General features: G+C 44.8%; 1 protein-coding gene and 1 long non-coding RNA gene across 2 annotated transcripts; one reads left to right on the top strand and one right to left on the bottom strand.

Annotated features, from left to right (window-relative positions):
• The first annotated feature begins 21,936 nt into the window (after positions 1-21,936).
• Positions 21,937-71,742, top strand: ADRA1B (adrenoceptor alpha 1B). Its single transcript, XM_045998851.1, has 2 exons — positions 21,937-23,147; positions 71,073-71,742. The coding sequence occupies exons 1-2, from the start codon at positions 22,199-22,201 to the stop codon at positions 71,678-71,680; spliced, it is 1,557 nt and encodes a 518-aa protein (XP_045854807.1). The 5' UTR covers positions 21,937-22,198; the 3' UTR covers positions 71,681-71,742.
• LOC123937968 lies at positions 53,022-62,985 on the bottom strand. Its single transcript, XR_006817644.1, has 3 exons — positions 62,717-62,985; positions 61,320-61,455; positions 53,022-53,039 (listed from the first exon to the last, which is right to left on the bottom strand). It is a non-coding gene; the product is annotated as an uncharacterized LOC123937968 (long non-coding RNA).
• Positions 71,743-72,089: the final 347 nt, after the last annotated feature.

Genomic DNA, 72,089 nt, shown 5'->3' with positions numbered 1-72,089 from the left:
GAAATAAAGATTTTAAATGGCACACTGGACCAGATGGACATCACAGATATATTCAGAACATTCCATCCCAAAGCAACAGAATACACATTCTTCTTTAATGCACATGAAACATTCTCCAGAATAGATCACATCTTAGGTCAGAAATCAGGTCTCAACCAGTACCAAAAGATTGGGATCATTCCCTGCATATTTTCAGACTATAATGCTTTGAAACTAGAATTCAACCACAGGAGGAAAGTTGGAAAGAGCTCAAATACATGGAGGCTAAAAAGCGTCCTACTAAAGAATGAATGGGCCATTCAAGAAATTAAAGAAGAATTTTAAAAATTCATGGAGACAAGTGAAAATGAAAACACAACTGCTCAAAATCTTTCAGATGCAACAAATGCAGTCCTGAGAGGAAAGTATATAGCAATACAAGCCTTTCTCAAGAAAGAAGAAAGGGCCCAAGTACACAACCTAACCCTACACCTAAAGGAGCTGGAGAAAGAACAAGAAAGAAACCCTAAACCCAGCAGGAGAAGAGAAATAATAAAAATCAGAGCAGAAATCAATGAAAGAGAAACCGAAAGAACAGTAGAACAAATCAACAAAACTAGGAGCTGGTTCTTTGAAAGAATTAATAAGATTGATAAACCCTAGGTCAGACTTATCAAAAAGAAAAGAGAAATGACCCAAATTAATAAAATCATGAGTGAAAGAGGAGAGATCACAACCAACACCAAAGAAATACGAACAATTATAAGAACATATTATAAGCAACTATACACCAGCAAATTTGACAATCTGGAAGAAATGAATGCATTCCTAGAGACATATAAACTACCAAAACTGATCCAGGAAGAAACAGAAAACCTGAACAACCCATAACCAGTAAGGAGATTGAAGCAGTCATCCAAAATCTCCCAAAACACAAGAGCCTAGGGCCAGAGGGCTTCCCAGGGGAACTCTACCAAACATTTAAAGAAGAATTAATAACTATTCTCCTGTAACTGTTCCAAAAAAATAGACATGGAAGGAAGACTTACGAACTCATTTAATGAAGCCAGCATTATCTTGATCCCCAAACCAGAAAAAGACCCCATTGAAAAGGAGAATTACAGACCAATACCCCTGATCAACATGGATACAAAAATTCTCACCAAAATACTAACCAATAGGATCCAACAGTACATTAAAAGGATTGTTCAGGGTGCCTGGATGGTTCAGTGGGTTAAGCCTCTGCCTTTGGCTCAAGTCATGATCTCAGGGTCCTGGGATCATGACCAGCATCGGGCTCTCTGCTCATCAGGGAGCCTGCTTCTCCCCTCTCTCTCTGCCTACTTGTGATATCTATCTATCTATCTCTCTCCTGTGTCAAATAAATAAATAAAATCTTTAAAAAAAAAAACTAATAAAAGGATTATTCACCATGACCAAGTGGGATTTATTCCTGGGCTACAAGGTTGGTTCAACATCCACAAAGCAATCACAGATTGTATCACAATGATATAATACATTAATAAAAGAAAGAACAAGAACCATATGGTACTCTCAATAAATGCTAAAAAAGCATTTGACAAAGTACAGCATCCTTTCTTGACCAAAACTCTTCATAATGTAGGGACAGAGGGTACATACCTCAATATCATAAAAGCCATCTATGAAAGGGGAGCCTGGGTGGCTCAGTGGTTAAGCCTCTGCCTTCAGCTCAGGTCATGGTCTCAGGTTCCTGGGATCGAGCCCCACATTGGGCTCTCTGCTTGGCAGGGAGCCTGCTTCTCCCTCTCTCTCTGCCTGCCTCTCTGCCTACTTGTGATCTCTCTCTCTCTGTCAAATAAATAAAAATAAATTCTAAAAAAAAAAAAAGCCATCTATGAAAAACCCACAAGGAACATCATTTTCAATGGGGAAAAACTGAGAGCTTTTCCCCTAACGTCAGGAACACAGCAGGGCTGTCCGCTATCACCACCTTTATTCAACATAGTACTAGAAGTCCTAGCCTCAGCAATCAGATAACGAAAAGAAATAAAATGTATCCGAATCAGCAAAGAAGAAGTCAAACTATCACTCTTTGCAGATGACATGATACTTTATGTGGAAAACCCAGAAGACTCCACTCCAAAACTGTTAGAACTCATACAAAAATTCAGTAAAGGGTCAGGATATAAAATCAATGCACAGGAATCAGTTGCATTTCTATACATCAACAACAAGACAGAAGAAAAATAAATTAAGGAGTCAATCCCATTTAAAATTATACCCAAAGCCATAAGATTCCTAGGAATAAATCTAACCAAAGAGGCAAAGAATCTGTATTCAGAAAACTATAGAGTACTCATGAAAGAAATTGAGGAAGACACAAAGAAATGGAAAAATGTTCCATGCTCATGGAATGGAAGAACAAATATTGTGAAAATGCTTATGCTACCTAAAGCAATCTACACATTTAATGCACTCCCTATCAAAATACCATCAATTTTTTTTTCAAGGAAATGGAACAAATAATCCTAAAATTTATATGGAACCAGAAAAGACCCCAAATAGCAGAGGAATGTTGAAAAAGAAAACCAAAGTTTGTGGCATCAGAATTCCAGATTTCTAGCTCTATTACAAAGCTGTTATCATCAAGACAGTATGGTACTGGCACAAAAACAGACACAGAGATCAAAGGAACAGAAGAGAGAGCCCAGAAATGGACCCTCAACTCTATGGTCAACTAATCTTTCATGAAGCAAGAAATAATGTCCAATGGAAAAAAGACAGTCTCTTCAACAAATGGTGTTGGGAAAATTGGACAGCCATATGCAAAAGAATGAAACTGGACCATTTCCTTACACCACACACAAAAATAGACTCAGAATGGATGAAAGACCTCAGTGTGAGATGAATCCATCAAAATCCTTGAGGAGAACACAGGCAGCAACCTCTTTGACCTCAGATGCGGCAACTTCTTCCAAGAAACGTTACCAAAGGCAAAAATTAACAATTGGGACTTCATCAAGATAAAAAGCTTTTGCACAACAAAGGAAACAGTCAACAAAACCCAAAGACAACCAACAGAATGGGAGAAGATATTTGCAAATATTGTACCAGATAAAAGGCTAGTATCCAAAATCTATAAAGAACTTATCAAACTCAACACCCAAAGAACAAATAATCCAATTAAGAAATGGGCAGAAGACATGAACAGACATTTCTGCAAAGAAGACATCCAAATGGCCAACAGACACATGAATAAGTGCTCAGCATCACTCGGCATCAGAGAAATACAAATCAAAATCACAGTGAGATTCCACCTCACACCAGTCAGAATGGCTAAAATTAACAAGTCAGGAAATGACAGGTGTTGGTAAGGATGTGGAGAAAGGGGAACCTTCCTACACTATTGGTGGGAATGCAAGCTGGTGCGGCCACTCTGGAACAGTATGGAGGTTCCTCAAAAAGTTGAAAATAGAGCTCCCCTATGACCCATTACTGCACTACTGGGTATTTACCCCAAAGATACAAAAGTAGTGATCCGAAGGGGCACGTGCCCCTGAATGTTTATAGCAGCAACGTCTACAATAGCCAAACGATGGAAAGAACCTAGATGTCCACCAACAAATGAATGAATAAAGAAGATATGGGATATATATATATATAATGGAATACTATGCAGGCATCAAAAATGAAATCTTACCATTTGCAATGATGTGGCTGGAACTAGAGGGTATTATGCTAAGTGAAATAAGTCAAACAGAGAAAGACAATTATCATATGATCTCTCTGATATGAGGAATTTGAGAAGTAAGACAGAGGATCATAGGGGAAGGGAGGGAAAAATGAAACAAGATGAAACCAGAGAGGAAGACAAACCACAGGATACTCTTAATTTCAGGTAACAAACTGAGGACTGCTGAAGGGGAGGGGTGTGGAAGGGATGGGGTGATGGTGTGATGGACATTGCAGAGGGTATGTGCTATAGTGAGTGCTGTGAATTGAGTAAGACTGATGAATCACAGACCTGTACCCTTGAAACAAATAATACATTATAGGTTAATTAAAAAAAAAAAAAAAAGACCCTTGAAGCACCTGGGTGGCTCTGTTGGTTGAATGTCTGCCTCTTGACTTCAGTTCAGGTTATGATCTCAGGGTCATGGGATCAAACCCCGAGTTGGGCTCCATGATCAGCAGGGAATCTGCTTGAGATTCTCTCCCTCTCCTTCTGATACTCACCCCCGTTCTTTCTCTCTAAAATAAATACATAAAACTTTTAAAAATAATATACCCCTAGGGCACCTGGGTGGCTCAGTGGGTTAAAGCCTCTGCCTTCGGCTTGGGTCGTGATCCCGGGGTCCTGGGATCAAGCCCCACGTTGGGCTCTCTGCTAGGTGGGGAGCCTTCTTCTCCCTCTCTCTCTGCCTGCCTCTCTGCCTGCTTGTGATCTCTGCCTGTCAAATAAATAAATAAATAAATAAATCTTAAAAAAAAAAAATAGACCCCTAGAAAGAGCAAATTAAGAGAGAGAGAGAGAAATTGTGTTCTGGTACTGTTTGAGCCCTGCATTAAGGTTCACCTGAAGCCAGCCATTCTCTGACATGAATCAATAAATTCTTTGTGCATAAGTAGCCGGGTATGGACCTCCCACTATAAGAATCCTGGCTGAAAATATCTGAATTCATGACTCTAAAAAGTGAATTTTTCTAACTCTGCCAAAACTGGTCTTGGTATCACTGACAAGAGTCCAACAGAAATGGGACATCTGCATGACACTATGAGATGCTCAATATGCATTCTGAATTCCATCTACATGCCTCTCCCATGCACATCACACATGCACAATGGGGCTGGGGAAATAAAACAAGTTATTACCATGCTTACCAAGCTCTCCCCTTCCAAGTGAGTGCTCTCATCAAAGCAGTTAACCGGAGAGAAAGGCTGTGGAGTTATTTCTTAATGTCAAAAACACTTCCAGTACTCTTTTTTTGAAGTCATACTGATACAGTTTGCAAAACCCCCAATGAGAATACTGTAGATCAAAATTACAACAAACCTTCATTGACCACCCATTAGGCGTAAGGGGTTATGACAAGCGCTGGGAGATGAGAAACAACCACAAAAATATCCAGGGCCTCAGAGCACGTATAATTTAGAAGAAAAAAATAAGGCAGATGCCCAATCCATCCAAACATTGCATTCCTACTGGCTCTTAAGAAAGTTTTCAAGCGTTAAGTGGTTTTTTAGGCAAACCCTCCTGGCTTTTCTCTCCTCCATCCCATTTTGGATCCTTATGTGCTCTGGTGAATACCTGTGAAGCACCTCTTTCCTAAGAACTGTCCCTTCCTTCGTCCATATGGTCACCATGGAAGTCATCCCAGAAGAATGTGACACCTCCTCTCCCCCTGGCAAAGATTAATAGCCAATCATAGAACTTATCGTCCAGCAACCACCAATTGGCCCAGAGGTGAGCCCCTGACCCAAGCAGACTTGTTTGAGCCCTTCTGTGGGAGTTTGGGGACAAGGTGGAAAGGAGCCAGGCTTTTTGTGGCTCCCTACATTCTAAGATGTAAAAATGAGAATTTTTTTGTGGTTGTGTTTCTCATCCTGTGGATCAGAGGAAAAGAAGTTTTATCCTGTGAAAAGAAATGAAGATGAGATATGATATATGAGGATTTATCCAAAGGATCTCAAACCCTTCATTCCATTGGCTACTGAAGCCCAGATAACATGCCAGGTTTTGACCTGTTTATTATACTCAACTAACTAAGCTAGTTGCAGCTGGTTTTCTATCAGCTAGAACAAAATGTCCTTACAAACACAGGGGCCTGATAGGTCTGATATCTGATTCCAGTTTAAGTCTGTTCAGCCAGCCAGATTTTGTCCCCTCCCTAATTCTTGCATTTGGAGTTTCATGGTTGTAAGCATTCGCATTCCCTTCCACGTTGATGCTTTCCAGACTGTCAGGAAGGGTTTTCCCACCTTCATCCCAGCCCATAAAACTCTACTTTGATTCTCCTAGAAAGTGTTGGGGGTGGGGAGGGACCCAGCTGCAGGTGTGTACCATGCTGGAGCTGTGTTGGAGGTGTGGTGGGGAGCATTCAGGAAGGAAAAAGCAAAGCTGGCTGCCAGGTGGGGGGTGGGGGAGTTCCTACAGAGACTTAGCCAACCCCCAAAGGCTGAGTGGGACTTTAATAGGTGGAGAAGATTGGGATTATTAGGGGAAAGATAGCTTGGAAAGAGTATTTCTAGCTAGAGGAAAAAGAATGGGCCAAAAAGTTTGTGGAAAATGGATTAAGTACAGCTTTAATGGAGCTCTAAATAAAAAAGCCTCCCATCCTGATTCCAGTTTTGGATCTGACTCTGTTCTTCCAAAAAAAAATTTTTTTTTTTTTTTAGGAAAGGAGGACAGTTGATTTCATGTCTATTGTTTTAAAAAGGAGGGGGAAAAAGCCTTTAGGAAATAGAGGAGATTATGAAACCACCTGTATTCCCTCCACCTACTCAGAAATAATCCCAGCTAATATATTTGTATCTGTGTTTACCACCTCTTTCTAAATCATCTAACACTTTTATATGGATTGTAAAAGCAGACTCTAACTATCCATACAGGTTGGCATCCTGGTTTTTTTCACTTTCAATATTTTCTGGAAAGACTTCATTAAATATATACTACATCATGACTTTCCATCACTGTCCTTTAAATGGCTACATTGCCTTCTCGGAAAGCTTTAAGCAATTCCCTATTAATTGACATTGAGGGTGCTTCTAACGAGGAGTGAGTGTGTGTGTGTCAATTTGATTTCATATCAAAACTGAGATAAACAGATCTTTGTGCATTTGTTTGCTTGTTACCTTAAGGTAAATTCCAAGAAGTGGAATTACTATGTTAAAAAATGCACATGTTCAAGTCTTTTGAGAACTGTTGTTGAACACCCTTGAGAAATGTGTCGATTTACACGCCTACCAACGCTGTATGAAATGTTCAATTTCCCCTCAGCCTTTCCAGACTTTTCAGACTTAGTTTTATTCCTTACTACCTGCCCAATAGGTAAAAACTACACATCGTTGTTGTGTAATTTACATTTATAGCTACACAAATTTGTATATGGTTATTGATCATCCATGTATTTTATTTAAGATTTATTCATTCATGATCTTTTCACATTTTTTCTTTGGATGTTATTCATCTTTTCCTAGTTGATCCATAAGGGTTTTGTTAAATACCTAGAATATTCATTATCTGTGACTCATACAAGTTGAACATGTTTTTAATACATCTTCTGTGTTTTAACTTGATAATGTAGGAAGTTTTGTTATAAGTTTCACAATTTTGTTTGTATTCATACTTGTTTCTTTTGTGATTTCTGGTTTTGATTGTTGAAAAGAATTTTCCTAACCCTAAAGAGATAAAAACATGTACCTATACTTTCTTCTAATATTTTTATGATTTAGATATTTACATTTAAATCTTTAATTTGTCTGGGGTGTATAATTTATTTAAGGTGAGAAGTAAGGCTCTAACTTTAATTTTTTTTCCAAATATTCAAATTTGACACCATTTGTGAAAAATGGAAATGTCACCTCTATTATATATTAATTTTCACACAGAGTTGGACCTGGTTTTAGCTGATCTGTTCTATTCTGATGGCCTGTCAGCCTAACCCTCTGCCAGTCACATTGTCAAGCATTTTAATCTAGTAGGGCAATTCCCCACATTTAACCTTCCTTTTTCCAAATTTTCTTGGCTATTCTTGAGCATTTATTCTCCTAAAAGCACTTTGGAATCATTTATTAAGTTCCTTCCAAATCTCATTGATATATTTTTTATGTAATTGCCTTAAATTGATAGATTAAACTATGGGACATTGACATTATTATAATACTTCTAGAAGCATAATATATCTTTCCATTTATTCAACCCCTCTTTCATGGTGCTCACTGCAGTTTTGTCATTTTCTCCATAGCTGTCCTATACGTTTCTTGTTACACTTTTTCCTGGGTATTACATATTCAGTTGCTATTGTGATTGAGATCTTTTTTCTGTTATATCTTAAAGCAAGTTCATGCTGGCATATAGAAAACCATTGATATATGTGTGTGTATAATATATATACATATGTATTTATATATTTATACTGTGGATCTGTCTGGTGGGGCAGGAGCCATAGAAATAACTAAACTTTACTAGGAATAGCCCCTGAGAAAGACAGAGAGAGAGAGATGTCCTAACTTCTCCTATTTCTCTCCCTGCTGCCATGCCCCCTACTGACCAAACCCAGCTGGAAGCAAGGGAGATGGCAAGGGAGCCTGGGAACTGTAGCCTGGAGGATGCAGGGTCAGCCCCCAGCCTTATAAAATAGCACAGGGCTAGGTAACATCTTAGTACTATCAATTCCAAATATTGCGTCTGCTCTCAGGTAATGAGTGCTTGACTCGGCCATGATGGACAAAGGAATGCGCATTGGTTTGAGAACAATATTGAGAGAGGAGGAAAAAATGGTTTTTGTTTTTGTTTTTTTTTTTTCTTAAGATTTTATTTATTTATTTGACAGACAGAGATCACAAGTAGGCAGAGAGGCAGGCAGAGAGAGAGGGGGAAGCAGGCTCCCTGCTGAGCAGAAAGCCAGATGCGGGGATTGATCCCAGGATCCTGAGATCATGACCTGAGCTGAAGGCAGAGGCTTTAACCCCCTGAGCCATCCAGGCGCTCCCCAAAAATAATTTTAATTGGATAATTGAAACAAGTGTATTGCCTGCCGAGGTTACTAGTCAGAAGGAGAAAACCTACATTTGAATGTACTGACATTATTTTTAAGGAAGCACATCAATGTAGATTTATTTACTATATAAACTGTGCGTGCTGTTCCAACAAGCTCCCAAAGAGTGGAGATCAGAGATGGTTCAACTCTCTACAATAACCCAATCAAATCTTGTTTTTCTCCCTTCTGCCTTAGAACAGAGTACTTGCCTTCCTCAGAGGGAAAAGTGAGGCGACTTCTCAGCAAGTCTCCTGCCTCCAGCACACCCTCTTGCCTCCAGCACCAGCCAGATAGGCCGAATAGAATTCCGATAGGTACAATACTTTAAAAGTGAATAAAGACATGCTAAATACCAGTGTGAACTGATGAACCTGCCGTAAAATATAATTTCAGCTCTGTAACATTCAACTGCTTTAAAATCAGCCAGATGGAAAAATCCCAAAACTTTTCTAGAAGCTTCTTGAGGGCTTTCATGTTCCTCCCAGCTTTCCTAGCATCTAGTAAATGCTAAAAGAATGGAGGTGAAATTGAACCTGCTCTTTTTTTGGACAGGCAACATGATTTTTTTGACACTGACACTTCGTTCTTAGAATAGCATCCAAAGGAGGTTCTGTTCTTAGAGCACTGTGGCTGGGACCACATCGGGTCAGGGTATATGTAGCCAGAGTCTCTCTTGAGAAGTGTGGGGGAGCCGATGGTGAGACAGACACACTGGTTTCTCTTTGGGACCTCTATGCAGCCAGGTGGAGATCTGCCACGGGTGCCTTGGCTCTGATAGATGGTAGGGAGGCAGTCCCAGCACACCTGCAAACACTTGGGCAAAGTCCCTTGCCCCCAGCCCAAAGAACACATGAACCTATTTAAATGCCAGTGACTGGCAGCCTAACTCTTGAGGCCCTTCCACACTTGAACATCCCACCCTGATGACAATTCCCTGTTCCACATCGCATTCCCCTTGCTTAGTCAATAGCATCGTGAATGACAGAGCCTGTGCTTTTTCCATGTTTGTGTTCCCCACACAATCTACCAGAGTCTGGCACCAAGCTCAATCAACATTCATGAAATAAATAAAAGAACAGAGGGAATAGGACCTCAATGTCCCCATCTATAAAATGGGAGCCTTGAACATTTGTCTTTTCAACAGTCTGTGTGATGGAGCAATTCCTCTCGGGCGCTCGCCTGTGGGAGGTGAGAGTGTGGGGGTTTTCCTTCCTTCTGCACCACCCACACATGTCTGTTCCCCTCCCGATGAGTCATCTGGGAGCCAGACACCATTGCTTTCGGACAGAACATGTCAGGTACTTGCTCAGGAACGGCAGGGCCATAAATCTGGGCTGCGTCCCCTGTGGTTACCTAGGGAACACTGGGGCATCGCCAGGAAGAGGGATGCTGCAGACAGAGAGGGCTCTGGCCAGTGTCCCAACCCTCTCAGCGACAGCCCAGCGGGCACCTCCCAGTCTCTAGTCTGGAACCAATGTCCTGTCCCTTGCAGAGGGCAGAGGTGGCCCCCAGCCAAGAGGCCTGGAAAAGCTCCAAGATCCCCCTACCAATGTTCAAAGAAACAGAAGGGATCACTCAACAAAATGACTGTGACGGGAATCAGGACAGCTGTAATCTGATCCCGCATCTCAGTCCTTCTCGGTTACACAAGCAATCTCTCACAGCAGATCCCCTTCCATTCTCTGTGGGTGTGAAGATTAAATGAAACAATATATTAAACTGCCTGGCATAAGTCCTGACCACGGCAAACAATTAATAGAGGCAGCTGTAAACTTAATCATTATTATTGCTACTGGTACTACTAGTGGTGTATATTATCCTCCCTGCAGTCTCCCAAGTATTATCCCATTTTACAGAGGCAGAAACTGAGTCCAGAGAGATCAAATGACTCCTTCAAAAGTCCTACTAAGAATTGGATCCACTGGTAACAGCCAACTAGCTACCCTAATGCATGGGAATTATTCTTGTGCCTCCTGTGGGAGTCTGTGAGGGCAGATGACATCAGTGAGTTCCATTTATGTCCACACCTAGAAAGGCTCCTGAACAGTGGTCACATGACATCGGGAACATCTCACACCTAATTCCAAACTTTCATCCCCTTATCTTCAAATCCCTTGCCAAAAGTGTCCTTGAGCTCCACTGGCTCTGATGGGGTCAGGGTCTCCATCCCTAGAGCCACAGGGGATGCTTAGCCAGGGTCTCGGAAGTGGGGAATTCAGAGGACATCAGCGGGTGCCAAAAGGAAGTTGAACAGAGGCTCGGAGGCCAAATGAGACGCACCCGTATGTGTGTGCGTGCGTGCATGCATGTTTGTGTGGGTGTGTGTATGTGTGCATATTTTTGCCCGTGTGTGTGATTGTGTGAGTGTAAAGTCTAGAAACCATTTGCCAAAACATTTACAGTGATGTTCTCTCTGGATAGCGGATTAAAGGGAGATTCCCCTTTTGTTCTCTGTATCTTTCAATAGCTTTACCAGAGGAACAATTTACTCTGATAACTTTTTTAAAAATCTATTGCCTTCTGTTTAGTGATTAAATAATGCAAATAATATCTAGTTATATTAAGTATATTTCTTTTTAAGAGCCTTGGGCTAGACATCAGAGAACTCAGTACTAGTTCCAGCTCTGAGTGACATGGTCGCATCATTTGTTTGGCTTTGGTTTCCCCATCTGTGAAATGAGGGAAGGGTCACACAACCTCTCCAAGCCCTTCCAGCTTTGATTCTGAATGCCTCCCTTTCTTCTGTATACAGCCAGTGAGCAAATCAGCTGGGTTCAAGGGGACCAGCTTGAACACAAAGAGAATAATTGTTTCTAAGTAGATATCCATTCTGAATGCAAATGGGTACATTTATGGAGTTGGAAAAAATGTCTTCACAAGTTGAATATACTCCCCAGAGCCCTAAAGAGAGCAGCCCTCCTCAGCAGAGATCAGCTAACCTACTCAGCCATGGAAAAGCCTTCCTTCCCTTAGAAGGAAGAATTGACATTACTGAGTGGATCTACTCTTCGTCAGACCCAATACAAAGTGCATTACACACACAGTCTAATTTAAACTCAGAATACTTGTGGTTATCGTCATTTGCATGACAAATGACTAGATACTTTAGAGTCTTGAAGTGTTATTTATTGCCACACTGTTATTAAAGGCTAGTGTATGACCCACCTCCCCATAAAGATCCTTGAGGGGAAGAAATGCTCTTTATTCATCCTGGACCTCACTTCAGACCTGCCGGAGCTCACTCTAGGTGACTCGGGCCCAGTAGAGCATCACTGGCTCTAAGCAAACCTTTGCCTGCTCAGTGGCTCCATACTTCTTCCTTTCTAAATTCCTAGGCTTCCAACAGAGCAGCACCAGGAAGGGGTAAAGTGGGCAGTCCCCTAGACTGAGCAAAAGAACATTCTAGAGTTTTCAGGTGACAATAAACAACTGAAGTTTTATACATGGAGCCAGTCCAGCTCTTTTAGGGATAAGTTCTCCAGCTTAACTTGAGAGAAAACAGCTCTAGACTAAATACCTTTTTTTTCCTGTCAGAGCTTCATTAAAACTCTGGAATTTAATTGAAGATATGTATTCATTGGAGTTTGTTCCCTGCCCTTTTCCCACCTTCTCTCCTGCCCCTTCTCGTGGATCTGGTCCTTTCCACAGTATCAGAGGCAGGTGGAGATTCGTACGGGTCCCCCTTCCTTCCCTGCCTTTGCTGTGATGGTTTATAGTCTATAAGCCTCTCTAGTCTGATATACAAGGAAAATTCCTGTCGACACTAACTGTACCAGTGGCCAAGAATTACAAGCCAAGAGCCTGTGGCCCTGCCTGCTGGAACAAGCTGGTTCCCTTCCCTCTGCACAGCAAGCTCATGGGACCAACAGCCTATCACACCCCACTCCTGAAGCCTATCAATACCCACTCTGGCTTGGTCTCCATTATCCCTAGGAGTTCTCTGCATAAAGAAATACTTCCAGTAAGCCCTGGGCTCTGGGTGTGATAGAGTCACTTTCAGAAGTTGCCTCTTAAAGGCCAGATAGATATTTCCCCTTGCCTGATAGGAGTCTTGTGTTAAAATAAGATGGGGCATGTAAAGCCCATAAGGCAAGCCCAGCACACAGTAATTTCTCAGCAAATGATAGCTACTGTTGTTCATACTATTGTTATTTTTCCAGCCACTATTTGTTCAGGACTATTTGTATCAGGAAAAAAAAAAAGGAAACACTTGCATCCATTGGCAAGTGAAGGGTTGAAAGCATCACTGAAAGATCAGCTAGGAAAATCTATACCTAAATATTCCATATACTGAGAAACCTGGTGTGTGTTTTCAAGATGATACAAAATATCAACAATAACTAATATTTACTGAGAGCTTTCTAGGTGCCAAAGCCTCATTTAATCCTTATAAAACTTGATGGGGTAAATACTATTAAAATCCCTATTTTACAGATAAACAGTTGGGAGCTTAAATAAATAAAATAACTTTTCCCAAGTTCACAAAACTAGGAAGTGGCAGGAACCAGAATTTGATCCAATGTTTAATAAGCCACTTCCTGAGGTCCTGCTGGGATCTCTCGTGCTCTTTGGAGTCTAGATACAGACTTGTGCGTGCTCTCTCTCTCTCTCTCTCTCTCTCTCTCTAACAGTTGGTTGCCATCATGGAACCAATAACACAACCTTTGAAGTCCTTACAGAAAATTATTGGATCAGGTCTCCCACCCTTCTGCTTGGAAGAATTGAAACTCTAGCCTGAGCTTACTTGAGCTCCCAAGGAGAGGTTAGCAGGAGAGATGTAGTCCTTGGATCCAATTCCACAGAAGGACTCATAGGAACTTTATATCATGTGGTAGCACACAGTCCAAACTGACTTCTGCCTCTGTAGATCTCTGTCACCAGCCCACTGAGGTTTGCCCAGAAATTCCTGTAATTTTGTTTAGCAGTGAGGTCAGCCTGCAGCCAAATTTGGGTTATCTGGGAGATGAAAAGCATCAACTTTGAGTCAAACTGCTTCTGCTCTAAGCCATCTCCGGGCAAACTTAAGCAGGTTTATTGACATCTCTTGTCCTCAGTTTTCTCATAGGTAAATTGGAGCCAACAACATTTCCCCAAAAGTTCTGTTTGGAGAATTAAATAAGATGATGCCTGTGAATTAGCTTGGCACATGCTTGGTGCAGAACTGTACTCATAGTTAATTAAAATAGGGCCATGGGAAGAAGGCAATTCTTACCTTTAAATGGAGAGCACTCCAAAGGGCTGGAGATATTTGGAAGCCCTGCCAGAAACTTGCAATTCATACCATGTGGCTAATAACTATTACAACAGGTGCTTCTGTCTAGAACATTCCACAAAATATTCCCCGTATTCCCTACCCACAACCACTTACCAGGAAAGTCCCACAAAAGGCAAAGAAAAGAGAAAAACAAAAAAAACAAAAAACAAGGCTCCTCCTCCTTCTCCCTTCATCTTTTCAGGACTCCTGAGGCAACCTTCCAAATTTGTCGGGTTGGCGTCCAATAAATAGCTGAGAAACGCTGGGCATTTCCTGTCCCAGCATTCTTCAGTGCACGGCAGAGATAGGCAAAGAAAACTGCCTCTTTCTCATACTCCTCCCTCCTCTGCCATGCCCGCAGGACCCATGGGGATGCCACACTCCTTTCCCAAGCATGGCCACCCTCACCCCAGGGCCCTATGCTGTCATCTCTGTCAAGGAATGGAAATGAGAAGGCAGAAATCGTCCTCTGACATCACTTCCTTGCCTTGTTCCCCAGGGGCCCAGTCTGTCCTCTCCAAAGCTGGGCTCTAGTACCAGATACAATTTTTAGATGCCCCCAAGGAAAAAGGTTCCCACCACTTCCTTTAGACCTTTCTGAACTTGGTGGCCATCGCAAGTGAAAAGCCCCCAAAAAAGGTTGGTTGGTTTGGTTCAGAGAGCACAAAAGAGAAAGAAGAGGAGGGATGGAGAAATTTGAGACCTATGTCATGGACTTATTTGTTTCCTTATTTAACTCACATTCATGTTCAATGTCAGACACAATTCTCTCTGCATCCTCGGATGCATGTTCCCATTACTCATCTTAGATTGTGAGCTCCGGAAAGATAGGATAAGGCCAGGATCCACTCACTTTACTCAGTTCAAGCATTGCTCCGTGATGAAAGAGAAAACACTGGATTCCTTCTTTTGCCCTAGAGTGAAAGAGTTTACACCGAGATAGAGTTAGCAGGAGAGAGGCTCAACAAACAAAAATAAGAAGGAACAGGCTGGAGATCAATTGCTCCAGTAATTGTTCCCTCCCAGGAACTTGGTACTGAGGAAGCTCAATAAGGAATTCGGGAAAAGTGTGGAGTAAAGCAATGTGTCTACAGCTCTCAGTAGAAACTCAACAAGGTCTAGGACCCAAAAAGTTAGCGAACCCGTGATCAGGGATAGTCCTTTTCTTTATGAAACGTGGAGGTAGGAGGGTGAGGTTAATACACGTAAGATCACAGAGGACATCAGTAATCATAGCACATTTTTATTGTGTTTTTTATGAGCCAGGTCCCTTCCTAAGTGTTACAGACTACAGCTCCTTTAATTCTCACAAATTCTCACAACCACCTCGTATGGGCTTTATCTCAAGAAATAGGATGGATTATCCGCAGGTTTCAGGTGGAAAAAAAATGGAGACTGAAAGAGGTTATGTAGCTTGCCCAGGTCACACATCTCATCAACTGTCTCTGGGATTCAAACTCAGAGCCTGTGCCAGGCTGCACAAACAAAGGCAAAAAAACAACACAAAACAACAAACAAAAAAACAGTCATGGGGCTGGGCTCAAATCTCTGGGCTACTAACCTGGGTCTGCCTTAAGCAAATCCCTTCTCTTTTCTGGGCCTTTGTGTTCCCACATGTAAAATAACAGTATTGAACTACATCAGGGGTCAATAAACATTTTCTATAAAGAGTCAGAGAGTAAATATTTTAGGTTTTGTAGGACAGACTGTCCTATGGCAGCTACCCAGCTCTGTCACTGTAGCATGAAAGTACCCACAATAAAAACATAAGTGAATGAGCACGGCTGTGTTCCAATAAAACTTTATTTACAAAACCAGACACAAACTGGGTTTGTCTCACCAGCTATAGTCTGCTGACCCCTGAACTAGATGATCTCTAGGGTCCTTCTGGCTCTGACATCTCAGAAGTGAGTGATCCTGACCATAGCAGAAGAGCCCAGAGGAGCCAGTGACTTGAAAGTCAGCTGTAAGGAGTCTATTCCCATAATTTTTTTGTGTGTGTAATCTTGTGTGTTAACCTTTGATGGTTTTAACAAATGTCGTTGGAAAGTAAAACCTGGCAGTGGCAATACATGGGCATCTTAGGAGAGCTTTAGCCCCAGTAAAACCTCCAACAGCTCCCTGCCCTCGGTGTTTGTTATGGGCAATGGCTTCGGTCTCATGGAGAGCACAGTGCCAGCCCAGCTGCCACCCACCTTCAAACCAGATCACCACCTATAGGCTCATTCTAGAGAAATCTTGGGACCACCCTGGATTCCTGGGCAAAATGATGGGCAAAGCCCACAGCCATAAAGGGAGAGCCAGAATCATTTGAGAAAATAGCACACACTCCCCCGGACCCTCATGTCTGCAACACTGTGGGCTGGTGCTGGCAACTGTTTCCCTTCTCCCACCAGAGTTGCTGCTGGGGCATAAAGAAGAAGGGACCAGTTCTTCTGTTCCAGAGTAGCAGGTTTTCACACTCCATGTTCTGGCACCTTGGGCCCTGGCCCCCCAGCCCCCAATTCAGGGTTCCCGGGCTCTCCATGAGCACATGATATGAATTCAGCCCCTGGATGACTTGGCAATTAATCTTCACCAGTTGGCTGCAAAAAGGACAGCTAAGGATCTCTCTCTACCTTCCCAGGAAATGCTGTGCTACCGGAAGTTCTGGGCTGGGGAACCCGCACAAAAGATTGATAAATTATAATTATCAGAGAGGACAGCTTGGCCCAGAGGGAGCTGAAATCTCTCAGTCCTGAGATCCTCTGACCTGCTGCCTTTGGAGGCAGAGGAAATGCCTCTGCTGTAGCCGGTGTCCCCTGTCCAGGAGACTCCACCAAGGGCAAAAAGTCTCCTTCACGTCCCAGAGGCCTCAGTCTACCTCATGAAGTAGAAGCCTCACTCCGATTCTTTTTCATGTTTAGCCTCATTCTCTGGGTGCATTGCTCTGCCACCTGCTAGCCCCGCAGCCTTGGGCAACCAACCTGAGACTCAGTTTCCTCATCTATAAAATGTCAGTCATAATAGCATCCACCTCACAATAGTATAATGAGGATTAAATCAGATAATGCGTTTAAGGCATTTGGGACACAATGCCTAGCACCTAGTACGCCCTTAATAACTCTTGACTGATACTATTACCCTGTCCTAGGCACTTTACACATTATCACATTTAATCCTTACCTCAGCCCAATCTGAGTTATAGACTATCATAATCTTCATTTCACAGACAAAGAAACTGGGGCTGAGAGTGATTAACTGACTTGCCCAGCTAATAAATTAGTGGAACTGGGACTAAACCCAGGTCTGTTTGATGCTGGAGTTCACTTTATCATCTTGCCCAAGGTCACATTAAGAGCTATTAAATGAGGGAAGCAGGGGCACCTGGGTGACTCTGTCAGTTAAGCATCTGCCTTTGGCTCAGGTCATGATCCTGGGGTCCTGGGATCAAGCCCCATGTCTTTGGGCTCCTTGCTCAGCGGGGACCCTGTTTCTCCTCCGCCCTCTGTTGCTCCCCTTGTTTGGGCTCTCTTGTACTCTCTCTGTGTCAAATAAATAAATAAAATCTTAAAAAAAAAAATGAAGGAAGCAGGATTAGAACCCAAGTCAGCTCTCAAATCCTTGGCAGACCAAGTGCTGGCCTGGAAGGCAAGGGAGCCTGACCCAAGGAGTCCCTCTGCAGAGCCCTCTCTCCTGGACAGCTCTGCCTTGCTGTCCCCTCCCTGACCTCTGCTTTGCTCAGGACCCTGATCACATTCTGTTTTCTGCTGTAATTTCCTTCAGGGCTAACACTGAACCTTCTGCCACCTTTTTTTTTTTTTTTTAAATCTCAGTCTGGTGCAGAGAGAAGGATGCGAACTTTGGAGCCAGACAACAATGCTTCGAATACCAATGCTGCTTACTCAGTGAATGAAACTCTCTGGACTTCAGTTTCCTCGTTTGTAACATGGGGACAATTCTTACCTCGCGGTGTTGTAAACATTTGAGTAAATGCACGTGGGGTACATAGCACAGTGCCTGGCACATGGCAGGTAATCTCTGAAGGGCGCTTTACCATCGTTATCCTCTCCCACAGCACCTGACTCAGTGCTAGGTCATCGCTTGCTTGATTTAATTCATTTCCGATTTACCCATCGCACCTAGCATGATGCCTTACATCTAGATCTTACATCTTACATCTAGATGTCTGTGGCTGGTCGAGAGAGCTAGAGAGGGAATACCATGCAAAACTGCATGGTCACAGGTGAAAGACCTCCTCCCATCGAGCCTCTAAGCTGATCTCAGAACCTCCTATTGCCTTGGTCTCCCCACAGGTCAAATTCAGTGACAGCTTCTCCTAGAGGGCTCAAAGAAATGGGAGCTTGCAACATCAGAGGTTTCTAATGTAATCAGATGGATAATGAAAAGGTTCTTCTTCCCCAAGCCTCGAGTGAGTCAGAGCTCTATGCTTGGCTTTGCCCCAGGGAGTACCGAGAAAATGAAATATCGTCTGTATCCTCATGACACCTAAACAAATGGTCAATTCCATGGGTCAAATATTAGCCAGAGGGGTTAAGAGACATCTCCAGTGAAGGGAGGAGAGGAGCAGCAAGGAAAGGACCATTAGCAAATGTTGCTTAGTGGGGTCCTGGTACATGGCTGCTATTAAGGCTAATACCTATTTCCCTTATAGTGGGATGTTTGTTCTGCCTTTGTGAAAGACACCAGTAAATGACAATATGTCTGAAATCTACATGGATTTTGGACCTTTTGATCTGGCTTAATAATCTCGTCCACATTCAGATACCTGAACCAAGTCATGAGGGGCTATCATGTGTGGTTTCCTTCTGGGTAGAGGAAGGAGCACTGCTCTGTGGTCTGGGGCAAAAGAGTTTGATAACCAATTCTACACGTGACTATAGGAGTTTACCACTTCCCTCTGCCTTCTAGACCACCTCCAAAATGCAAAAATGGGCAAGTGAAAGTTCTCATAGCTCTTGAAGAGCTAAATCACTGTAAACCTGTGAATCTGTTATTTTAGATTCTTCAGATACAATTTGAGCAAATTTAATTGAAATGGGAAAAAATCCGTTTTCAGGGGAGCTGCCTCAACCACACATTTCTTAATATCAAGGAACTCTTGAAATTGAGTATTTTGTGCATTTGGGGATCTCTGCAATTTGGTGGGAGAAGTTTAAAGTCTTAGATTAAAACATAGAGAGGTGTGTGATAACCACATATTTATATTTTGTATTATATATTAAATGTATTCATATTTTGTATTATAAGTTTATATAATAAAAAAGAGGTTAAGAACCTACCTCTAGGTTGAGGAGTTCAAATGTAAATCACCCTGAGTGACTTCCTGTTTCCCCACCTCTGAATATCAAGTTAAAATGATTATCAAGGGCAGACAGTGGGAAGCCCTAGATGTGGGCTTCTGGACAAGAGGAGAAGAAGGCATCAATTTTACCTTTCAATCTATAGCTGTCACTACGTTGTTCTATCAGAAGTCCACTAGCCACATGACCTCAGGAATGTACTAACCCTCTTGGAACCGCAGGGTTTCTATTCTGTCAATGGACTATGGTTATGACCCTCTCAAAGCACTGTGGTGAAGAATAAACGAAAATGAGTAAATGCTTCTCAGTAGAAGCTCAATCAATGTGAGTTCTCTCTTAACAGTAGCCACTCAGGTCCCAAAATTTTACTACTTGGAAGACAGCTCCCTCTATAATAATCAATCCACTCCCTTCCTCAAATATAAATTGCTAGAGTCACTTTGGAACACAGTATGGAGTTTCCCCCAAAATTAAAAATAGAACTACCGTATGATCCAATATTTCCACTTCTGGTTATACAGCCAGAACCAATGAAAATATAATCTCAAAAAGATATCTTTTTGAGATATTCCGCGTTCATTACAACCTTATTCACAAGAGCCAAGATATGGATAGAACCTAAGTGTCCATCAAATGGTGGATAGATAAAAAAAAGTTACAGTATACATACACAATGAAATATTATTTAGCCAAGAGAAAGAAGGAAATCCTGACACAGCTACAACATGGATGAAACTTGAGGGCATTATGCTAAGTAAAGTAAGATAGAGAGAAAGAAATACTATATGGTATCACTTATATGTGTAATCAAAAATCCAAACTCAAAGAAATAGGGTTGAGAGGTGGTTGCCAGGGGTTGGGGACAGTGGAATTCCCGGGAAGATGTTGATCAAAGGGTACAAACTTCCAGTTGTAAGATGAGTAAGTTCTGGGGATCTAATGTACAGCATGGTGACTATAATTAATATCGTATTATATACTTGAAAGTTGCTAAGAGAGTAGATCTTAAATGTTCTCACCACAGGAAAGAAATTATATTTATGTGACATGATGAAGGTGTTTGCTAACACTATAATGGTAATCATTTTGCAATATACATCAAATCAGCACATGGTATACCTTAAATTCACACAAGGTTGTATGTCTGTTATATCTCAATAAATCTGGTGGAAAAAAACTCCACCCCTCCAGTGCTTCCAGGCGAAAAGTGTGACCCAGCTGCTGGGTACTCAATTCTAGATAGACCTTTATTTGGATCAAGTCCTAGCTTCTCTCCATGATGGCTGTGTGAACTTGGGCAAAGAGTTAACCTTTGCTGTACCTTGTCCCATCACAAAATTGAAATGATGATGAGAATAGCCCTTCCTTCTTAGGATTATGAGAAAATGCAAAACGTACTTAGCACGCTTTTTGTGACATGACAAGTGTTGAATAAATGTCAACCAGCATAAGGCTCTCCCTCAGCCAGTATCTTCTCTCCTAAGTACCATATGCTCACCTTTGGGAGTGTGTGCCTATAGCTGAATGCCCAACGGGACTATAAGACAGAAACGGGAAAAACAAAAAAACAATAAATAATCCAGATGTCACGAGTCCCTTCTCCAGATGCCTGGCAGTCTCTCCCTCTGCCACCCCCCTCCACACACACACACCTCCAGATAGCCCAGTTGCTCATTCCTCATTTCTTTCAGGTCTTGACTCAAACATCACTCCAGTGACATCGTGAGAATCCATTTAAAATGTCCAATACCCCTCCCCACAACACACACCATCCCACGCTCCCTCCTTGCTTTATTTTCTGTTACACCTGTCCGCATCGGACACACCTCGTAATTTGTTTATTTGTTTCTTGTCTGTCTCCTCCCAGTAGAGTGTAAGTTCCTGGAGGACAGGGGTCTTTGTCTCCTTGGTTCAATTGCTCTGTCCCCAGCGCAGGCAGTGGGGACTCCTTAACAATTTGTTGAAGGAGTGAGTGAAGGAGGGAGTGAATAAACGAATGAATGAAGAGAAGCCCCTGGACTTTATCACAAGGCCCGAGAGGTTTCACAAGGAGGTGGGTGGGGGGCGGGGGACGGGGGTCTCATATCTTACTCAAACCCCTCTCACCTGCCTAACCTTGCAATCCTTCTAGGAACCACACAAGTTGCACATCCCCCTAAATCTGGGCGCTGACTGCAGACGCCCCCCATTAGCGGCAAGCACCCCACGCCACTTTTGAGACTGAAGGGAGACTAGAAGGGGCAACAATCCCAGCGGGCCACCTCAGGGTGGGGGACGGGGGTCCTCACGCTCACGTCGCTCCTCCCCCTCCCCAGCCCGAGGCCCGCGTTGGGGGGGGGGGGGAGCAACCAGTGAGGTGGGGGTGGGGGCCCGCGTCCGGCCCCGGGGCTGCCCAGGGTGGCGACGTCGGGGCTGCGGGCGCCTTCGCTGGACCCGCATTGCCCCCTAGTGCCGCGCGGAGTCAGGGCGCCGGGCTCCCCCGCCTGATGTCACCGCCGTGCAGTGAGCCCAGAGGCGGCTCGTCGCGAGCAGACCCTCCTCGGCGCTGACCGGGCTGGCCGCTGCTGCCCGCACACCCGCCGCGGGCAGGGCAGAGCCGGGCGCCCCCTGCCCGCCGCCCCTCCCCCGCCGCTCCCAGCCCGCCCGGCCCCGCGCGCCTGACGTGGACCATTAAACTTGGAACCGCCGCCTCGGCCCCTCTCTCGCCGCCTCCCTCTGAAGCCGGCGAGCGGGCGGCTCGGTGCAGGCAGGCAGGCAGGAGACGCGCCGCGGGGCTGGGCTGCCCGGGGGAGATGACTCCTCGCCGGGAGGGCGCCTCTGGGAAGAAGATCGCGGGCGAAGCAAAGTTGCAGGGCAGCTGAGGAGCTTGGCCGCAGCCCTTCCAGCCCGCTCACCCCAGGCTATGGAGGGCCGACTCTAAAATGAATCCCGACCTGGACACCGGCCACAACACATCAGCACCTGCCCACTGGGGAGAGTTAAAAAATGCCAACTTCACTGGCCCCAACCAGACCTCGAGCAACTCCACACTGCCCCAGCTGGACATCACCAGGGCCATCTCCGTGGGCCTGGTGCTGGGCGCCTTCATCCTCTTTGCCATCGTGGGCAACATCGTCGTCATCTTGTCGGTGGCCTGCAACCGTCACCTGCGGACGCCCACCAACTACTTCATCGTCAACCTGGCCATTGCCGACCTGCTGCTGAGCTTCACCGTGCTGCCCTTCTCCGCGGCCCTGGAGGTGCTTGGCTACTGGGTGCTGGGACGGATCTTCTGTGACATCTGGGCCGCCGTGGATGTCCTGTGCTGCACCGCCTCCATTCTGAGCCTGTGCGCCATCTCCATCGATCGCTACATTGGGGTGCGCTACTCCCTGCAGTACCCCACCCTCGTCACCCGCAGGAAGGCCATCTTGGCGCTCCTCAGTGTCTGGGTCTTGTCCACGGTCATCTCCATCGGGCCTCTCCTTGGGTGGAAGGAGCCGGCACCCAACGATGACAAGGAATGCGGGGTCACCGAAGAACCCTTCTATGCCCTCTTCTCTTCCCTGGGCTCCTTTTACATCCCTCTGGCGGTCATTCTGGTCATGTACTGTCGCGTCTACATCGTTGCCAAGAGGACCACCAAGAACCTGGAGGCCGGAGTCATGAAAGAGATGTCCAACTCCAAGGAGCTGACTCTGAGAATCCACTCCAAGAACTTTCATGAGGACACCCTTAGCAGTACCAAGGCCAAGGGCCACAACCCCAGGAGTTCCATAGCTGTCAAACTTTTTAAGTTCTCCAGGGAAAAGAAGGCAGCCAAGACCTTGGGCATTGTGGTCGGTATGTTCATCTTGTGCTGGCTACCCTTCTTCATTGCTCTACCACTTGGTAAGTTGGGGACTGGCGGAGGGGAACTGGGTGTTTTCAGATCTCGGGTTTATTGGTGAGCTTACCATAAAGTTTTTTTGTGGGTTTTGTTTTTTATGCGGTCTGTGTGTGTTTGGCGATTGGAGAATACTGTTTGTTCTGCAAAGGCTTTGCAGACTGGGTAGCTGGCTAAGAACCAACTCAGGTGTTAGTGGAACACGCTAAGAAAGGCGCTAGTCACACAGGAGGAAAATCTGGTATGTGGAATGACTCATTCAACGGCATCAGTTTAATAATTAAAAAGGACACTGGACTTGAACATCGCACCAGCATTATCTCAGTAGTAATGATGTGCCGGTTAAGGCAGAGTCGCTAATGCAGCATACAAAATAGTTTGTAGTTACCGCAGACGCGGCATTTGGGAAGCAGGCAGGCAGCTCGTACGCAGAAAGGCAGTTTTCATTCAGCATTTCCAGGGCTCTTGCAGAGACCCACGCTCCCCATGAGCTTTGCAGAGGCTGCGTCCTCCCCACCTCCGTTCACCGCTTGCTCTCATCTCCATGCACTCCCTTCGTTATGAGTTAATAAGAACATTTTAATAGCTGCATCACCCCAATCAGCCCTTTAGTTAGCTAAAGCTTGAGATTTGAAAGAGAAGGAAGACAGAGGGTCACATGTTTTCAATTTTTACCCGAAAATGTTCCTAACTCTGGTGATTCCTGGAATAGCCAGATTTAAATTATAGGGGTCCCTCACCTTAGGCTGCCAGGTATCAAATCCTGCTGGGATGAAATTGAGTTCATCCTCTCCTATACAAATATGTCCATCTTCTTTTGTTTAGTGGTCTAAGTTGTTCAAAAAGCTTCCTGATTTTTCCTACGAAGCTACGGTCTGGCTAGGAGGTAAACCTAGAGGAGGGTACCGTGACATGCTGTCCACATGGCTTGGGAAACACTTGTCCTTTCTCTAAGGCACTGATCTGCTGTGGTTTCCTCTCCCATCCCTGGGGGACACTCCAGAAAATGAATGGAGGGAGGTGATCATTGCAAAGTCATGTGCCATGATAGCAGAAGAGGTAACGGCTGCTATTTGCCGTGGACCATATATGCCTGCGATCACACCCGGGGCTCCATTAGAATGCAACATAACCAAATCCCTCAAATAACTAAAATTTTGTAGACACGCTTCCTTCACCAGAAAAGGGCAAATGGAAGGAAAGCAAATTGACATCTGGAGTTTCCATTTTAAAAAGATAAAGAAAAAAGGTATTTAACCTACACTCCATGTTGTCATTTCTGAATCAGGTTTGCAAATTAATGCCTTTTGGAAATATTGTTAGTGTGTTACATGGGAAGCATTTGAAGTTGTATGTGCTCCCCAAGAGTGGTCACATCTCACTGCAGAGAAGCTTTCTTTTTTCCCCCAGGTCTTGGGGACCTTTTGTAGGCCTGTTGGGTTAAAGTGGGTAACAGTTCACACTGCTTTGGGCTATATAAAGATCATGGTGGTATGTGGAAGTGATTTGGTCATGCGTTAACATGGACCTTGGGCAAATGACCGCTGGTCTGTGAGCTTCAGTTTCTCCATCTGCAAAATAGGGCTAATTACTGTTTGCTCCATGGGGTTTGCACTAATGCATGGAAAGGACTTAATGCAGTGTCTGGTGCATAGCAAAAGCTCAGTGAAAGTTAGCTTCGTACTACAAACTAAATCCCAATCGCCCCTCAGCCATAAGTGTGTTTCTCCTGCTCAACTCACTTGTCAACACCACAACTGTTATTAGAGACTCAGAACTGAGTCTTTCTCCTTTCTTCCTTCTGCCTCTGCCCCCAGCCTGCAGAGGCTATGACCAGAGCATCCTCAGGAAGGAGAAGACCCCAGCAGGATGCAGGGAATGGATCAAAGGTGCAAGCTTTCACTTTAGGGGGTAAGGGAAACAGGTCCAAATAGGTGAAGAAGCTGCCCACATGCTGAAATGGAAAGAGCACTGCCCCAGGGATCAGTGCAATAGAGTTCTCACAGGAGCTTTGTCATCAGTCAGCTCTGTACCCTAGGCTTGTTGCTTTACCTCTCTAGACTTCAGATCTCACTTCCAGGGAACAGGAGGGTTGGACTAAATCAAGGGCTCCAAACTTTAACAAAGACCACAGTCATCTGTGGAACTTGATAAACATCCAGCCTCTTAGATATAATCCACAGACAATCTGATTCAGTAAATCGAATGGGTCCCAGGAACCCTCATGTTTAACCACCTACCAGGGGATTCTGAAGAGGTGGTCCACAGACCAGGCTTTGAGAATCACTGGCCAGAGGATCTCTCAGCTCCCTTCGGGTTCCAGCCTGCTGGACACAAGTTAAGTGCTGCAGAGCTTAGCCCTTCTGCAGGCACCTGCTGGTGCAGGAGGATGTGGCTTCTCTGTGGGTCTTGCTCTCCAAACTCACGTTCAGTTTCTTCTCAAGCACCCTATCTCCACTTTTCTTCCCTTTCTGTTCATGACTTTCTGAGACCATAAGCCCCTAACATCTCAGACCTTGGTTTCCATGGCCTGTGCTCAGCTTGTTTCTCCTCTCCTTGCCATGAAACCTTCTGAACACCGCTGCCACTGACTCCCAGAGATCTCCCGAGGTACTATCCCTAGGCTACTCTGTCTGCATCCTCTCCCTTGGCTGCCCAAGCCTGGGCAGGTAAGAAATATGGACTCCAGGCCTTGGGTTTGGGATGGACTTTGAAAAGTACTCAAGAGCTTCAAACAGAGAAGGTGCTTAATTAGCATGTTCTTAATAATTTAGGAAGACCATCCCAGTAAAATGGTGGTGTGGGTTTCTACTTCCCCTGAGTTCAAATAACACCCAAAAAATGGGAGCATGATGTAGAACAGTAACTCTTTTGGAATCTGAACAAGGTTCCAGATTTGAAATCTTCCATGAAATGCTTTTCACTCAACAAGGAGAGAAGGCAGATCTAGGAGGAGATAGTCATTGGCAAACAGGGAAGTGAAGGTAGGAGGAACTTCCAATTAGCAACAGACTTCCAGGTGCTTGGATAGCATGAGATTTCCATAGCTGTGTTTGTCTTCTCTGTGGGAGAAAAGGGTTGGGATCCCTCCTGGGAAGGAGGGAAAATAGCCATGCCCTCTGCAGAGTCCTGGGCAAAGGCCCCATTTGTTTTCCTTCCTCCCTTGTTTTTATTTTTGGGAGCAGGGCTGGGCTGCCTGTGGGGCTGGGCCCCTCATCTCCTGTGGATCTCTCCCCACCTGTAATACCCTGCCTACCTCCTCCCCACCCTTCCCCTGTGGCCTCAGACCAAGTGAGGCCAGGGACCAGCTCTCACTTACTTGGGAGCAAGGATGGACTCCACCAAACAAGGACCTCTTTATTCAGCCCCTGGAATTAGGCCATGGAGGGACAGGAAGTAATTGGAATATAATACAGCAGCATTTCTACTCAAGGGGCCATATGCAAGATGTCCAAGGAATCTTCAGCCGCTGGGCATTAGAGTGAAGTCTAGCTCCCACCCACCTGGGGAAGACCTGGTCAGGAGTCTTCCTGGTCAGGAGCCACTCAAGGAGTGGCTGGGCTACTCAGGGATGTGCACTGCATTGAAGGGATGGATTGGAGTCGGCTGGCGGGGGCGGGGGGGGGGGTCGGCGGGGGTGGCCAGCGAGGGTGGCAGGAAGTGCTGGGCAGCCAACTGGTAGCTGGGTTTAGTGCGTTGTTTAGAAAACACTGGAACCTTGCCTCGCTCCAGATCTTTCTTCCGTCTTTTAAAATGCTGAAAGGCACCAGGAAGCCATTATTGAACTAACTGCTTTCCCCTCCAAACAGATGAAGGTCAATTTCAAAGAAACAGTTGTGTTCTCCTAGTACTGGGACCAAACAGGAATCCCTCTCTGCATTGATTTGTTTCTCTAGTCCTCTCATTCAGATTGGAACTGATGAATTCCTGCACAGGGAAGGGCGAGGGTCTCAGGGATGACTCAGGGCAGAGCCACGCCCACAAACACACACACTAACCCTTCAGGTCTGAGGTTTTGAAACACGGGGATTTGAGGTGTCCCCAAGGAAAGCAATTAGTCTGAATGAGGAAAAAAAAAATTTTTTTTAAGATTTTATTTATTTATTTGACACAGAGAGATCACAAGTAGGCAGAGAGGCAGGCAGAGAGAGAGAGGAGGAAGCAGGGTCCCTGCGGAGCAGAGAGCCCGATGCGGGGCTCGATCCCAGGACCCTGAGATCATGACCTGAGCCGAAGGCAGCGGCTTAATCCACCGAGCCACCCAGGCGCCCCGAGGAAAAAATTTTTATACAGAGGAAAAGGAAAGTCCTTCTGAAGGAAAATACATTCGGCCATTTATGAAATCATTAATAAAGACTTCCTAACGCAACTACTATGTGCTACATAGCCTCTGCCTGCAAGATGATTACAGCTTCGTGAGGTCATATTTTTACGAAGCAGGTACTATGGGCCAGACATTCTTCTAGGCTCTTCACAGACATGATCTCATTAATCCTCACAGCTACCCTGACAGGGGAGAGTAATTACTCCCTCTCTAAAGATGAATATGCAGGAGCTCAGAGAGGTTAGTCTTTTTGCCTCAGGTCACACAGTAAGTAGATGATAGAGCCAAGGGTTGAAACCTGGTCCGTCAAGACAGGCACATACCTGTTCCACTGACTACAGCTAGGAGATGTCTGGCCTTCGTGCTCCCCAGTCCCAATCTGCTCTCCTCCAAATGTGCTCCAAAACTCCAGAGCCACCTTGTCAAAAGCTGGGTATTGTACTTCTGTTACAAAGCCCTGTCTTTCTTCCACTCCCCGCTCATTCCTGCAAAAAGACTCACCCAGAAAATGTCAGGGAAGGTCATCCCAGTCTTGCTCAGGGCTAGATTTGCTCCCCACCTCCGACACTGTGTGGGATGTGGGTCTCCTGACGCTGGGCCTTTTATAACCCCGGCTAGGGGAAAAGGTGGAACCTTGCCCTGCATCTGAGAATCTAACCCTGCATCTTGAATCATTTATTCAATCATTCATTCATTCATTGAATAAGTATGTATTTATGGGATGCCTGCTGTGTCCAGGTATTTTACTAAAGACAGAGTGGTGAGCAAAACAGCTATGTTCTATGTCCTCATAAGATTTAGTTCTAGTGGGAAACACAGATCATTTGAAAAATGCATGCATACAAACTGCAACAAACGACTTGAAAGTAAAGGGATGAGATGCTATTAGATGTAAATTACCAGAGTCAGCACATCACAGGGCCCCTGAGTGACAAGCTATGGAGGAGCTAACTCAGTGAAGGCAACAGGTAGAAAGAGAGGGTCCAGCAGAAGGACAGGCCTGCCCGAGAGTCCTGAGGCTTGAACTGGTGAGGAAGTAGCAAGGCAGGAGGGTAGGGAAGGCCAAGGGCAGGTCAGGGCTGCAGGTGTGGGCAGAGGCCAGGCTGCTCCAGGATTTTAGGCCACAACAAGGACTTAAGATTTTATCTTAAGCGACACCGGTCACTACAGCAACATTTGAAGCAGACAGGAGATACTATCCGAGTTATGTCTTGAAACGATGAACCAGGCCTCTCTATGGAGCACGAGTATGAGGCATGGCCGTTTAGAGGCCATGCGCCCAGGGGGAGCTGGAGGTAATTCAGACTTGGCTGGGGGCAGTGAAGGCAGAGAGGAATGGAGACATTCAAGGACTTGTGGATGGTTTGGTTATATGATTTAGGAGGGTTAGTGAGAACAAGAAACGTGTCTGGAATAACTCTGAAGTTTCTGGGCGAGGCAGGTATCATTTGTTGGGAGGCCAACAAAATACAGCCAAGAGGATTCCTTCCAGAACTTTCCTCAGATCCTATTCATCAGGGTTCATAGGACAGCATGCTAGGAGTGATCTGCCACACACTCTTGCAAGTAGATAGAATGTCCCAACCCAAAATCTGGGTGCTGTGACCAACAACCGACCAGCTGTTCATCAGAAACATCTGGCAGAGGGTTCTTTCCAGAAGCATAGCTTCCTGGGCTCCACTACAGACCTATTGTATAAGAATTTCTCATGAGGGAGTGGAGAATCCTGATTTTTAGCAAGTTCCCAGGTGATTCCTATGCAAGGGCCTAGCACCAGTCCACTCTATGCCTGGGAAATCCTGGAATAAGCACCCCACGGAGAGGCAAGAAAACTTGTTTATTCTCCCCCCACTGTGGCTGGAAGTACCTCCAATCCTGCTCAGTCCCCTGGGCTAGTCCACGTGGTGGAAGGCAGAAGGCTGGGAGGAAGGAAGGTGAATTCTTTCAACGAGAGCTTCCCCGGACAAGAAGAAGAGAATGAGCACTGCAGAAGCATCTCTTCAATGACCTGGGTACACTGCTCACTGCTGGACGCTATGTATTGCTCACCGTCCTCAAAAACCCGTCTGCAGAGCAAGCATCATCATCCCTGCATTTATAGCTGAGGGAACAAGAGATCAGAGAGGATTGGTAACTGGCCCCAGGTCACACAGCTAGTAAATGGTATAGTCTATCAGGCTCCACATTGGGCACTCTGTAAGCATTTGTTATATCATTCTTATTGTTACTACAGAGCTTTCTGAACATTTGTCTGGGGTTTGGTGCCCACGGGCATAACATTTTTACTGGCTCGTGACAAAATAAGGAAAACCATGAGAAAAAGCCTGTGTTTTTCCAAATGTATTCAATATAAACGACTGTCCTTTTATGCTAAAGACGATGTCCTTTCTATTTTGAGACACTGAGATAGCATTTCTTTGATGGAATGATGGTAATCAGTAGTGATGATAGTCCTGTGTGTATGTGTGTTTAATGTCCTACTTGGAAAAAAAAACAAGTTGTAGCCCTATGTCTATCCCCACCAAAGATGTTTTTGCAATTTTATTGTGAGTCTTTTAAACTCCTAGCATCATGGAAGATACCATGGTGGTGAGACACAATAAATATTCGGGGGAGAAAGCAAGAAGCAAAGGAGGGAAGGAGGGCACAAGGGAGGGAGGGAATGGATAACGAGCTTCCGCTTTGCAGTGACATTCAAAGGACTGGGGCAGAAGGGCAGGAGGGGGAGGGATGATGTGCGAAGGCTACAATAGGAGAGGGGGCCATTTGTGGAGGCACTGAATCCTGCTGGATTCAGGCCACAGAAATGCCAGCGGGTGTGGGTGTAGCTGCAGCCCCGTCACAGATGGGCTCGTTCTGATCTGTAATGCAGGAAATGCCTTTACCTGAGCGTGTATGTGGCTCATAAAAATAACTGATGTCTGCTGGGCCACACTGGGAAATTGCTTTCTCGGGTATCTGCAGCATGTTTCCGCAGTCACTGTGCTCCCAGACCATGTCTGATAATAATAATACTAATAGATCCCATTTATGAGGTCTTGCCATGTGCCAGGCTCACTGTGCTACACAGGGCTGGGGGTTGCTTCTGGGCGTTCTCTCACTGACTCCTCTCTCGCTGTTATTGTCCCCATTTTACAGATAAGGAAACTGAAGCTCAGAGAGGTTGAGTGATTTACCTCAGGCCACCCAGGTGATGAGGGATAGAATCTGGATTCACATCTAGGCAACCAGATAAGGCTAAAGGGTTATCACTGGGTGTACCCTAAGTGTGGAGCTCTGAGCTGTGATTTATGGAACCCTGAAAAGGAGTTGGGGGAAACCAGCGTCTACTCAGAGAAGGAGGAAAAGGAGGGAACGTGGCAGCCTATCATTCAGCAACCAAGAGGCATCGTGTCCTTGCGAGAACATAAATATGAAAGTAATTGGGTCTTTCCCCTACCACGAGAACTCAAAATTCCTCTTTTATTATGGATACTTCAGACATTTTGCAGAGTCCTAACTTATGATTGGTAATTTCACATACTTTTTAAAGACTTTTATAAAATTTGGGAGCACCTGGGTGGCTCAGTCAGTTGAGCATCTGATTCTTGATTTCGGCTCATGTCATGGTCTTGGGGTTGTGAGATCGAGGCCTGCATCCGGCTCCACACTCAACACGGAGTCTGCTTTTCCCTCTCGCTATGCTCCTCCTACTGTTCTCTCTATCTCAAATAAATTAATAAATTTTTTTAAAAAGACTTTTATCAAATTTAGGAAAACATAAAACTTGGAAGACTTTTTCACAGTTAAGTTTAGTTTCTGGCAGGATATATTTCAGACCATGACTCACCTCTGTCACCCACACACGTGGTCCCAGCACTACAGGACTTACATCACGACTTAGCCTCTGGCCCTACCTCTTAATGTAACAAGTCCAGGTGAGTCAGCAGAGTCAGCATCATGAACAAGAGAGTATTTCTAGAAGCCATTTTTCCACCTTGCAGTAACTGGTTAGTGATGACCAAGCTATACAGAAAGAAAAATCTGCAAACTACATATATATGTGTATATGTGTGTATATATATGTTTGTATACATATACATATATATGTGTATATGTATACACATACACACACACACACACACACATATATATATATATATATGATAAAACCCAAATGAAATATATCTCAACTCTTAATAGCTCCCAAAAATGCTCATGGCCCCTTCACTAACACCCATGTAAGGGGAAATACAATAGAGGGAAGTCAGCCTGGAACGAGACAGAGGCCCTAATCAACTGCACTTAATAGATCTTACTTTTGAAAACTTTACAAAACCATACAGCTATGAAGAAAATTCCTGGGGTCCCTCCCAGTTCCTTGGAGTTCCCATAAAGAGACAGGTGCCTAGGGTACCTGGGTGGCTTAGTTGGTTAAGCGACCAACTCTTGATTTCAGCTCAGGTCATGATCTCGTGGTCCTGGGATGGAGTCCCATGTGGGGCTCTGTGTTCAGCAGGGAGACTGCTTCTCTCTCCCCCTCTCTCTCTCTATCACCCCATAAAATGAATAAGTCTTAAAAAGAGAGAGGAACGCTGAGGCTAGGCAGGAACCCTTCACCCACACCCAAGCACAGCAGGGATGACTGGTCCATTTACCTGTCTCCTCTACAGACTGTGACTGTCTTATAAGCAGTAACCACATCTTTCCTCCCTGCCTAACACAGGTGTTCACAAAAGCTAAGTGTATGAAAAAATCAACAGCACTGTGAGTTTAGTGGGAGAATTAGGAGCATACTGTAACTTGAATAGAATTAGTTGTCATTTCCCAAATACATCTTGCATCTTCCTTCCCCCGTGCATTTGCTCAGACTGTTTCTCTCTACTAGAAATGCCCTTTCTGTACCCTCTAAATATCCCAATGCTGCCTACCTGTAAAACCCCGGTTTTGTGGACACCTCTCTCACGGAAGCTCCCTTGGTTCCCATGACTTTCCTGGCAGCAATCCCTCCCTCTACCCTGTGTTTATGATGCCCACTACACCTGTCCATAGAGATCAGGGTGATGTGTAAATCGTTGGCGGTGCTCTCAGGCTGCGAACCTCTGGAGGATAGGGTCCAAGTTTGACTCACCTCATCCCCCACACCTGAAGACGTGTGCCCAGTATATTTTCAGTAAAAATACCAATTGCAGCTATATGATTCATACAGTGCATTCCAGGCCTTATCTACCATTCTCCCATCAGACAGGATTTGGGGTCGTGACCATTTTATAAATAAGGAGATGGGCTTAGAGGCACTAAATGACTTCTCTCATCCCTAGAAATGAGCAGAGGCACACTGAAAGGAGACTATCATGACTGCTTTTTATAAAACCAAATGCCAGTATGAGCCTTGTCATGGGGCCAGGGAAGAAAGATGGGCTATGTGAAGACCAGAGTGGACACAGGCAGGAGCTGGAAAATTGGACGTCTTCATTCTTTATTAAAAGGTTACCATTCCACCCACTCTGGGGGAGACCTTGTCCAATCAACACCATTTCCCCTCACATTACTGACTCTTGTCAAGTTCCTCTCACCTCTTGGAGGGATATGGCCAGACCTGGTCCCTGTAGAAGGAGGGGAGGAGGAGACAATTCTGGGGACTTCATAGCAGGGCCAGATTAAGACCTTTAGAGAGGTCCAAGGTAATGAGAAGTGAATGCTTCTCCCACCTCCACCTGTAATTCTGAATTAAAACACATACACACATGTGGGCCTTAAAATAAATCTTAGCCCTACTACATTCTGGTTTATTACATGAAGACTACTTTGATTTCTTTGATATCAAATTATATCCCAAAAAGTGGAGATGACCCAGGTTTGCTAAAGCTCTAAAGATTTACTGGGGCTGCTTGTCGGGTAATATGGCATCGCTTACAATGACGTGTCCAGACAACCCAACCTCCATTATGTCTGCTACCAAATCATCATCATAACCCCCTCCTATTCTCAAAATAGATTTATCCCTGAAAATTTGAATGATACAAGTACCTCCCTATTTGAAACTCCAGAGTAAGAGTGTCTGCAGAGGAGTGTGCCACATTGCCTCAGGATCACTGAGGAGCCGGAGGTGGGGGAGAAGAGAGAATTGGGCCCCCACAACCTCAACCATCTGGTGAAAGAGAAAGAATGAGAATGAAGGGAGCAACAATTTCAGGAGGAGAGATGAAACTTCATATGTCTATCCTTTGTGGGCAAGAGGAGTTACTGTAAATGTTGATTTGGGATTTTTAGATTTTCATTCAGCTAACTTTACCCTGGTTACACCAGTGTTGGAGGTGGGATCTGGAACCATGGCTGGCTAGAGCCTAAACACTCAGTAAATGAAGGAACGGATCCATCTCACCCAAGAGAAGTGGTGTGATCTGAAGGACGCACATCTCCAGAATGCAGAGACAAGAGAGGGGGGAGGCTGAAATAATAAGATTTGGAGAGCAGAGGGGAGAGTGAGCTGTGTCTGAAGGACTCCTAAGCCTGGACTATCTGTAGGGGGAGGGGCACCTTCACTCCATCCTTCATTCCCACTCCTGGCAGGACAGAGTGTGAGTCAAGCCAGGGCAGAGGGCTCACTAGCAGGCCGGTGTTACTAGGATTCCGTCAAGAGTACGTCTGACCACGCCCATCAGCAGCACGTCTGAGCCCCCTTTGAACCATCAAGCACCCCTCTGTTGTGAGCACACAAATTGTGCTGTAAGTTTGCGTCAAGGAATCGTTTAGGCCAAAATGTTCAGAAACAGAATGTTCTCTAACACAAGTCGACCATTCCTCACGGATCCCCACTTAAGTTTTTCCAAGGGTGTCTGCTCCCAGCGTCTTGCTCCTCTGAAGGTGGGATGCGCTGGGGCTTGGCTTCGCATGATTTTTGAAATTCTTCTTTAAAATAGAGCTTCTTGCCAGGCTGACGTGCATTGCTCAGAGGCTGAGCTCAGCACCCTGGCTTTGCCCCAGAAGGAGGTTAAAATGGGACCAAGGGCAAGCCGGGCTTACTGTCATTCGCAGGCATGGGCCCCAGGGCTCACACCACCGGCACAGCCGGGCAGGGATCCAGGGAGGCAGCTGGTGGGGGGAAGGAAGTTCCACCAACTGGAACAACAACAACAAAATTATATCTCCAGTTTATATATTCAGGCCATAAATTGCCCCCTGGCATCAAGAGAACATGATAGGGCGCCTCTCCCTGCTTGCAAATACACCCTCACAGCAGCCATTTGTGACTTCTTGTTCTCAGCCTTTCAGAAGTTACCTTAACACAAGGGTTCTTGGGCTTTCTTGCTCCCCGGGCCCCTTTGGCAACCTGGTGAAGCCCCTTCTCACCATAGACAAAAAAAAATAGGAGACAGGATTGAAAAAAAAATATATGTTGAAATGGTTATTCCAATGTCAAAAAAGACAAATTTATGATAGAATAAAAAATGTTCTTTATTAACATATTAAATAAACAAGATCTAGCAGCTAGTTAATAAATAACCACTATCATTCTGAATAGTGACAAGTGCAAATATTTCAAGATATCTGCAACAAATGTAATATGATATCATAAATCTGATTTCTACTGGTGACAAATCCTGCTAATTCTACTATGGTTTGCTGCCCACATTCCTCCTGAAGGAAATGCTAACTTTCAGCCAAAGGTTAGTTTAAAAATTTTCTAAAGAGTGATGTTTCCCATCCAAGTTCACAGACCCGGCCCCATAGCCCCAGAGTAAGAACCCTGCCACAAGATATTATAAAGATGTACTTCAGGATGTAAAGTTCTCTATGCATTTTTCTTTCAAACAATGAAGTCTTAGGACCACAGGGAACTTGGACTATGCCATTGTGCTTTGTAACTATTCTGCAGGACTACTTGTAGCAACTTTTTATCAGCTAACTTTTTTTTTCTTAAGATTTTATTTATTTGGGAGAGAGAGAATGAGAGAGAGAGAACATGAAAGGGGGGGAGGGTCAGAGGGAGAAGCAGACTCCCTGGTGAGCAGGGAGCCTGATTCAGGACTGGACTGCAGGACCTCAGGATCATGACCTGAGCCAAAGGCAGACGCTTAACCAACTGAGCCACCCAGGCGTCCGCTGTTTACCTTTACAAATGGTATCATTTTGTAAAAACAATCAGATAGTGAAGATTATGTTTTACACTCAACATAGTGTCTTGCACATAGTTCTATGTCAATGTATAGAGTTACTGCCTTCCTTTCCATGCTGTATCATAATCAGTTTTACAGAGTATCCTATTGTACTTACCAGTTTCTTCATTGATTGACACTTAAGTTATATTTGGCCTTTTACTACTACAAACACTGTTGCAATGAATATTTTCGTATATTTGTCTGTGCCCACATATTCAGGATAAATTCCTAGAAACGGAATCATTGTGGCAAGGAATGTTTGGTATTTTAGGTTTGGCCTGATTATGTTTAATTTTACATAAAAAGTGTCATTAAAACAAATAGGTTAGGGGCACCGGGTTAAAAGTTTACTTTTTATTTCAGCTGAGGTCATGATCTCAGGGTGGTGAGATCAAGCAAGCTCCTTGTCTGGCTCAGCTGGGAGTCTGCTTCTCTCCCTTTCCATCTCCCTGTGCCCTTCCCCCAACTCACACTTATGCTCTCTCACTCTCTCTAAAATAAATAAAGTTAAAAAAACACACACACAAATAGGTTAGGTCTGTGTCTACTAATCTATTATTTAGGAAGATTGTTCATGATATTTAAGTTATAAAAGTAACTTGTAGAGTAACATGTAATCTCATTTTTCAAAGCCATTAATTCCATCACCTGCAGGAGTAGAATGAAGGAAAAAGAGTGCATTATTAACTTTTTATATACCTTTATATTATTTCATGTGTTACAACAAGCACATATTCTGTTTGTGATTAAGAAAATGTAATAGAATATAAATTGAGTTTCAATAGAGTTGGGATGAGCTATTCTTTTTTTTATGATCTTAAGAGAAAAAAAATCAATGGCCAAAAAGAAAAAATTGCATCGTTTTTAATCTTTCTTTACATAAATTTAATATTTTTGATAAACATATATATGTGTGTGTATAGGTGTGTATATATATACTATTATGTGATCACCACATAATTTTTGAGTGGAAAATAATTTTTAAGTGGAACACTTAAAAATTCTTTGTCCCCTTTCTTTGTTGGATACAGCCCTGCCCACTGCCCCAGTTCAAAAATATGTTGTGAAGTTGTTTGTTGTTTTTTGGTTTTGTATGTTCTTTTTCAAAATGAGAAGAATTTTGTCACTCTTGATAATGAAAAATAGACACAACAGCAAGATATAAAAAAGAAAGCAAAGGTCATCCATAATCCTTCTCTATATAATCAACTTTCCAGAATTTTCTAGATGAGTGTGTATGTGTGTACATACAAATTGAATCACCTAGTGCTTTTATCACTAAGCATCAGTGTTGACTTCTTGCCATTTCAATAAATCTGAATCTTTTCACTTTTTTATTTTTCATTTTTAATGCTGCATTGCATTCCATAATGGAAGGTACCATAATGTGTTTAACCAATCCACTTATTTTTTTTTAATTTTTTAATTTTATTTATTTGACAGAGAGAGAGATCACAAGTAGGCAGAGAGGCAGGCAGAGAGAGAGGAGGAAGCAGGCTCCCTGTGGAGCAGAGAGCCCGACGTGAGGCTCGATCCCAGGACCCTGAGACCATGACCTGAGCCAAAGGCAGCGGCTTAATCCACTGAGCCACCCAGGCGCCCCAACCAATCCACTTATGACAACTCATTTATGTAAGGAGGTGAGACATACACAGGGTATCACATTCACAAAGTGTAGAGTGAGAAGTATATATGTCCCTCTCACTTCACTGGCCCCCAGCCATCTGCTTCCCATCCCTGGAGGCAGCTGTTGTCAATTTCCTGCATAGCCATTCAGAGATATTCTATGAGATATATTTATATGTTCTTTTTAATGGAAATCACATACTAAAAACACTACTTTGCACTTGGGGTTTCTCCACCAAATAATGTATCTTGGAGATCTTCTATATAAGTACTTCAATGTAAGTACAGCAACTTCATCCTTTTCAATAGCTGCATACTATTCCATTGTGCTTCCTCCCCCCTCCCTCCCCCCACCAGTAGGCCTCTATGGAAGGATATTTAAGTTGTTTCATAATTTTCGTTATCACAAACACCAATATAGTAAATATTCTTGTACACACCTCATTATTTCCTACACCATCTATAAGACAAAATCCTGAAAGTGGACGATTCTGAGTAAATTTTTACATTTTATAAATATTGCCAAATCATCCTCCATAGAGATTATGCCAATTTGCATTTCCATAACTGGTATTTGAGAGTGCCCACGCATTTGCCAACAGTGTGTTAGCAAGCTTCCTGACCTCTGCTGTCTTGATAGGGGAAATTTAGTGAAAATGAGGCTAAGCATCTTTTTATATGTTTGGAATAATCCATCCTCTCTTGGTGTACCTTTATTTTGAGTTTACAGCTGTGACAAATATTCTTCTATATCCATTTTTCCTTAGGATATAAGGAGGTATCCTAAGGATCTCCTTAGGATAAAGGCCACTTTGAATGGTTAGATCAAAAAGGTAGATTGAGGTAAAAGGCATCAAACATATATCATCCAATAAGCTCTGGGAAGAGTGCCACAATTTGCACGCCCACTAAGGTGTTGCAGCATAGTGAAGGAACTGCTTTTCACACAGATAGCTTCTCACTGCCAATGGAGAAGTTTCAGGCATTCTCGCATGACAAGTCAGCTTCCCCTCAGAGATGGTAAGATGGCTTGAAAGCTTCACATCCTTCCAACTAATCTGGTGTCAGCTTCCCAAGTTCAGGGCTAGCAAGCTGCCCTCTTGGGATGCAACACCCCATCCATCAGGGGAGCTAGAGCAGATAGCAGCCCTTGGAATGTGTGTTATTCTACCCAGGATGTGAGAAGAAAAAGCAGTCACCCACGGTGTGCAAACCGGTTTGATTTTTCACAAGGCTGCCAGGCCCACCACTGTCCACATCAGTGGCTCGAGGCTCCAGGCCTCCTGATTTAAATCTATAACAATATAAAAGAAAACGCGGTCCCCCACCCTTGAGGAAAACACTTGAGTTTAAGGCCCTTGGAGGATGAGTTAATAAGGAAGGATTTCTCTGGGCATCTGAACTTGCCCCCCCCCCCGCCCCCCGCCAAACCATGAGGGCCTGTGCAAATCCAGGGAATGCAGTGGACAGTCTATATTTAGACGAGAGCGTGGCAAATGCACCACATTTTAGTTGCAAAATCCAAATTGACTGTGGAAGATGCCAGCCTCATGAACTGAAAATTGAGTTGAGCACTGCTCAAGAAGCAAGGAGATGGCCTGTTGAGCAGACTCGGCTGGGAGAGGAGTTTTTTGAGAAGCAGTCAATGGGCCCTGGTCAGCCAGGGGTGAAATTTAATACCGACCTTGAACTGTTGATCTGGAAGGAGAGGCAGGGTTATTTTCAGACTGTACTAAATCTAGAAGTGTTGGACCCAGCATCTGGGTCAGGGCAGGGATGGGACGAACTTTGACCCACTGCCACTGGGCCAGAGATCAAGGAGAAGCTAAGCCAGGTGCCTGGGACCAGCCAGGGGTTCTCAGAACTGACCAGGAAAACCTTTCCTGTCACCTGTCTTCTGCTGCTGCCATCTCACCCACTCATCCAGTGGGGAGGGCTGGCACCTTTCCCTCTCTGGGACAGCCTTGTGGTCCTTGGTGACTCCTGTTTGAGTAGCAGCTTAAGGTACTAGAAAGAATAAGGGCATTGAAATCAGACAAATCCAGGTCTGGAGTCCTGGCTGTGCAGCTCATCTCTCTAAGCCTCAATAAATTCATCTGTAAAATGTGACCAAAATCATCTTAGGACTGTAAGCAAGCAACAAGAAAGGAAGGACGCAAAGGACTCAGGGGGGCACCAAACACTAGTAAACATTGCATAAACATGAGTCACTAACATATGTGAAGGTTCTAACACAGTATCCACTTTGGAGGGTTATTTAATAAGGTCCTGTCCATACTTTCATGATAATGATGAATTCTGCAAAGGAGCTATGCCTTTTGGGGAAACAAAAACATAATTGATTCCTTCACAATAGAAGGCTGGGGGATCCCTCTGTTAAGAAAGAGGAAAAGAATAAAAACTGAGTAAACAGAGTGCCAACTGTGATGGTCACATGCTCAGAAAATATCAGAAGATATTTGCATTTCTACTCGTTTTGCTCTTTTTAAAATTATTTTGATATTTAATTATGAGCTATCTCATTTTTTCCAAAAAGTACAAAAAATAATTTAAGAGACCCATGACTCCTCCCACCCAGACTTCACAAATGTTAACATGTTGCTGAATTGGCAATGTATCTTTTTTCTTCTTTGAAGAAATGAAATGTTACAAATACATCTAAATGACCCCACCCCTCTCCTGGGTTCACCTCTGTCCTCAGAAGCAACCACCAGGATACATGTATGTGATTAAATAGACTCTTCTCCCTACACTTTCTTAAAGTGAACTCTTAGAAGCAAGAAGAGTGTTCAAGACCGAGGCTCTGGATTACGTCAGTCCTGAGTTCAAATTCTGATCCTGCTCCTTTACTAGCTGTGTGAACTTTGGCAAATTGCTTGACCTCTCTGTTCCTCCTTTCTACTCTAAAATAAGACAAATAACAGGTCCTCCACTGGGCCCCTGTAAGGATAAAATAAGATTGCTCATGTAAAGCAATGGTTCTTTACAAAAGATGATTCCCCCCTCTGCCTCCCATGGGACATTTGGCAATGTCAGGAGACATTTTAGATTGTCACAACTAGAGTGTGTTACTGGCATCTAGTGGAAGAGGCCAGGGATACTGCTTAACGTCCTATGCTGCACAGGACAGATAATTATGTAGCCCAAGATGTCAGTAGTGCCAAAGCAAAGAAACATTCATATAAAAGCATGCTGTCACCATTTTATAAGGGCTCAAAAAACATGTGTTTAATGAACATAGCAAATCATATTTTTTTATTTACAAGACATTATGCTGGACACTTTCACATACATTATCTCACTGGTATCCAGTGAGATGACCCTTCTTGGTAAAAAGAATGGTGGAAGGCAAGTACTGTTGCTTCTGCATGTCTGAGAATATCTGTCCTCTAAGCCAGTGAAAAGCTTTTGAAAAAATGTAAATTTTGAGGCTAATAGACGAATTAGAAGTTGTTACTTAGAGCCTAACCCCTCCTTGTTCTCTATGAAGAACAAATTGTATCAGCGCATTCCACCACAGAATTGGTTCATTTAAACCACAATACCCCTTCAACCTAAGAAGGCTCAGAGACGAGCACGGCAAAAAAGAAATAAGGAATCATAATTAAGTGAACATTTTTGGCCCCTGTTTGCAAGGGCTGGCTCCTCATGACTCAAAAAACCACAGAACCAAGGTAAAAACGGGGGAAGATCTCTGCTTCTCTGCTTCATCCCCGACTCTGGAGGACTCAGAATACGATGCCCGTGGCCATCCCAGGGATTGGAGCGACCATCTATGTTGGTCAGAGAGCAACCTCTATGAGTGACCTTATCCAGTGAGTTTCCAGGGTGGTCCTCAGTCCAGCAGCACCAGCATTGCCCAGGAACATGTTAGAGGTGACAGTTCTTGTCACAAGAACTTGACCCCACTCCCCATACCTACTGAATCAAAGACTGGAGTTGCAGCCCAGGTGATGGGATGGGGAGCGGAGGGTCTCCTGGGCCCCACAGGTGATTCTGGTGTGCACTCAAGTTTAAGAACCATGAACCTAATAAGACTGGATCCCCCCCTTCTCCGGGGATCCGTTTCCTATTGCCTATGGCCCTCCCGCTGTAGCCACACAGCTCATCAGTTTTGAAGTGGATAAGCGGCTCCTTACTGGCACTTTCCTTGGGCTGGATGCTTGACACATGGCCTGTAACTTTCACAAAAGGAATATGAGGAAGACACCAGTATCCTTTTGTCCAGATGAGAAAATTGTGTCTGAGACAGCTTAAATAGCTTGCCCAGGTTCATACCTACAGAAGAGAGCTGGAACTGGCCTCTGTGTCGGCGTCACTGAGGCCAATCCCATGCTCTTAATGCCAGCACATTGCCCACTGATGATGGAGGGAGACAACACAAGCACATCAGACCCACCAGGGTCAGAGGGTGAGCCCTGCCAGGTTTGTTTTTAGTGCCACTCAGTCACTTGTCCTAGGGTTTACCTGCCCACAGATAATACCACTCCACCCCCAAGGGCTGAATTTTTTTTTTTTTTGACAGAGATCACAAGTAGGCAGAGAGGCAGGCAGAAAGAGAGGAGGAAGCAGGCTCCCCGCCGAGCAGAGAGCCTGATGTGGGGCTCAATCCCAGGACCCTGGGATCATGACCTGAGCTGAAGGCAGAGGCTTTAACCCACTGAGCCACCCAGGCGCCCCCCAAGGGCTGAATTTAATCCCCAGTGTCCTGGTACTACTCTCCGCACTGATACCCTCTCCAAGACTTTGCCTGCTATCCTGGGACTTCAAATCCCCACTCTCTCCCTTACTAGCTGTGCAAGTTTGATGCTGACTCAACCTCTCTGTGCTCCTGCTTCTTACCTGTGGATCAGTTATGATAATGCATTCATATCAAGGTCTTAAGAGGATTAAATGGGGGATAATAAATGTGGAAGTATCTAACCCAGTGCCTGGTGCACAATAGAAACTAACTTGATATTTTCCCTGTCTTGCTCTACACACCTACAACTATCAAAACTACTCACTCCCCCCCATCGCTTCTCAGCCTTTTGGCTAAGATCAAGTGTAAAACTACTCACTCCCCAGATTGATTTTCTTGAGTCTCATTTATTGGCCAATTACCTAATATTTGAGCTAATCTTTGGTAAGATGTTAATTAATTCATAATAATCATTTTCTGTGTTTCCACTATACCATTGACATTTTAAGGAGGGGGCCCCTAGTCCTCAAAATTGTGCCATTTGGGAGTGATTAATGGTGGAAATATTGGGAAATATGGGAGGCCATTGGTGAGCCTTTCTTCATCCTTCGTATCACTCCAGTACAACTCCAGTGTGCAGGGAATCCCAGAGAAATGGGAAATCAGGTAAAAAGGGGAAATATGCCTTCAACATTGCATGTGGCCTTGAAGAAAAAAAATCAACCACAGGCATCTGAATATCAGGATAGGTGGGAACCATGCAAAAAAGAAGTGAAATCGAACACTAATGGGTCATTTGCCAACATTTAATACAATTGCTTGGGATCTGTGTAGTTGAATGTAATAAGCCTTCATTAAAAAGTAGTTATAACAACTAATAAGACCTTAATTAAATTAGCTTTAACTGGGCAAGCTGCTTGTGAGGTCCTAATTAGGTTATTTGCTTCCATTGGCCTAGTCTGCAAACAAAAAAGATTCTGTTATTTCTCCACTGATGCCTAGAAAGCCAGATCTCTGGCCTCGCACAGGAGACACTAAGAGGCTCTAAAATCTGGGGGCAGCCACTCTCCAAAAATCATGATGTGTAGCCACAGTGAAATCCCTTAATAGGTACCCACTGATTTTAGGAGCCAGTTTTAAAGATGGAAAGGGCATTTAAACACAGAATTTCCAGCAATTTCATTTTACAGAAGGGGAAACTGGGAAATGATTTGCTCAAGGTCCTCTGGCAAGGAGCTGGGTCCCGTGCCCCCAACCATGGTCTGGAATAGACACAGAACTCAGGCTGCTGCTACAGATTTTTACTGGGAAGGGGTACGGAGACAAGTGCTGGATTCTCAGAGGCTCCTATCACTGAAACTATGGGGTGTGTGTGTGTGTGTGTGTGTGTGTGTGTTGAGAGGGATTCAATCCCAGCTGAATTGTGGACCTGTTTACAGAGTGGGTGAAGATCTCCCCAAAGCTGTCTTTGCATTACGGCCACAATGATCTCCCCCAAACACAGATCCAGTCACGCCAGGATCCTGCTGAACTCCCTGCGAGGTAACTTCTCAGCTCCTGCACGTGGCAGAAAAGTCTCTTCATGACTGGGCTCCAGCCTACCTCAGGTCTCAAGGCTGAGCTTTGTGCTCTACAAGCCAAAATCCCAGCTCTGCCCCTCCCGAGCTGTGCAACCTTGGGCGAATTACTTAGTCTCCCTCAGCTTCCACTCTCTGCCTATAAAAAACGGGAATGACATTTTACTTATCTCGTCAGGCAAATAGGAGAATTCGACGACACCAAAGCAGATAAGCTGCATGTGACACATACTATCAACCCCTCCCACCGAACAGAAGCAGTCTCCCTCCCTGATCACTGTGCCCTCTGCCGGCAACGGCCCTCTCCTCCCCTCCTCCCTGTGTCATAAATTCTTCCAGCTCAAATGTCCAGCTCAGTGTCACTCCCCCCTTTGCAGACTTCCACAACTCCCCAGGCAGAGGCTCCTCCTCTCCTGGACTTTCTTTGTTCTCTCTCTCCCCACCATCAGCACCTGGTCACCCTGGGCTAGAATGGGTTTTGGATGTTCAGCTTCCCCCAACAGACTCTGACGCCACGGAGCACGGGCCTGACACACAGTGAGAATGCAGTGTGTGAATGAAGTCTTCTCCCAGGAACTGTGAGGAAGAAGACTGGTTCCAGTGGCACTTCTGTTCCCTGTCCCCAAAGCTGAAGTAAAAGCAAATTGTGTGGACACACACACACACACCCCAAGATATTAACAGGAGTTGTCTGTGGTTATTTTTATTTCCCCTCATGCTTCTCTACAGTGAATATGTATTCCTTTTGTAGTAAGAAACAAAATAATAAAGTCAGTTCTTTAAACTGAGCGAGCTAAAATAATAATAATAATAATAAAATAGAACAATAAAATATATAAATAAATAAACTGAGTGAGTTGAAAGCATAAAGGAGATACACAAAGTACCAATTTCCCAAACACATCCCTGAAAAAGTTGGGAGTTACCTGAATTTCAATGTGGTGCAGTTAGAATTTAAGGCATCATAGTCTCCGAATTATTCTCTGTGATGTCCGTGACAGTAGCTAGTTCAGAGCTGTGCAATGCAGACCAGGAGGCACGTCATTTTCTGGGTAAATAAAGGCAACTATTTTGGGAACTGTGAGTTTTTACAGACAGGAGAGATTAAGCACTCTGCTGACCAATACAGTAGCCCCTGGCCACACGCGGCAAATCAAATTTGAATTTGTTAAAATTAAATAAAATTAAAAATTACATTCCCCAGTCAGAGTAGTCACATTTTAAGAGTTCAGTAGCCACATGTGTCTGGTGGCTGCCACATGGGACCGCGCAGATTTGAAATATGGTCACCATTGCAGGAAGTTCTACCAGACAGCTCTGAGTTAGTTTGTTTCTCAGCTTGCTCCACACATGGTTGACGATGTCTCAAGTTAATCAACACATCCGTTTGTCCCATGAATATGTTCTTTTTTGTTTAAAAATATATATATTCATGGCAATGTAAAATTATGTGGCAACTTTGGAAAATAGTTGGCAGTTCCTAAACAAGTTAAACCCAGAGCTGCCTTATGACCCGCAGTCCCGCTCCTGACATGTACCCAAGAGAACTGAAAATACGTTCGCCCAAAAATTTGTACACAATGGTTTACAGAAGGATTGTTCGTAATAGCCCCAAAGTGGAAATAAACCAAATGTCCGACAATTGAAAAATGGATAAACAAATTCCATACATACATACAATGGGATATTATTAGGTGCAAAAAAAAAAAAAAGTGCTTGAAAAGGATATGAGAAGGAAAGCCAAGCAAAAAGGTCCTATATTGTATGACTCCACCAAATGAAATGTCCAGAACAGGCAAATCCACAGAAAGAAAAAAAGTAAATTAGCGGTTGCTAGATGCTGAGGAGAGGAGGGATAGTAGTGATTGCTAATGAGTACTGGGTTTCTTTCGAGAGTGATGAAAATGTTCTGGAATTAGATAGTGGTGATGCTTGTACAATTCCCTAAACACACTAAAAACCACTAATTGTACACTTTAAGATGGTGGATTTTATGATATGTGATATGTCTCAATAAAACTGTTATTTAAAAATGGGGCACCTGGGTGGTGCAGTCGGTTAAGCCTCTGACTCTTGATTTTGGCTCAGATCACCATCTCAGGGTCATGAGATCAAGTCCCGTGTCAGGCTCCACAGTATATGTGGAACCCACTCAAGATTCTCTCTCCCCTTCTCCCTCTGCCCCTCCCCTGCTCATGCGAAAGAGAGAGAGAAGAAAAAATTATTTAAAAATATATATTCTTATTGAAAAACAACCTAAACGTCCAGGCATGGCAAGTGAGGAAATTAGCCCTGACATATCTGTACAGGGGACTTTGACACAAGAGTCAGAAAGAATGAATTAAATGTGTAAACTAATGAAGAAATTGCTCAGGGAAGAGGGAAGAAAGTTTCATAGTGTTGCATATAGTATGAAAAGTTACCCCCAAAATATAAAAATTCCAAACATTCTATTTTCTATGAGTGTATATGTATGAAGCGCATAGAAAAAAAAAGAAAAACTGGAAGGTTATGCACCAAAAAGATAACAAGAACTTCCTCTGAAGGAAGAGCTCAGAATTAGAGGTAATGGTTGAAATTGACCAGAAAATGGTCAAAATGGTCAAATTATGTTCTTAATTTTTAGAGAAAAAGCATTCATTATTACGTGTGTAGCTAACAATTTTAAAGCCCTCTTTATTGAAATAAAAGTATAAATTAGATCATCTCTGTGGAGGGGGAGAGAAATATAATAAAGAGGAAGTTTCAAAGAAAAACACCACCTGGGGCGCCTGGGTGGCTCAGTGGGTTAAAGCCTCTGTCTTCGGCTCAGGTCATGATCCCGGGGTCCTGGGATCGAGCCCCACGTGGGGCTCTCTGCTCAGCAGGGAGCCTGCTTCCCTTCCTCTCTCTCTGCCTGCCTCTCTGCCTACTTGTGATCTCTGTCTGTCAAATAAATAAATAAAATCTTTAAAAAAAAAAAAAAGAAAAAGAAAAACACCACCTAAGTATAATCACATACTTTGTTAATTGAGTTCTTCTATTCCCCCGGGGAGAACAAAATGCTCTTAAACTTTTCTTGGCCCTCAAAATACCCACACAGGGCTACTCCCTCTGGTTTCCCTGACAAAAGAGCCCCAGACCTAAAGGTCCCCGACTCCCTGCTCCAACCTGATTAAAAGTTGTTAGTTGGATGACTTCCTCTCGGTGTCACCTGTCATCATCTCTCACTAACCAGATCTATCTAGGCAATGCCTTGAAATTCTTTCATGCTTCCTGGAGCCTGGGCCCCCACAGAGATGACTGAGGATGCTGCATGTGACCTACTTAGGGGATTTTTTTTTCAGGGGTTGGGAAAAAGAAGAGATTTGCTTTTCGTTTGACTTTTCCCCATTTTTTCCCACCTTTTCTTCCCTGGATCATAAGGGGGAAAAAGGATAAAATGAAAAAGAACACAATGGGACACTTTCTCATTTTGCAGCTAAAATTCTGTGATGATTTTCTTCCAATCACTATATTATTACCTGGGTGGCTGACCTCCTACCACAAATGGCTCTCATTTTAATTCATTCTCCTCTCCCTCTCTCTCTCTTTTATTCTCTCTTTTTGTTCTCTCTTCCTTGCAAATTCAGTTGCTTTTATCATTCACTCAGGTTCTTCACCCAAGATCTGCCCATTTATTTACATCAGCCTCTGACAGAGATCACGTTACCTTTGTGAACTTCTTAACACACAGAGGTCCTGTTCCCTCTGAACATTTTGAACAGGTTTTTGGTGGTGGTTTGTTTTTACAGAACATTTCGAAAGATACCAGTTTACTTGGGATGCCCCATTTGTCCCGTGGAGAGCCCCCTGGCAATCTGCGTTCTCACCTGCCACTGTCTCCAGGCCTGAGTGTTGTGCTCCTGTGTTTTCATTCCTCACGTATCTGACTGTAGACAGGGGTCCCGCGTGCTGCTCATTCTTCTAGATACAAATTCCATCTGCCCTGTCTTTTGAAGGATCATCAAAGTAGCACAAAGTCTCTATTAATCAGTCAATATTTGCACAGCACACAGAGAATCACGAACAGCCAAAGAAACATCAGAACAATGTTGGGAAAGCTGGTCTATGAACATGCCTTATTACAATTTTGTCCAAGTGGCCCTAACAAAAGGTGACTGTTGGCTCACAATAAATCAGTCACAGGCCTCTAGTGGCTATAAGATTAACAAAGCCTTGCAATTAGCACCCGGGTGCAGCAGCCACCGTTTGTACGATGTGCCAAGCCCTGTGCTAAACGCTTCACATGCTTTGTCTCCTGTCACCTTTACAATGACCCTAGGAATGGGGGGAGAAACTTATCAGTACCTGGTTTTACAGATGTGGGGATGGAAGGTCAGAGATTGAGAGGCTTATCACGATCACAGCCAGAGTCCTACTCTGTGTCAGGCACTTGTAAGGAGTGTAGATCAGGACAGCAAAGTCCCCACCTTCATGAGGATCCCAGCCTTGGAGGGTGTACATGGACAAATAGTACACATACAAAGGAACCATATGGAGGGCACCTGGGTGGCTCAGTGGGTTAAGCCTCTGCCTTCGGCTCAGGTCATGATCCCAGAGTCCGGGGATCAAGCCCCGCATCGGGCTCTCTGCTCAGCAGGGAGCCTGCTTCCTCCTCTCCCTCTCTCTGCCTGCCTCTCTGCCTACTTGTGATCTCTGTCTGTCAAATAAATAAATAAAATCTTTAACAAAAAACAAAAAAAAGGAACCATATGGTATCGAGTCACTGCAAGTACCATGGAGGAAATAAAATGAGGTGGTGTTCTAGAGAAGGACAGGGCAGTGAAGATAGTGAGAAAGCCCGAGAACACCGGGAGGGTGGGCGGCCAGCTGGTGAAGGCCCAGCCCTGCAGGGATCGAGGGGGAAGCCCTGCAGGCAGCAGGGCTAAGAAATGCAGAGGCCCTGATGTAAAAATGTGTTTGGCGTGGTTGAGCAGGAATGATGGCAGCCAGAATGCTGGGGTGAAGAGAGAGAGGAGGAGGAGAGAAGTCATAGGGGATGCCTGATAGAAGGATAGCATGGACATTTTATAAGGTCTTGTAGGTCATGATAAAGAGCTCAGAGGGGCACCTGGGTGGCTCAGTCAGTTAAGCATCTACATTTGACTTGGATCATTTGATAAGCATCTGCATTTGACCTGGGTCATGATCCCAGGGTCCTAGGATAGAGTCAGGCTGAGTCAGGCTTCTTGCTCAACAGGGAGTCTGCTTCTCCCTCTTTCTCAGTCCCTCCCCCCTGTTCATGCCCTCTCACTCTCAAATAAATCAAATCTTAAAAAAAAAAAGCTCAGAGTTTTCACGACATGCAATAGAAAGTCACTGGAGGATTCTGGAAAGGGAAGTAATATAATCAGGTTTATGTTTTTTAAAGATTTCTGTGGATAAACAGGGAATGGATTGTAGAGGCTCAAGAGTGGAGGCAGGGAGGCCATGGGGGAGGCTGGAGCAATGGTCCAGAAGAGAGGTCAAGACAGCTTGGGACTGTACTCTGTTCTCACACATAGAAATCTAGACCGGGGCATGGCAGTGGCTCAGTCAGTTAAGCAGCCTACTGTTGATTTTGGCTCAGGTCATGATATCAGAGTCCTAAGATCAAGCCCCACAACAGGCTCCACAATCAGCAGGGAGTCTGCTTCAGGATTCTCTCTCTTCCTCTCCTTCTTCCCTTTCCCTGGCACTCAGGTGTGCTCTCTTCTCTCTCAAATACACAAAGAAATCTATAAAAAAAAAAAGAAAAGAAAAGAAAAGAAAGATAAAGAAAAAACCTAGGTGATCTAAGAGCAAGCAGCATCTAGGATTTACAGAGAATTTCCCACTTTCCTCAGTAGGTTGACTTGAGACATCTTTAGGCCTTGTCCCATCTCAACTGAATGTGCACCAAGGCTGTATCACTTACTTTTCCTTAAATTTTTTAGCAAAGCGTAACATAACTCAGAAAAGCTCACCACTCCTAAGGGTAGCACCCTACCTGCTTTCACAAAGTGACCACATCTGTGTAAACAGCACCCAGAACAAGAAAGACAAGATTATCCACACCCTCACCCAGGGGCTCCCCACATGTTCCCTTCCAGTCACCGGCTGGCATTCCAAGTGTGTTTTGCCAGAATGACAATTTTCTCAGTCTTGCTTAACCCGTGACCCCCTTTAACTAAACCAGAAGTCGCATGCCCTCCGCAATTAGAGATCCACATACCACCAGCCAAGATTCACACTTCGTATTTTGTGTTGTGTATTATGAACACAACGGGGTTTTACATAAAATGTCGGAGTATAATACTGAATATGGTTTTTTCAAACATGACCCAAATTTCCATGTTCTGTTAAGCCCCCTCTTCAGAATCACGTGGTTCGAATTCTAGAAAGACTGCCAGTTGCCTCATCAAAAAGAACAGTCTGGAAGTCCAGCAGCACAGACAGCAGGCCTGGCATACATGAGTCTGTCCTACAGAATGAAGACGTGATCTCAGGGCTTCATTCAAGGGAAGGACACGACAGAAAACTAATATTTACTGAGGACTCATTACATCCCAGGCACCAAGCACGGGGTTTCAATATGTTCTCTTATTTAACGTGCCCAACCCTTTGAAGATGGTGTCGTTGTCTCCGTTGTATAAATAAGAAAACCAAGGCTCAGGAAAGTAAAATAATTGGCCACGTTCTCAGGGCTGAAAAGTGACAAGAGCTGAGCTTTTCTGTCTGTTCCTGTACTCCACACTCATTTCATTCCACCACAACAGCCTCTCTCTTTTCTTCCTTTGATCTGTACTAAATAAATGGAAAATGCCGGTCTCAACACTTGCTGAAATAAGCCTCATTTCTTCTAATGGCTTCCTTTTTAGATTCCTTTTTAATACATTGACTTTCAAATTAACAGTGAAGCTATTCGTAAATGAAATGGGAACCCTGGCTATTACTTTGCTTCTTTCCAGAAAGCAAGGGCTCTTTAAGCCTGATCAAGTTTAATGCTTGCTGTAAATCCAGGGAAGAAATGAATGAGTGCAATTTACAAGGCCCAGCCCAGAGCCTGGCCACAGGAGGGACAGGGACGAGGGAGCCACATTGCGTCACTGTATCATCCATTATTGAACAGGGAGCCGACAATTAGTAAAGCAATCTAGATTAACCATGTTAACATCTCTGGGAAAGGGATTCATGTTCTCTGGCTTTCTGGAAGCTCTTCCAAGCTCCAGCTGTCCCTGGGTTCTTAGGCTTTGCGTCACGAAGGGAATTGATTTGATCAATTTACATTGCTGTTGCCTAATTAGTAAGCATGGCCACACTTGCCCATCGGTTTCACAGAGATTAAACTTGGGATCCTGACTGCAGACTAATTTTCGTAGCTGAAAGTCACTCTACCTTTCATCTTCAATCCATGCCAAGTCCCCCAGAGTTAATCATAACAGGACTTTAAACCAGAGCCAGACGCAGGCTTTCAAAGTCCAGAGAGCGGGGCCTAGGGGTCCTGCATGACAAGGCAGATTGTTTTGTGAGAGCTGCTCTGGTTCCAAGTGCCAGGTGTCACCCTTCACAAAGCATGCTTACCCTCGCCCTGCCATTTGAAGTGCCCCTCTCTCAAGAAAGAAAGAAGGTACAACTTTTCATTTCAGACCTGAAGAAAGGAACCCTCACGGGAATCACTACTTAAGGTCACAGTTTCCCAACTCAGATTAGTCATCTTTTTTTTTTTTTTTTTAAGTTACTTTTGGGAGTGCCTGGGTGGCTCAGTTGGTTAAACGTCTGCCTTGGCTCAGGTCATGATCCCTGGGTCCTGAGACCGAGCCCCACATTGGGCTTCCTTCCCAGCAGGGAATCTGCTTCTCTCTCTCCCTCTGCCCCACCACTTGTTCTCTCGCTCTCTCAAATAAAATATTTTTTTTAAAAAAGTTCTTTTTACTGAGGTTAGTAGTTTTGTCCTTATTGCAAAAAATTATAATGCTCATTGTAGAAAATTTAAAAGACATAAAAAAACAAAAAGAAGACAATAAAAAGCCACCCTGCCAACATAATCTTTGAAATATTTAATGCATATTTTTCAGCCACTTTTCTGTGGGCATAATACATACTGTTTTGTAAGGTGCTTTGTCTTCCGATATACTATGAACATTTTTTCAATGATACTCACTAATTTAATCTTTACTAGTTGAGTTGTATGGTTCATGAAACCAGTCACTTATGTTGGCTATTTGGGGTTATTTCTAATTTCCAGTTATGATAAATAATGTGACAATAAAATCCTTATATCTAAATAATATCACTGATATTTATTGTGTCTCAGGCATTGTACTAAGTGTTTTGTGTGTATATCTATCTAGGTGGATTAATAACATTGCCTCCATTTTACAGATGAGGAAACTGAGGTCCAGAGAGCTTAAGGAACTTGCCCACAGTGACATAGACGATGACTCCAGAGACTGCGCCCTTAACCATTAAGATCAATTTCTAGAATTGTAATTTCAGGGTAACTAAATACATAAAATTGTAAAGACTCAGCATCATATTCCCCAACTGCCCTCCAGCAGGCACATCCCAGTTAATGCTCCCACCGTCAGAATCTAAACACCCATCCACTGGCCTCGTCACCAACACAGGGCAGTATTAACTTTCACTGTTCATTAGAGACATGCAGCCCAGCCTCCCTGTAGCTGATCTGCACTCTTCAGAGCACGCATGCAACCCATTTCCTGATGTAGACATCGATTTTCTTTAAATCAAGGGTTCTTATCCTTTTTTTTTTTTTTTTGGTTCATGGAACCCTTTGAGAATCTGACAGAATTTAGAAGCAGCTACACAGAAAATGCACACGTGCCCAACAAATAACCACTTATCTGACAGAGAGTCACAAACACCTTTATGAACGGCTGTGCTTCCTAGTGGACTGATACACCAAGAACACCAAAACTAAAATTAACCCCAGGCAAAAAGGTCCAGTCAAATGCTGGCTGACCACTTGTTCCTTTTAACAATCCTGTGGCATACAGAGCCAGATCAGAAGGGGCGGCAGTAAGCTGTCCAGGCACGACAATTCGCCACGGTGGGGCAGAGGCAGGTCCCCAGGTCAAGACTCCCTCCTGAAGTCAGCTGTCCTCCAGCGAAGCAGCAAGAGCTCAGAGCAGATGGGCAGGCCAGCCCCAGCTGGCCTCCACCAGGCACTTCGGCGGCCTCCAAAGAACAAGCAAGGGACCCTGCTGCCAAATGGGCTTCTCCTTCATAGGCTGCCGTTTGTCATGATCTCCCCCCACATCTGTTCCTTTATGGTTTGGAGAACCTCGTCCCAGATCAGTCAAACCTCCACCAACTCTACCCACTGGCTCCCATCACAAGCAGTGGATGAAGACAAGATGGGAGGGGACATGAAGGCCAGGGCCTCGCCTGTCCATCTGCTGGAAATGCCGCTTTGCCAGGCAGGCTTTTCTGGGAGTGTTCCTTGGCCAGAACACCTGCTTCTGGAAGTAATGGACCCTTTTTCATAATGATCCATTGAGGTTCAGTGACATCTTCAGAATTGGGAGGGAACATGCTGTCGCAGCCTGGAGGGAAGGAGGTGGATAGAGGAATTAGCACCCTTAAGTGAATTGCCCTTTTGGGTGACCCCATGGAAAATTTAGCTCCATCTGGATGGACAGGTTGGGTGCCAAACCACGGTGAGATATGCAGGCAGCCTCTCAACCTAGAACCTGAACTGCCCTGGCTTTGCCACCCAGCCATGGCCAGCTTTGGGGTCTCACTTTGCACAAGACTGCCACATCTTTGTCAGAAAAATGGCAAAGATGCGATGGGGAAAGGGGCTGTTCTGCCTTTTTTACGGCTTCATTCCATCTTTTGAGCTCTACTTATTTTTCCCCAAACCTATGAAAACGTTGCCCTAATCTCTTGCTTTTGCTCTTGGCATTGCCCCTCTGCAGAGGATGGAAGAATCTGTGGTTTAAATACCCCTTCTCCCCCTACCTTCATGGGCCCCTGGGGCTGACTTACTTTTTAAGAAGCCAGGAGATGGCAGAAGGATGACTTTTCAATTCTAAATAATTACAGTTCCTCCTGGATTTGGCAGCGAAGATGAGTCATCTGAAAACCAGTCTATTCACACCCAAACATGGCTCTTCTGTCTCCCCCTGCACGCCCCACTCCCCTACGGAATCTGCTCCACTTTTTAAAATGTTCTTTTAGTCCTCGGCTCCTTAGTGGCCTGCCTCACAAAGTCAAAACAGCAGATGAGAGGGGAACAAAAACTCCTGGGTTGCAAAAAAACTTTACTATCGCAGAGCTCTGGGACTGAGAGTGAATGACTTCTCTTCCAACCCTCAATTTCAACACCTGTCACATGGGGACAGCAGCTGTACCTGCTCCCTTGAACTGTTCGGATCCTGAATGAAATAATGCACATCAGGGATTAGCTACGGAGCTTGCAACCTCTAAGATCTCACCAGGTGGAACCTGCTGTTGTCCTTGTTGTGGTTAAATTCGGATCACCACCCTCTTCTTTCTTTTCTTTGGAACTATCATAAAGACTGAGTCCATTTCTGTTGTGAGAGTCAGCATGACTTCTCCACCTTCCTTATGATCAGGACGCTGGGCAGGAAGTCGGGCCTCCTCTCAAGGACCAAAAATACCGCTACAGGCTCTCTAAAACACACTTACTTCATTGCCTTTGCAACCTCAGTGCACCCCTCCCACAAAGGGGACTCAACTCTTCCAGTTTCTGGCTGCTCAAAATGTGTGAGGAGGGAATTGTTCTTTGCAGAAAAGCTCTCTGAAAGTAACAAAGTCAAATCACACCTCCTTCCTGAACCATCGCCCACACACATCTCTCCATGCCTACACGCAACCTGCACCTCCTGGTTTCCTTCCAGGCACCCTCACACTGAACGTTCCAGGGAAATAACGAGTCTCTGGTCTGTGGGAATCGGCCTCGAGGTAGCAGAGAGATCAGTTGCTCTGTGTCAGGCCTGGAACTGAATCCTGTCTCCATCACTCTGTAATCTTGAGGATTTCCTAAATCACTCAAAGCCATAGTTTTTCATCCCTAAAATGGGCACCTCGTGGCTTGGGGGGTCTGAATAAAATCATCATTGAAATCTTCCTGCTTCCCCAGTCAATGTTAATCTCCTGGATTAAATTCTCAGCCAGTTCCAGGCACCGAAGAAGTGCTCAGGAATGACTTGCTATGAAGTGGAGAAAAGCAGGGGCAACAATCTGCAAATTTACATCAAGCGGAACAGAGCGTTTATTTACACGGGAAGAGATGGAGAAAACTGTATTTTCTGAAAATCTAGATTTTCTGTGAAGAAAGGAACTGTCTTTGGGAAATATCTTAATTAGAGCTAAGTGTGGAAAATTAAACCCATCTCCCTCAATCACCATCCCCAACTGTCCCCTCCGCGCTGCCCTCCACAAAGCCAATGTCAAAACAACTAGAAGAGAGAAGAGAAATGTTCACCTTAAGAACGAAAGGAAAGAAAAGAAAAAGCAAGTATTCTGGAACTCTTGGAGCAATCTGGGAGGAGAAGAGTTGGGACAGGAGAGGCAAGGAGAGGAGCAGGGAGCCCAGCATTAAAGAGTGGTTCAAATGCTTGGCCCAAGAAGCAGGAGAGATAGGAATGAAGTTAGCCCCCACCCCCAGAAACTTTGAGGGAGGATTCTGAGTACTTGACAAGGTTAAGGAAAAGGGACACTCATGATAATCCCACCTCACTTTCAAGGGGCAGGAACGCTCCCAGGTGACATCAAGGCTACACATATATAAACAGCACAAGCTGTAAATATTGAACCCATCGGTCCCGTCTTCATGGGAATTCCCAGAAAACATTCCCACGTGGCCTCAGCAAACCCAACCAGCTCTCCGTCCTTCAGGCACTTCTACCTGGAAAGTTTCCTAGCAGTAAGGAGCCTTTGAATTCTGAAAAAGGGCTGGAATTTCTGGGTCATTCTGTGGCATGCCTCTGAACCGAGATTGAGAAGCAAGATGAAGTCCCCTTTTGCAAAAATCCGGAGAGTGAATGCATTCAGCAGCAAAGACTAATCGTTTTATTACACAGTATTCACGAGGCCAGCAATGTGCCTAGCTCTCGAGATGCACCAAGGCAGGAGAGGGCTCTGGAGAAAAGACAGGGCCGCCTAGAGACAGCAGTGTAGAACAGTCACGCTCTCTGTGGTTGAGAAGCAGGGAAGAGCAGGTCCCAGACCAGACCATGCAAGTGGAAAAGAGACACAGTGCTGTCCGTGGGTCCCAGGTCCAACCTGAGCCTGTAGACCAGTTTGGAAATAGGGAACGGTTTTGATTACCACCAGCCAAAGGACAGAACAGAAGGATGAGTCAGAGAGAGGAAGGCAGGGAAGTCGGCAGACAGCTGCTGAAGGAAGGGATGAAAGGCCTCGGAGTCTAATGGCCTAAGTGGCCCAATCTCGCCATTTCACCGTCTGATTCCCCAAGGCTAGTCATTGTCCCTGTTCTCTCACGGAGCCTTTTATCCAAACACACCGAGCCTCTCCGCCACGCGGCTGGCTCCCGTGTGCCTCGGAAGGAAGGAGCAAGTATGCAAGGCCTGTTTGTTCTGGGCTGAGACGCTCTAGCTGCAGGTGTATGTCTGTACATTTCCCCCTCATTTTCATTCCACCTCTAAAACCAAGTGACACAAAGCTTAGAATCTGAGAAGGAGGGGGCCTGGGAGCCCGCTGGTTGCATGACGTGAAGAAATGGGAGCCCGGAAAGGAAATGAGCTGCCAGCTACTTACCGTGTACTTTGGCCCTTTTCTGGCTCTCTGCTCAAAATTTCTCTCCCTTCCCCTCCCTCTCTGCCTCCCTTCCCTTTCCACTTCTCTCTTACTGTCTCTCTTTCATGACAAAAGCAATGTTTGTTCATTGCACAAATAATTCTAAATACAAAGTGAAAGTCTTCCCATAAACCCATCCTTCAGGAATAACCACTGAGAACAATTTGGTGTATATTCACCCAGATTGCCTTTTCTGTGGACGTGCTAATGCACACTCATCACATACACACACACACTCGCACGCAATCACACACACAGAGTTTCTTTGTAAAAAGTAGATCATAGAAGGCATTGTTCCCCGAGATTTGCTTCTTTCTGGCTAATTCTGTCATGGACAGCATTCCCTGTAGACTTGGCTCACCATTTTAATAATCTGTGATTTTTCATCGTGTGATGATACACGGCTCATTTCACAACACCCTATTGTTAGAAATTTAGGTAATTTCCTATTTGGAGGGAATATTACAGCAGTTCCTTGTACTTTTATCTCTCCTCTCTTTTAAGAGTTCTTCTCTAAGCTAAATTTCTGGACATGGAGTACTTAGATCAAAAGCTATGCTCATTTTAGTTTTTTTAGATAATGCCAATTTTCCTCCCAAAATCTACACTCCCACCCAGAATATACAAAATTGTCTGTTTTCCCACACCTTTGCCATATTGACCATAAGCAATATTTTAATATATCCTAAACTAATAGACCTGAAATATTTTGCTTCTGTTTAATTTACATTATTTATTTTGTAAAGGAATTTTACTATGTTTTCACTAATTTACTTGCTGTCTGTTGCACTAATTTTTATTATTTGCATACCCATAGTGATTTGCTTTGTTTTCTAGGAGTTATTTTTTCTGAGATTGAATTGAAAGAGAGCTTTGTGTCTTGGAAATATTACTCCTTTTACTACTGCTTCAATTACAAATATTTCTCTCAATTCTTCCTTTAACTTTGTTTTCAAAGTTTGTAACTTTATTGAAATGTCTAAGTAAACTCATCAATGCTCTTCTTTACATGCTTTTGTCATGTAAAGTTCTTTACAACTTTTGTCATGCTTAAAAAGTTCTTTCCTATTTCAAAATTATAAAAATATTCACTTACACCTTCTAATATTTTAATAATTCTTACACTTAAAATCTTGGATGCTTCTGGGTTTATTTTAATTAAGAAATTAAGTCGACTGAAAAACAACCAGAGGGTTTTGAAGGGGCGGGGGGGGTGGGAGGTTGAGGAACCAGGTGGTGGGTAATAGGGAGGGCACGTACTGCATGGAGCACTAGGTGTGATGCCAAAACAATGAACACTGTTATGCTGTAAATAAACAAATAAAAAAAAAATCAGAAATGGTGAAAAAAAAAAAAGAAATTAAGTCGGGGGGCACCTGGGTGGCTCAGTGGGTTGAGCCTCTGCCTTCAGCTCAGGTCATGATCTTGGGGTCCTGGGATCAAGCTCCACAGTCGGGCTCTCTGTTCGGCAGGGAGCCTGCTTCCCCCTCTCTCTCTGCCTGTCTCTCTGCCTAGTTGTGCTCTCTCTCTCTGTCAAATTAATAAATAAAATCTTTAAATAAATAAATAAATAAATAAAGTCGGGATCCAGTTTTATTTGTTTCTAACTAGCCAGCCTGGTGTCCCAAAACTGCCTAGAGAATCATCTTTTCTTTCCCATAAACATTGAAATGGCACATAAAATTCTCATAGATATTTGGCTCTCTTTCTAAACTATATAATTTCATTAATCTATCTGCCTTTTCTTTCACTTCCTGCTCTGGTAATTTTTTTAAAGATTTTATTTGAGAGAAAGAGAGAGCATGAGCTGGGGGAGGGACAGAGGAAAGCTAGAACCTGACTCCCCGCTGAGCAGAGAGCTGATTGGATTCGGACTCCACCCCAGGACCCTGAGATCAGGACCTAAGCCAAAGCCAGGCACTGAAATGACTGAGCCACAGGCACCCCTGGTATTTTTTTTACTTACTGTGATTTTATGAAATGTTTTAATATCTGTGGGAATAGGTTTACACATCTTTTCAATATCACCATTCTTTATTTCTTTCAATTGACCTGGCTATTTTTTTCATGGTTATTCTTCCACATTCCCTATTCTTCTATATCTGGATCATTTTGTACTCCCTCCCCCTCAAAAAAACAAAACAAAAACAAACAAACAAACAAACCCTTCTCTTGGTTTTGTTTTGTTTTGTTTTGTTTTTATTTATTTGACAGAGCCAGACACAGCAAGAGAGGGAACACAAACAGGGGGAGTGGGAGAGGGAGAAGCAGGCTTCCCACAGGGCAGGACCCCTGATGCAGGGCCCAATCTCAGGACCCTAGGATCATGACCTGAGCTGAAGGCAGATGCTTAACAACTGAGCCACACAGGTGCCCCTCCTCTTGGCATTTTAATGAGGTTTTCTAGAATTTACAGATTAACTTGGAGAGAACTAAAGTTCTCTTGAATAGAGACTTCCTGTACTAAAGCAAGCTATGTCTCTCCATTTATACATGTCTCCTTTTATGGCCTTTTATAAAGTTTTACAGCTTCTTTCAAACAGGTCCCACTGATATGCAGTTTCTAAAAGCGTTCTTCAGGGAAATTGCTATTTCCAGTGAGGTCAAAGCATGGAACACATTCGGTGTTCATAATGGTATCAGAGATGGGTCTTTAAGTGCTGTGGAAACCAGTCCATCCCATCTGCTCTTGACTCTGGGGCTACACCGGGAAGTAGCCTCCCTCCTGGGAGATGAAATGTGCCAATCCGTTAATCAGTGGGTGATTGATGTACTGACTGCATGCCCAGTTCTGAGCTTAAAATGTAGGACAAAGACCCCTCTTCAAAAAGCTTTGACGCTGCCTAAGGAGACAAGGGGCTCATCCTTTAAGATTGTCATCCCATATTAATCTATGTGCTGCAGACTCTGTTCTGGCGGGAAATAAAGAGGAGGCCTGCAGCAGTTGGGTAAGTTTCCAGGAAGGAGGTAGGAACTGAACTGGGTGTTGGCATGTGGTTACCACTTAAAGGAAGAAAGAGAAGGAAGGAAGGATGGTATAAGCAAAGGAATCACTCAACAATCATTTACTCAGCACCTCCTTTGAATCTAAAGCTGACCTAGGCACAGGAAGAGGAGGTTATATGCTCAACAAATGTTTTTACACACTCACTATAAGGCAAGTACCGTGTTAGGTGCCAGAGAAACCAAGATGAGTAAGACAGACCCTGGCCTTGAGGATCTTGTAAATAAGGGAAAGAGACCCTCAGCTAAAGTCCAGCAATTGTTATGATAGGAATCTGCAGTGAATAGCAAAGACTGTTAATCTGGTGATGGCACACCTCCTGGGTACCCATGGATGGGACTCAGTGGGTCCTGTGAGCCCCTCAAATTAGATCGTGAGAAGTTAGCTGCATAACCGGCATTAGCAGGTTAAGAACCGCTGGAGTGGAGTGACATAAAACTCTTGGTTTCTAGATCCTGGCCATCTTTTTTTTTTTTTTTTTTTTAAGATTTTATTTATTTATTTGACAGAGAGAGAGGTCACAAGTAGGCAGAGAGGCAGGCAGAGAGAGAGGAGGAAGTAGTCTCCCTGCAGAGCAGAGAGCCCGATGCGGGGCTCGATCCCAGGACCCTGAGATCATGACCTGAGCCGAAGGCAGTGGCTTAGTCCACTGAGCCACCCAGGCGCCCCGATCCTGGCCATCTTAATGGCCAGATACAATAGATGTAAAGTCACCGTGACAAATAACAAGCAAACAATTCTAGACTTCCCCCATCCCAGAGGTGTTCTAAGAGTTCAGAGGCAATACCCAGCTTTGGACCAGACAGATTTGGGTCTGAATCCCAGCTTTGCCATTTAATAGCTGTGTGACCTTGGGTGAGTTCCGTTCCCTTGGAGATTCAATTTCCATATCTGTCACAGAGAATGGAGAATTAGAGAACCCCCTCTCCTCCTGTCTGTTGTGAGGGTGAAATTACGTAAGATATGTGGGTCACCGGGATCTTAGCAGGACTTCATGGACGGCTTATTCCCCCCTCTTGCTTCTGCACGTCCGAGGAAGCCATGCAGTGTGGGCTGTGGTCGTGTGTAGAAGGAATCTGAGCCAGGCGTGGAAAGGATGGAGAGGAGGAGGGGAGAGCGAAAGGCATCTCAGACCAATGGACAGCTTGAATAAAGGGAAAGGAGCCAGAAAAGTCAACTCATGTTGTGACGATTCAGTCCACTGCAGCCAAGTTGAGAAGGTCCTTAATTCCAGCCTCAGCAGTTTGAACTTTATCCTATAAACTATAGGAGCTGCTGCAGGGTTTGGGGCAAGAGTGTCGACCTCATGGCGAGGTGGCTCTCAGCCCAGCCGCTGCTCATGCATAAATCCCAAGATACCCAGGAAAACAATTTTAAAAATAAAATGTAACATGAGCTAAAGCAGTGCTTTTCACTTCAGGACTTGGTTAAAAAATCGATCCTGATTCACTGGATCACTGAGGTTCTGCATTTCTAACATGCACCCAGGTGACATGGGGTTGTTTATCCATGAACCTCACTTTGAGTAGCCAGGGGCTAACATATTTCCATTGCATTATTCATATTACTAATATCATTCCTGTAACACATGTTGGCTGAGTGCCTATCATGTGTCAGTCATTGTGCTAGGCCCTTGGGAAAGAGAAAAATCAGACATGAACTCTCTTTTCTAGAAGCTCACAGTCTAATCAGAAGAGATGAGGCATAGGGGCGCCTGCGTGGCTCAGTGGGTTAAAGCCTCTGCCTTCGGCTCAGGTCATGATCCCAGGGTCCTGGGATCGAGCCCTGCATCGGGCTCTCTGCTCGGCAGGGAGCCTGCTTCCCTTCCTCTTTCTCTGCCTGCCTCTCTGCCTACCTGTGATCTCTGTCTGTCAAATAAATAAATTAAAAAAAAAAAAAAAGAAGAGATGAGGCATAGCCCTCAGCAGCTGTAATTCAAGGTAGAAAGTGATAAATGCCGCATTTCTGGGTTCAGATAAAGTGCCTTGACAATTGAGCAAAGAGAGAGATTGTTCCCGGTTGAGGGAGGAATTACCTGGTGCTTAAGGAAATGAATAGAAGCTTCTTTTTCTCATTCTTAAATAATGAGTGAGAACTCAGACTCCGGAGTTGGATTTTAATCCTTACTAGACATGTGACTTTGTTCATCTCTTAAACCTCAGTTGCTTCATCTGTAAAATGAGATACAGTAACAGTAAGGCTGGGGAAGGATTGCATGAGCACATGTGTGTAAACATAGTACCTAATAACTGGCTCCTAGGTCATTGTAAATAGTGGCTCAGGTGACTATTACTGTTCACCTCATTTGCTTGAAAACTTAGCGTGAGTCTGTTGGCCCCAAAGATATTGTATTTGTTGGACAACTTTATGATCTTGTTCCAGAGTTAAGTGGCAAATGAAAATGGAAAACCTCAAAGGGAATTTTCAAATCCAAGGAAACCTCCTTTATAAAACTGGTGCTGAAACAATTAGCAACTATTTCAAATTTGTGAGCTTTTATTGCGCCAAACTGTTTCAGCTGGGGAGACTTGGCTTGGCTGTAGGTGTAGCTAAATGCTCCTAAGGAGAGCCTTGAAAAGGCGTTCCACTCGATTTACAAGCTGATCAGAATGGTTTTATCACCCACTGGCTCCCCTGAGGTCATGAGCTTGTCAGACGCTGGCAAATAAGTCAAATCTATAATACTAGAGTCTCAGAATGTCAGTGCCTGGGGGTGATGTTACAAGCCATCCAGCCCATGGGGGACCCGGTACACGCTGCATTAGGTCCCAATGCACTGGGGCATCTCCAAGGCTACCTGTTGGTCATTCCTCCAGCCAAAGTTTAATGAAGGCCTATAGATGTAGGAATACATAAGAATAAAAAAGGATCCCCTTTTCTACCCTGCAGGAAGGGGATAAGGACAGGGTGCCCATGGCCACCCCAGGAACTAACAGAGGAGGCTCCTGGGCTGTTAACAAAAGATCTCATTTCACACCTCTTCCTTCCTGTTACCTGTGCGGGACCTTGGACAGGTGCCATCTCCACTTGTATCTCCAGTTCTTCTCTGTAAAGTAGGGATAATCCCACTTGGCTCATAGGCTGTTGTGAGAATTCAATGAAATAGAGTCTAGGAAAGTTGGCTGACATATAACAAGGACCCAATAAACACAGTATCTTTTTACTTCTTATTTTTTGAGTAATGTTTATTGGATTTTTTTCCCAATTACAAAAGTAATTCATGTTCGTGGAGAAAATTTTGGAAAACACCGAAAAGCACACCGAGGGAAAATTCGCCCATGAGTCTACCAGCCAAGGATAAACACTGTTGACCTCTCCACATCCACATGCACATCTTGTATCCCCGTGTACTATACTGGTGGTGACTGAAGGCGGCTTGAGTTCAAATTCTAACTCCATCACCCACGGACTCTGTGACATGCAGGGACTTACCTTCCGTTCCCCTGAGTGCAATGGTCATGGCCTTCAGGGGGCACCTGCAGGTTGGCCAAAGTCGCCTAAAAGTGCTGTAGACTACCGAGTGGAATGGTGCCCCTAACGCTGCTCCCGGCAGAGCCGTGCTGGGCTGGCAGGGAACCCTGGTGGTTGAAAGAAAGCAAACGAAGGTTAAGCATTTACCCAGTGATTGGCACAGAGTAAGAGCTTGTCAAATGGTAGCTACTATTCCACAAATGCACCCTGTGCTTTTGAAGACTGGAGGCTCACAGATGGTTGAGACCTTGTGTTCACTGCTCTGATTGGCTGAGTGGCATTTTAAGGGTGACCCACTGGGACCACATCCAGCCAAAAAATACTTCTCCCTGAGCTGATCCTGCTCAGCCTTGGCTTTTGAGCCTTACACTTCCCAGTCCCTCTAAATCGCCCTTGCCCTCAGGCAGGCAAAACCCAAGTGGCGTGGGCAGGCGGGCTCACGGCACCTTCTGCTGGGCTCTCTGTTCCCCTCTCCTCCAGGTCCACCTCCTACACTTCCCACCCACTAGAAATGTTCCAACGACTAGTTGTCCCACTGGATCTGCTTAAAAGGGCTCAGTAGGAGGCCACCAGGAGGCATCCAAGTAGAGCCGCAGCATTTCCCGGGGCTGATTCTAGACTGCTGCTCAAATTCACTCTGGATGTGAGCCGGTGCGCAGGATAGCTCGAAATAACAGAGATGGCACAAGAAACTGAATCACACACTCGGTCCATCAGTCCGTCATTGAGCAAATATTTACTCAGCAGCTACCACGTGCCCCGGGCTGGGTTCTCCCGTGAGAAAAATTTTCCCTATTCACTTTTCCTTCAATCCCTTGAGCTCCTCAAAGTGGAATTTGTCTTCGTTTAGCAAGTAGTTAATACCCCACAATCCCAGCTAATCTTCCTTTTGGAAAAAAAGAGGGCCTCAGGCCCACCGCTGTCTGGAACAATCCAGAGATACTAATATCATTTTTTTTCATCTTATTTTTCTCTACTATGACATTCTATTTATAACAAGTGGTGCCGATTTAAAAATAGTGCCAGAAAGCTTCCTAAAAAATTTTTAGTTTAGACACCAAAAGTGAGCTGATCTAAAGAAAAGCATGAAGTAACGAGTGCTGAGGGAGCCCCAGACTTGAGACAGAGTCTTCCCCCAGTAAAACAAGTGAACAATTTGAGCACGTTTGAGAACGACAGGGTCCCCCTCTTTGGGCCTGTGTGGGCCCGAGCAGTAGGGTGGGAGTCCCCACACCCGCTCCGCACAGCAGATCCTGTGCTCGTTGCCACATCCCTCATCTTCGCAGCAGTAATGCTGCCTTAACAGCAGCATGGGCAGTAGTAACAGTGGCTGCGTTTGAAACCATCAGAATAGCTGTACTTATTGGGTGCTTTTGACATGTCTGGCACTTGCCAAGCCTAACTTCATCTCCTCCGCACAGAAAAGAACTGTCACTGTCCCCATTCTTCAGGAACCTGAGCCTCACTGAGCACAAGTAGCTTCTCCAAGGTCACACAGCTGGGAAGCCAGCGTTTGCACTTGAACCCAGATCTTCCTACCTGTGACAGCTGAACAGGTCCTTAACCACTGACCTACAGTGCCTCAATCTGTGTTTGTTGAATCAAATGATGCTTGAACATGTTTTGGCAGCTGCTAGTCACCAGCTGAGGGACCTCCAACAAGACCCTTATCTCACTGAGCTTCTATTAAGGAAGGTGTCCCAGCCCTGTCAAGCCAGGATTGTAAGATACAGGGCAAGGAGCCTCCCAGCATTTCATGAGCAAGAGAAGTGGAGCCAGCCTCAAGGACAAGCACCATGAGCTGCTGACGCCGCCCTGACCTAAAGTGGAGAGAGCAGGCTTCCGGGAACCCGCATTTCCTGTTGATATTTGCTTCCCTCTCCTCAAGGCTTTTTGGGCCCCCCCAGAGGTCTGTTTGGGTGCCCAGGAGAAAAGATCCCTGTCACTGATCCTCTTTCACACCAAAAAGGCTCAGCACCTTCCCTAATTAACTACGGCTTCTTGGCCACATCCGGACCAGCCACTGTAGCAAACAAGACCCCTCAGCCCAGGCGATTCTGTGCAGCTGGGGGGAGGGGTGGAGAGAAGGGGCAGAAACACGCCTGGAATCCGAGAGGCCGCTGGTCCGGGCCTTGACACACACTGCCCCTCTGTGGTGGGTCTAGAGAAGAGGGTGCGTCCCAGCCAGGATGGGCAGGGCTTCTATCTCAGGCTTCCTGGAAACTGAAGTTTAAAGCTGGGGAGAACCCGGATCAAATCAGTCAACTGAAGGAGGGAAAGTGGGGTCCAGAAAGGGAAAGCTTTACTCAGAATGATACACCGAGTTACCAGACATAGGACCCACCTGGAGATTTCCTGTAATTAGATTTCCAGCCTAATCAGTGATTGACAAGAATAAGAATTATTTGGTGGGGGTGCTTGGGTGGTGCAGTCAGTTAAGCATCGGACTTTTGGTTTCAGCTCAGGTCGTGATCTCAAGGTCATGAGACTGAGCCCTGAGTCCAGCTCTGCTCTAAGTGTGGAGACTCCATCAGATTCTCTCTCCCTCTCTCTGTCCCTCCTGCTTATGCTCTCTCTCTCTCTCTCTCCTTCTCTAAAATAAATAAATCAATCTTTAAAAAAAAGAATTATTTTGTTAATTAGCCTTAATGCAAGGTTGATTGGATGGCAGGCTCCTGGTACCCTGAGTGCTAATAAGCACCTTATATGTTTTATCTTCTTAATTCTCAAAATAACCCAGAGGCATGGTACCATCATTACTAGCCCCATTTTACTGCTGAGAAAACTAAGGCTTAGGGACACTGTGAAACCTGCCCAAGGTCACTTGGCTGCTGGGGAGAGAGCCTGGATTCTATCCTAACGAGTCCAGTTCTAATAAGGAAACAGACTCCCTATCAGAAGTCACCAAGGGTTTGCTCAGGGTGGGCATGCAATACATGTATCACCCCCATTAAAAAAAAAAATCTAAAAGGATAAAAATAAAACTGAATTCTGGCCCTCTATCTGAATGGAGAAGAGTTTCCAATTTATATTATATAGAATTTTTTTCGTAATGTAATTTTTTTTAAATCAGTACATATCACTTTTTATTTTAATAAGTGAGGTGGTTTCTGTGTTTTTTAAAATATTTTATTTTAAGTAATCTCTACACCAAGGTGGGGCTCAAACTTACAACTCTGAGATCAACAATCACATGTTCTACCTACTGAGCCAGCCAGGGGTTCCAAGTGAGACCTTTTTTTTAATAGACTATTTTTTAGAGCAGTTTTATATTCACACCCAAATTGACAGGAAGGTACTGAGATTTCCCATATGCCCAGTGCTCCCACACACGCACAGCCTCTGCCATCATCACCAGCCCGTGCCAGAGTGGTACCTTTGTTACAGTGGATGAACTTTGCTGACACATCATTGTCGCCCAAAGTCTGTAGCTTAGATTAGGGCTCCACTCTCGGTGTTATGCGTGCTGTGGACTTGGACAAAGTATAATGACATATATCCACCATCGTAACACCATGCAAAAGAGTTTCACTGCCCTAAAAATCCTGTGTACTCCCTCTATTCAACCCTCCATCTGTTATTTTTGTAATAAGAATATACAAATCTGGAGAGGGAAAGAAAAGAATTAAAGAGGTAGTTCTTGCCAAGAAGGAATTTCAAGTCTGAGTGGTGAGCAAGGACTCAGCCAGCCCTGGGATGGCTTTACAACTTGAACAGGCAAACAGTAAAATAACAGAATAAGATGTGACTGTATACCTTCTGAGGAATACAGGAGAAAGAAGTCAGTGTGAGCTGGGAGGGGTTCATCAGAGCAGAGTTCCTGGAGAAGGCTCCTGACTGGGCCAGGATATAAAGTATTTTTGGAAAATGGCCACTATTTATGATTTATTATCCCTGTGTCAAGTACGTTACATGGGTATTTTTATGTGATCAAAATAACCCTATGGAACAGATACTATGCCCAATTTATTGATGAGAAAATGGAGTCTGAGAGGGACAATTAACTTTTCTAAAATCAAACAGCCAGTACACCAAAAAAGGAATTCAAAACTAGGTTTGAGTGATCCCATATCCTGTGTTCAAGCCACAGGATCGCATTGCCTACATTGGCAGAAGGGTGACAGAAGCAGGCAAAGAATGGAAGGCAGAGAATGACCTTCTTCTCAGAGAAACAAGTAGCTCAGGGAGCCCAAACTCACAATGTGGCTATAAATAAATGCTATGAAAAAAGTCAGCATCGTCCCCTTACTTTTGGCTGAATACTTCTCAGAGCTATAGTACTTGAAGAATACTTTGTAAGAAAATAAAGGGCAAAGATCCAGCCATCTTGGTCCTTGATAAGGGGCTTCAAATATGGTAGTGATGAAGTAGAACCAGAAAGAAATGCCACATGGGTCTAGGGGGACAGAGTATCATTTATGCTGCTATCGTGATGCCATGTGCGTTCTGTTGCAATGACCTTTTAATACACCTGCCTCCCCACTTGTCAGTGGGCTTCCCTGGGACAGAGGCCACATGCCAAGTCATCTCTGTATCGCCGCAGCTTGGCCTCATCCCTGGCACTTGACAGGAACTCAGTATTTGTGGAATGAATGAATGAGCAAAAGAATGAGTGTATAAAAATGTAAATCGCTACTACTATTATATGTTGGAGTCCCAATCCATAAAATGGGACTGATGATAGCACCTTCATCAAAGGATTATTGTGATAATTAAATGGGCTGATGGTATAAAAGGTTTAGCACAAGACCTGTACAGAGCACACATACAATATAAACAGTGGTTCTGAAGAATATTAGCTGCTAGTATTATTGTTGTTTGTGTACCCTTTAAAAGAGCCAGTCCCTAAGGATGTGTCCATATTAAGCACTTAGATTCTACAGTCATCTTCAATGGGGTTGGCAAGCACAGCTATGAGTTTGTTTTCAGTAAGCTCTCCTACTCTTGGTCTCCTCACTTTTGCATGACTGTCTATGCATCCCCAGTCCTGGACCCTCCCTAAGTGTCCTCATTAGGGTGGTGTGCCCCCTGTATACACGCTCATCAGCATTTACCCTCCAAGGTAATACACAAAGTTTCCTAGCTCTTCCACCTTCTCTCCACTTCTCCCAAAATTTATTCTCCAGGTTTGCATTTGTCAAGGCCAGTACCTAAGCCTTTCAGACTCAGTGACAGAAACGAGAACATCCCCATGGACAGAGACAATCCATCTGGTCATGGGGACTAGGTGTTCACATGCCAAATGTGCATTTCAGCCAATGCCTTCCATATAGCATCTTAATCCAAAGGAATATCTGGGATGGTGGGATGAAAACCTGATGGTGCCGGCCTTGTCACAAATCAGACCATGAAGTGGCACCCTCATCTGCCTCCTTTAAACCAAACAAAGAATCTAGCTCACTCCCACATTTCCCCCTGAGTTGGGAAAAGAATCAGCATAACAGATTGTGTGGCAGGCTCAGTCTGTCTCAGGGTTGAGAGTTTGAGCCCCACGTTGGGTGCAGAGATTATTTAAATAAACTCAAAAAAAAAAAAAAAAAGAATCAGTACATCCAGGTATGGATAGCCCTCTTTCTTTCTTTCTTTAAAAAAAAATTTTTTTTTTAAGGCTCTGAAATTAGAGGGGTGAGTTAATCATGTTTCTCCATCATAGCACCTCATTGTAAGCCCTCTCTCTTATTTTATTGATTTATTTCCTTTTATTTCCATTTCCATTTCCATTTAGAGCAGGCAGGGTAGAGGGAGAAGGGGAGACTCTCAAGCGGACTCTGTGCTGAGCATGGGGCCCAACATGGGGCTTGATCTCCGGATCCTGAGATCACAACCTGAGCTGAAATCAACAGTCAGACGCTTAACCCACTGAGCCACCCAGACAACCCTGGATAACCCTCTTTCTAAGTTTAAACACTTGCCTGGCTTAGCCCTGCACCAGGAGCCCAGGAACATGGTTTGAAATAACAAAAAAAGGAAGGAAGGAAGGGGAAAGAGGGAGGGAGGGAGGGAGGGAAGGAGGGAGGAAGAAGGAAAGTCTGTAAAGTATAATTGCAATTATCAAAACATTTAAAGATGTATGTACAACAGAAAAAAAGATCTGAAGGTATATGCACCAAATTTGATTTCTTTGCATTGTGGGGATATGTGTTTTTTCTTTTTGCTTTTTTTATATTTTTCTCATTTTTCCACAAAGGGTATTGTAAATAGCTTTTTTTTTTTTTAATATTTTATTTATTTATTTGACAGAGAGAGAGGTCACAAGTAGGGAGAGAGGCAGGCAGAGAGAGAGGGAGAAACAGGCTCCCCACTGAGCAGAGAGCCCGATGCGGGGCTCAATGCCAGGACCCTGAGATCATGACCTGAGCTGAAGGCAGAGACTTAAACCACTGAGCCACCCAGGCGCCCCTGTAAATAGCTTTTTAAAAACATATTTTGTATTCAAACAGAATTTAGTTTAAATCCCAGCTATACTACAAACATACTGAGTATCCTGGGGCAAGTCATTTACCCGCTCCAATCCTAGTTGCCTTGCATTTAAAATGGAAATTGCTTTTAATTAAATATTGCCATAAAATATTTTTGGCTCTGAAATTAGAGGGGTGAGTTAATCATGTTTCTCCATCATAGCACCTCACTGTAAGCCCTCTCTCTTATTTTATTGATTTATTTCCTTTTATTTCCATTTCCCTCTGCCTTCACCCTTAGGCAACTATTTTGTGTTTGACATTATTTGAAGTGTTTTTGTAAAATGTGTGTGGTTGTTTGGTGTGTTACTTAAATAGTGTTATGCTGTAAATCTTCATTCTGTTTCCTATTTGTTCATAAAGAATGATATTTTTTAAGATCTTTCCCTAGTGCTATATGGACATGCCGTCCAGGGCTCTAAGTGGGACACAGTCCATGTGCTAGGCATCTACCCTACTGTACTTTTCCATAATTCCCAGTGAGGGACACCTAGGTTCTGTCCAACTCTCTATCACCATAAGCAACAGTGCTCTGAGTATACTCGTGAATGTCGCCTTATAGACCTGTGTGAAAGTTCTTTGAGATCTATGCCCTAGAGCAGAACTGCTGGGTCAAGAAGTCTGTATATAGGGGCACCTGGGTGGCTCAGGTCATGATCTCAGGGTCCTGGGATGGAGCCCCACATCGGGCTCTCTGCTCAGCAGGGAGCCTGCTTCCCCATTCTCTGCCTGCCACTCTGCCTACTTGTGATCTCTCTCTGTCAAATAAATGGATAAAATCTTTTTAAAAAGAAGAAGTAGTAGTAGTAGTAGTAGTAGTAGTAGAAGAAGAAGAAGGAGAAGAAGAAGAAGAAGAAGAAGAAGAAGAAGAAGAAGAAGAAGAAGAAGTCGTCTATATATAATTAATGACACCAAGTGGGGCCAGAGTCTTGAGTAGGGCCTCACAACCTGTGCCGGAACTAGCCATGCAGAAGGCTCCCCCTGTCCCCACAACCCTGCCTACATTTAGCACTCTCCAGCTTCCTGATTTTGCCGGTTCAACAGATATGTTGTATCTCTTTGTGGTTTTCATTTTAATTTATTTGAACCCCTAATATTTTGAGCATCTTGACCTATGTTCATTAGCCCTGAGGTTTCCTGTTTTGTAAATTGCTTGTTCATTTTCTTTGCCCACGTTTCTACTGGGAATGCTTTTTTTCTTGTTGATTTGCAGGAGTATCTTTTATATTCTAAATATTGATCCCTCGACTGTCTCAAAAATTGGAAATATTCTCTCCCATCCTTGCCTCGTAGTTTATTTTTGCGGTGTTGTGTCGTTTTTCTTTCACTGCTAGATCAAAAAGATCGTCCCTAGATCAGAGAAGAACGTTGTCTTCTTTTGCTTTTAAAGTTTTACCTTTCACATTTAGGTCTTTAATACCTCTCATATCTATTATGGAAATAAATTGGCATCTGCGTCAAGGCCTTTCTGTAAGACAAAATAATATAGCCGAGCGCCTACCACAATGCTTCCGACCTAAGAACTGTGCAAATGCCGGTGATGATGATGATCGCTGGCGTAGAAGGTGGTAAGTCAAGAGAAATGAGAACCTCTGGGCTGGATAGCTAGCCCAGGAAAGGTTTTAGGGGCGAAGCGGAAGTTATGGAGATTGGCCCTAAAAAGGAATGTCGGATTCGCTCCCTTAGAGATGGAAAGGCGAGCGCTCGGGGCAGAGAAGGCGGCCCAGGCAAAGATGAGGCTGCGGGAGTGCCGCGCGTTCGCGGCGTTCAGGCGGAGCGCAGGAGAGGAGGGCCTGACTACTCACGAACTGCTGTCTGTCTTTCTGTCCTTGTGCCCACCCCACCCCTCCCCGCTGCAGGCTCCCTGTTCTCCACCCTGAAGCCCCCCGACGCCGTGTTCAAAGTGGTGTTCTGGCTGGGCTACTTCAACAGCTGCCTCAACCCCATCATCTACCCGTGCTCCAGCAAGGAGTTCAAGCGCGCCTTCGTGCGCGTCCTCGGGTGCCAGTGCAGCGGTCGCCGCCGCCGCCGCCGTCGCCGTCGCCTGGGCGGCTGCGCCTACACCTACCGGCCGTGGACGCGGGGCGGCTCGCTGGAACGCTCGCAGTCGCGCAAGGACTCGCTGGACGACAGTGGCAGCTGCCTGAGCGGCAGCCAGCGGACCCTGCCCTCGGCCTCGCCGAGCCCGGGCTACCTGGGCCGCGGCGCGCCGCCGTCCGTCGAGCTGTGCGCCTTCCCGGAGTGGAAGGCGCCCGGCGCGCTCCTGAGCCTGCCCGCGCCCGAGCCCCCCGGCCGCCGCGGCCGCCACGACTCGGGCCCGCTCTTCACCTTCAAGCTCCTGTCCGAACCCGAGAGCCCCGGGGACGACGGCGGCGCCAGCAACGGCGGCTGCGAGGCCGCGACCGACGTGGCCAACGGGCAGCCGGGCTTTAAAACCAACATGCCCCTGGCGCCCGGGCAGTTTTAGGGCCCCGGGGGAGGAAACATCGTGGGGGGAGGGCGGGCGGAGGGGGGAAGGGGCGTCGGCGCCCGGAGACGCGGGCCCGGGGGAAACGGGGGGAGGGGGGCGGGGAGAGGGGCAGCTGCTTTTCTGGCAGGGGCATGGGTGCCAGGTACAGCGTGGAGAGCTGGGCCGAGCATGCTGAGAGCCTGGAGGACCCGACGCCGGCCGGGATTTCCGTTTCTCTCTCTCTGTACATATCCAAATGAGTCCCTCTGTACACGTATTTAATCGTGGGTACACGTGCGTGTGTCTGTGCGGTGTCCGTGTGGTCTGCATGTGTGCGTGTGTGGGGCCGCCCGCGCGGGGGGCAGAGCGAGTGTCCACCCGGGAGGCACCGGGGGCGGTGTTTGTCTCGTGACTTCGTACCTCTCAA

The sequence above is a fragment of the Meles meles genome, chromosome 3, assembly GCF_922984935.1.
Source record: "Meles meles chromosome 3, mMelMel3.1 paternal haplotype, whole genome shotgun sequence".
NCBI lineage: Eukaryota > Metazoa > Chordata > Mammalia > Carnivora > Mustelidae > Meles > Meles meles.
The sequence above is the reverse complement of the archived record's forward strand: the minus strand, read 5'-3'. Positions and strand labels throughout refer to the sequence as shown.

Bases quoted from the DNA above. Each gene is read 5' to 3' on its own strand.
- ADRA1B (XM_045998851.1), top strand. From the start codon at position 22,199: ATGAATCCCGACCTGGACACCGGCCACAACACATCAGCACCTGCCCAC. The intron at 23,148-71,072 runs GTAAGTTGGGGA...TCCCCGCTGCAG, and splicing joins CTTCATTGCTCTACCACTTG to GCTCCCTGTTCTCCACCCTG.